Source organism: Notamacropus eugenii, chromosome 1, assembly GCF_028372415.1.
Source record: "Notamacropus eugenii isolate mMacEug1 chromosome 1, mMacEug1.pri_v2, whole genome shotgun sequence".
NCBI classification, from domain to species: domain Eukaryota; kingdom Metazoa; phylum Chordata; class Mammalia; order Diprotodontia; family Macropodidae; genus Notamacropus; species Notamacropus eugenii.
The window spans coordinates 755,556,969-755,628,563 of record NC_092872.1 but is presented as its reverse complement, the minus strand read 5'-3'; the positions used below and the strand labels follow the sequence as shown (position 1 = coordinate 755,628,563).

The window sequence follows — 71,595 nt, the reverse complement described above, 5'->3', positions numbered from 1 at the left end:
AGAAAAGAAGAGTCACTCTCCTTGCTGGCAGACTGCAGATGAGAATTCTTGGGCTCATTAGAAGGTGTGAATTTTCCCTGGCACGAATCCGGGCACATTCTCTCTGGCTTGCACATAGTTCCATGAGTCTTGGATACTAGAACAGATGGCATCCTGCTCCACGTTTTATCTTCTGTCTCAAGAGAGAAAATTGCAGAGAGATTCTCTGTTGTTCAGAAACGAAGCTTAGATATGGCTTTCTTCCCTGAGGAGACCAGAGGGGATGAGCACTTGGAGCTGGTAGGGCCCTTGGGGGCTGGGTAAGGGGTAGTCAGTGGCTAACACAAGAAACTCTAAGAGAAGACATTCATTGTACAGACGTGGTCCCTTTCTGCTCCATCAGAGGAGACTGAACCTCAGAGAGTGAGATGACTTCCCTAAGGTCACTTTGGTTCTAAGTGACAGAGTGGGATTTCAGCTTGCTCCAAATTCATGGCTTTCCTGTGGACCCCCATAGACTCCATGTTCAGACTGGCCTCAGTATAGAACTCTCTGCTTCTGTTCCTCCTCTCCTCCTTCCTCTCCTGGGTTGGGCAAAGCTTCAGCATGGCCTCCAATCAGTCACCATCTTCAGCTCCTGTCTCTTCATCACCCTCCCCACCTCTTTTTATGGGTACAGCCTATACTTAGATTGATCTGATAGTTTGGAGATATCTCTTAGATCCTCTCTCTGAAGTCAAGAATGAAGGAGACTGCATTAATTACCCAGGATCAGGCCCCTGCCATGCCAAGTATGCCCAAATACATCCAAGATCTGTGATTTCATCAGTGTGGGGAGCTGGGTGCTGTGGTGGGTGGCAGCCCTGCCTGGAGCAGAAAGTATCACTTTTAGGAAGGTCTCTGAGGCTCAGAAAGTGGAAGTAACTCACCCATCTCAGAGGAGATAGCAATGGTAAAGTGGTTAGCCCAGAGCCTGGAACACAGTAGGTGCTCTTCCCCTCCCCCACTATGGTAGCAGAGGTAGTGCCAGAAGCAGATTGGGCCCCTTAGGTGTTCCCAAGCATTCTTCCCAAAACCATATTATTCTGCATGTAGTAGGTGTTTAATAAGGAAAGAGATAGAACATTTACTAAGTGCTTACTGTGTACTAAGCACTGTGCTGATACTACTAGAAAAAATCAGAAAGTCCCTCCTCTCAAAAAGCTCCCCTTCTAATTAAGGAAGTCAATACAACATGAGTTCAGTTTTAGGGCAGATGGAAAGATCCAGAATTGCTGAGCGTTGTCTAGCAGGGCCCAGGATGAGGCCCAGGAGTCTTCAGGTCACATCAGTAAGTCAGATGAGAGTGTGGGCATTTCCAGCTGGAGTTGGCCTATGTCTGTGGCTTCTCTTTGTGGATTCTCTCCAGTGGTTCCTGGCTATATTTTGTTGGTAAGGGGTTGTTTTCATGTTGTCTCTCCCATTAGAGCTCCTCAAGGGCTTCCTTTCTTTGGCATATAGTGGATGTTTAATAAATGCTTGTTGACTGACTGAAGGGCATAGAGATAGCACAGGTGTCTCCACATTTATCAATCTAAGACACAGAACATGTGAGGATATATGAGAGCAGATGTTAAGTCCTTGTGGTCTAATATCTATCTCACAGGAGAGAAGGTTGGGATCACTGATCTCATCTAAGCTTTGTGAGTGGTCAAGCAATCCATCGAACTATAAGCATTAATTAAGTACCTGCTGTGTGTAAGGCAGCCTGAATGGGTTCTTCGCAGCTGGGGATCTGGAGGGAGAGTGCCAAGAATAAAGCAAAGAGATGGCTAAGTTTCCTGGATGGGGATTTTGGTTGTATTTGATGAGAATTGTCGCCAGTGTCTATCACATAGTAGGTACTTAATAGATAATTGTTGATTGATTGGTTGTTGGAATCTCAAGCCTTCAGCCTCTTCATCTGGCCATGGTGACAGTGGTGGTAGCTGAGCACAATTACAGAAAGGTAGATGGAAACCCGCATGCCCTTCTCCCAACAGCTCCATGAGATGGGCACTATAGTACGTTCCCCATCTTACCAAGTGAAAAACGAAGACTGAGGAAGGGCAGAGGGGCTTGGCCAGGGTGGCACAGCCAGCCAATTTTCAAGCCCTGGGTCTCAGACAAATGCTGCTGTGTGTCCATCACACCTGCCATCATTCCATGGGTCAGAGGAGCCCTGAGGCTCTGGAATTTGGGAAGTCTCTGGTTGCATTCTGAGACACCTTGCACCTCATAGCTCCCCATTCAAAGATCCCACTTGCCTGTCCAGCTCCAGCTCAGTCTTCCTTTGTTTCTTAAATTCTGAGTAAGGCCAACACAAAGCAAACACAACACACGCCTGCTTCCTGCCCTGCCTGAATCCTGATAGGACCAGCTCAGGTTTAATCAATGGTCTCTGTCTCTGGGGTTCTGGAGCAAAGTCCCCCCTCCAGCTTCTTTGCTCTGTGTTTCCGGGACAACAACATCTTGGCATTTCTCCATCTCTCATTTTCATGCCCCAGATCACCAGATGCTGGATGAATGCAGGTAATCGTGGGATGGAGAGTATTCCTGTGGAACGTCCTTTGTCTGCCCTTTTCCCAGACCCAGGTGGAACAGAGCCCTGTGATTTACAGCTTGTCCTGACTGTTTTAATAAGAATGGAGGGAAGTTCAGCCCAATGACCCACTGGAGAGGGGGGCTTCACTGGCGCTGACCTGCAGCTTCTAGTCCACACTCATTAAGATGTTGGATTTCAGCCCGGGACACCTCCTGAGTCCCAAGGTTGGCAAGAGCCAAACTGCCAAATCTCGCTTTTACTGTCCTCTCCCTTTGATTTGATGGACAAATCATTTCCCTTTTTCCTCACCTGTAAAATGGGACTAATGATTCCTAACCTGTCAGCCTGATGAGGGCTGTGTGTGTGTGTGTGTGTGTGTGTGTGTGTGTGTGTGTGTGTGTGTGTGTAGATAATATGGAGAGGGGAAGGAGGACTGTCACAAAGAAGAGTCTGTAAGTACCTGGTTGCCGATCTAAGGGAAGGGGTCTTAGGATGGAGAGGACCTTGGTCTATTGGTGGGAGTAGCTCTTCTGCTGGTGGCTCAGTGAATAGTGCACTGGGCCTGGAGTCCACAAGACCTGAGTCCAAATCTGACCCTGGGCAAGTCACACTATCTGCCTCAATTTCCTCAACTGTAAAATGGGAATAAAAGCAGCCCCAGCCTCCGAGGTAGTATTTGTAAAGTGTGTAGCTCAGTGGCTAGTACAGATTAGGGGCCATGGAAATGCTGGCTCCCTTTTCCCCCCTCCCCACCATGACTGTGCACAGTGAACTCAACAAAGACCTCTTCTAAACTCTCCCAGCTCTGCTCGTTTGTGTCACTGAAATCACTCTCACCTCTGATGTCCTCTGCCCAGTATTCCGAGGTTCCTTCTAGGGTTGATGTTCTGTGTTCCAAGGTCCCTCCCAACTGTGACATTTCAAAGTCCTTTCTTGCTCTGACCTTGTCTGTTCTGTGTTCTAGGTACCCACCGATCTCTGACCTACCATGTTCTGTAGTTGTAGACTCTTTCGGGGCTGGTGTTCTCTTTTCCCCATCTTGGCTCTGTCACCTCTAATTTCTTTGTTCCAAAGACCCTCCCAGCTCCGACATTCTGTTATTATAAGAGCCTTCCAGACTCTGAGTCAGTGTAATTAGGGAGGTGACACCCACAGATGAAACCTAAATATAAAAGAGTGTTCTGCAAAGCCATATGTGATGCTAACTCAGCTGAATGGTACCTAAGGGAGTTTGGAGTGGGGAGAGATCACGGGGTCCCGACCATGTCTGGAAGTTTCCCGAAGCTTGCTTTGGTTTGACCCACGTGCCCAAGGAACCCAGAAGGGGAGGGAGAGCTCAGAAGCAGCCTCTTCCAGCCCCCAAGGGAGGGGAAGCATTCTAGGCTGTGGAGAGCTTAGTGTGCACTTTCTGGGTCTGGGGCACAGCCCAAGGGCAGCCCGGCAGACCCATGGGTGGAGAATTCTGTGTGCTAAGCACTGACTTCTTGGAAAGCAGGCTGAGGAGCTGAGCTCCCTGCTTGACATGGGAGCCCTGAGTGATTTCTCAAATTTCATATTTGGGAGCCTTTTGTCAAAGCAGCTTTCTTGGCTTTGATTGGGTGGCTCAGGTGTCACCTGTGCCAGGTAAGGAGGCCTCGATCAGTCATTTTGTGGTCCCCCTCTGCTGCAGCTGGCTCTGGCTCATGAGGTGTCTTCGATGTTGACCAAGGACTTGTGGTGGCTGGTGTTATTTCATTCACAGAGAGTGACTTGAAATGCATCCTCTGGTGGCCTTGCCTTGCCTTACTTTACGCTGCAGGGTAGGCTTGTTGCCTAAGGCATCCAGCGAATGCTGGTGTCTTTGTTCCTACAAAGACTTTGCCTCGCTCCTTTTCTCCCTCTCTTCCTTTCTCTCCATCATCCACCTGCTTTGCGGGGGTCTCTGCTGAGGGAAAGAGCAGCAGACATTGGAGGCTGGGAACTAGGAAGGATGAGGGACGGGATTTAACGTGAAAATCCCATGGAAAGGTCAGTTTGTAAAGATGAACACCCAGAACATGGCCCAGAACCCCAGGGTCCATGTTGTTCTGTGGAACACATGGTAGACTTGAAGTCAGAGGCCCTCGGTTCAAGTCCTTGCTTTGCCTATGTGAAGGGCATTTCCCTTCCTTTCTGTGGGCCTCAGTTTCCCCTTCTGTAAGGTAAGGAATTTGGACCTATAATCCTCCTGGATTAAACCCTGTGACCGGAGGAGGCCCAGGGGGAGCTCAGCAGCCTCTGTCTCTAAGTCTTAGCAAGCTTGGCGGCCACCTGCTGAGGAGGAAGGGAGGTGGTGCAGGCTGCCCCTGGCAGGTGCTAGGTGTGTGATACAGAACATGACATGGAGCACCAGAAAATGGATGGGCAGTGGCCATGGCAGCTCCACTTCGAAGTGACCTAGATGGGCATGGTGGCCTGATTCTAGGTGAAAGAAAACAAAGGCTCAGCCGTCAGCACTCAGGGCCCCAGGGAAGCATCCAGCTTTCAGAGGGAGAATGACCATAGTGCAGGCAGCCTGCTCTGGATAGTCATGATGGGACCTCGTTTGTGGGCTGATGAAGGGAATCTGTTCTGGGGGCCACTGGCCACATGCCAAACCTATTTGGAGAGAGAGAGAGCATCCAGATATGGAGAGACTTGGAATCAGAAAATGTCATAGAGGCATCTAATAGGCCCAGTGGTTACAGAAAAGGCCTGTAGTCAGGAAGACCTGAATGAAAATGCAGCCTTAAGACTCTCACTAACTGTATGACTCTGGGCAAGTCACTTCATCCTGTTTGCCTCAGTTTCCTTAAGAGCAAAATGAGGATGATAATAGCACCTCCCTCCTTTGGTTGTTGTAAGGATTGAATGAGATCATGTTTGAAAAGTGCAGTTCCTGGCACATGGTAGGTACTTAATAAATGCTCCTTCCCTCCCTCACTCTCCTGCCACTCGGCTACAGGAACGTCAGTTCATTCCCCCCAGGCTGAAGTTTACCTTTTCCTTTGGTAAGTGGAGGTAACAATACTTCTTTGAAGTTAACTTAGTAGTCATTTTATTTTTGGAAGGTTTTACTGATAGCGGTAGAATTCACAATCCCCTATTCACAGCCAGGAAAAGTTGCAGAGTAACACTGTCCTCCTTGTCCTCACTGTCCACACCTGTTGGTCGCCACTTCTCTCAACTTTAAACTGAGTCTTAGAGAAGCTGAGAGATCCCCTCAAAATCCCCAAGGAGGAAATGGCAGAGCTGGGATTTGAACCCAAGCTCTCTGGTTCTGGTCCAGTGCCCTGCCCACTATCTCACACTGCCTCTCAGGGGAAGGCTGAGCTGGATGCATGGGTTTGGCCACTGAACCTGAAGCCTTGAAACTGCTTAGAAAAATGCCTATTTTAGCTTCATTTGATTTCTTGACACACAGCGTTACTGGGAGAATCTTGGGGCTAAAAAGTGTGTTTCTGGGACCATCATGGGCCTCTTGAAGGCACTGAGCTGCCTGCCAAAGTCCTCAAAGTGACCCATTGTCTTCATGCAGGAACCTGTTCCTCACCCCACCTCCAGTCTTCCCAAGATACATGAACTGACACAATTTGTGATTTTGTAAAAGTTTTCATTTCATTTTCATTTCATTCATTCATTCATTCATTCATTCATTCATTCATCCCCTCTTCCTCTCTCCTCCTACCTTCCCCTTTCAAAAAGAAAGAACAACAATTCTTGTCATAAATGTGGATAGTCTAAGCAAAGCAGATTTCTCTATTGGCTGTGTCCAAGATATCTACCCCCTGGATCCATCTCATATTTTGTTATGTTTCCCCTGGATTCATGGTTGGTCATAAATTGGTTGAATTGATCAGTTCTGACATCTTTCTAAATTACATGTCTTTATATTCCCCCCCCATATAAGTTTTCTTGTTTTTGCCCCTTTCATTCTCCATTGGCCCATATGCATCTTCCCAGGCTTCTCTGAAGTCATCCTCTTCATCACTTCTTGTTTTAATTTCCTCCTCATTGGAGGTGAGTTCACCCCTTTCATTTTTAATATTAGTAATTTGATTTTCTTCTTTCTTTTTTTTAATCAGATTGACCAAAGGTTTATCAATTTTATTAGTTTTTTCATAAAACCAACTATTGGTTTTATTTATTAATTCAATAGTTTTCTTAATTTCAATTTTATTAATCTCTCCTTTGGTTTTCAGTATTTCTAATTTGGTATTTACTTGGGGATTTTCAATTTGTTCTTTTTCTAGCTTTTTCAACTGCAAGCCTAAGTCATTGATCTCCTCTTTCTCTATTTTATTTATGTAAGCATTCAAAGATATAAAACTTCCCCTAATAACTGCTTTTGCAGTATCCCATAAGTATTGGTATGTTGTCTCACTATTGTCATTCTCTTGAATGAAATTGTTGATTGTTTCTATGATTTCTTCTTTAACCCAACCCTTCTTTAGAATTAGATTATTTAGTTTCCAATTGATTTTTGGTTTCTCTTTCCATGGCCTTTTATTACATGTAATTTTTAATGCATTATGATCTGAAAAGGATGCATTGATTATATCTACCTTTCTGCACTGGATTGTGATATTTTTATGTCCTAGTACATGGTCAGTTTTTGTAAATGTTCCATGTACTGCTGAGAAAAAGGTATATTCCTTTCTATTCCCATTTAATTTTCTCCAAAGATCTATCATATCTACCTTATCCAGAGTTTTATTTACCTCCTTAACCTCTTTCTTGTTTATTTTGAGGTTAGATTTATCAAGTTCAGAGAGGGGGAGGTTGAGGTCCCCCACTAGTATAGTTTTGCTATCAATTTCTTCCTTCAACTCCCCCAACCTCTCCTCTAAGAATTTGGATGCTATACCACTTGGAGCATACATGTTTAGTAATGATATTGCTTCATTGTCTATGGTGCCTTTTAGCAGGATATAGTTTCCATCCTTATCCCTTTTGATTAGATCTATTTCTGCTTTTGCTTTGTCTGAGATTAGGATTGCTACTCCTGCCTTTCTTACATGAGCTGAAGCACAATATATTCTGCTCCATCCTTTGACCTTTATCCTATGTGTATCCCCCCGTTTCAAATGTGTTTCTTGTAAGCAGCATATTGTTGGATTATGGCTTTTAATCCATTCTGCTATCCGTCTCCGTTTTATGGGAGAGTTCATTCCATTCACATTCACAGTTATGATTACAATCTGTGTATTTCCCTCCAACCTCTTTCCCACCATTTGTGCTTTTAGCTCTCCCGTCTCTCTTCATCACTTCTTACAGCACAGTAGTATTCCGTCCCATTCATCTACCACAGCTTGGTCAGCCATTCCTCAGTAAAAAGGCATAACCTCAAATTGCAATTGTTTTGCCATCACCAAAAGAATTGCTATAAATACTTTTGGATATATGGTTCCTTTTTCTTTTTTTCAGGAGTAGATACAGACATGCTACCCTTTGGAGTGTTAGATCACAGGGTCTGTGATCTTAGTAATTTGGGGGACATTATTTTAAATTTCTTCCATGATGGTGCCACCAACAGAACAATAACCTACCTATTTTGCCACAGAACCTCCAGAATTTGTCATGTTCCTTTTACGTCAACTTTGCCAACCTGATGGATATGAGATAGAATTGTTTTAATTTGTACTTGTCTACTTATTTGTGAGGTAGAGAAGTTTTTCATGTAGCTATCGATAACTTTGGTTTCTTCCCTTGAGAACTGCCTGTTCATATCTTTTTTTTTAATTTAAAATATACAGTACTTTATAAAATCATATAGAATTATAACATCACAGAATTAGAGGATTTGGAAATCATGAATCATAGATGGAGAGCTAAAAGGGATTTAAAAATACATGGAGTTCACCCCCTTCATTTTCTTTTTTTAAAGGGTTTTATTTTTTTATTTTATTTAGTTTCAGTGTTCCACAATCATTATCATATATCTTGGATGTTTTTTCTTCCCTCCCCCTCTTTTCCCCCACCTTCTTCCTCCCTCCCCGAGATGGCATACAATTTTATATAGGTTCTACACATACATTCCTATTAAAAACATTTTCACCTTAGTCATGTTGCATAGAAGATTTAAAAGGAACAGGAGAAACCATAAAAAAAACCAAAATGTAACACAAAAGAAAATGATCTGCTTCATTCTGTGATCCAGTTCCCTAGTTCTTTCTCTGGATGTGGAAGGCATTTTGCCTTAAAACACCATTGGGAAATTTTTAAGTTCTTGCATTGCAGTAAAGTTCTAAGTCTACCAGAAAAAAAAATCCTTGCACATTGTGGTTGTTGCTGTGCACAAAGTTCTCCTGGTTCTGCTCCTTTCACTCAGCATCAGGTCATATAAGTCTTTCCAGGCCTCTCTGAAGTCTTCCCGTTCATCATTTCTTATAGCACAGTAGTATTCCATTGCATTCATATACCACAATTTATTCAGCCATTCCCCAACTGATGGGCATTCCCTTGATTTCCAGTTCTTGGCCAATACCAAGAGTGCTGCTAGAAATACTTTTGTATATGTGGGATCCTTTCTCATTTTTATGATCTCTTGGGGATATAGTCCTAGAAGCAGTATTGCTGGGTCATTGTTCGTATCTTTTGACAATTTATCAATTAGAAATGGCTCTTATTCTTGTAAATTTAGTTTCCTAGATATCTTAGAAATTAAACTTTATTGAAGAAACTTGATGCATAGATTTTTTTCTTATTTTCTTGTCTTCTACTTTTTGCTGATTTTTTTTTGTTTGTGCATAAAAAAGCCCTTTATTTTATTTTGTTTGGTCATGAAGTTTTTGACTGTTCATAGATTGGACTCTGTTTTTCATTCTTCTAATTAGTTTCTGATGTCACCCTTTATGACTAAGTTGTGACCTATTTTGAACTTAGTATGTGGTGCAAGATGTTATTCTACATCTAGTTTTTGGCCAGACTGCTTTCCAATTTTCCCAGAAGTTTTTGTCAAAGTTAGTAGCTTGGGTGGGGCTGGGGGATCCTGTGGGTTTATCAAACACTAGACTGTTATGTTCATGCACTTCTCTATCTCATGTATATAATCTCTTCCAATATTTGAGCTCTCCATTTCTTAACTAGTAGAAGATTATTTTGATAATTTCTACTTGTACAGTTTGATATCTGGTGCTGCTAAGTGTTTTTAATTTCTTTTCCTTTCAGTGTATCCTTTGAGATTCCTCTAGATGAATTTTGTTATTTTTTTTCCATCTTTAACTGTTAATCCTCTGGTAGTTTCATTGGCGTGACCACTGAATAAGTAAATTAATTTAGGTAGTCATGTAAATATATATTTGTATATTTATTACCATCTCTGAATCACATTGCACTTCCCCTTCTGCTACCCCCCACCACCCCCAGTACCTGCACCCACCCTCCATGAAGTTGGGAAACACTCTTGCTTCTCATGTCAATAACCAATTGTTTCCGATCTGTTGAGATCTATTAATCAGCCAGTACTCATGAAGTGCCTACTATGTGCCAGGCACTATACTAGGGATGCAAATCAAAATGGCACCATTTCCTGCCTCAAGGAGCTTCTATTCTACTGGGGGAGACAATATGAACAGGTAGAATCAATATAAAGAGTAAATACAAGCAGATATTAAGTAAAATCAATTTCACTTTTTCTGTATGTCGCTCATTATGTCCATGACTGAGAAAAGTGATAGAGTTCCTACTCTCAAGGAGCTGACAGTCTAGTAATGTGGCAAGATGAGGCAAGGAAAAATGCCTTCAGCATCAGAAGAAGGTCACTTGCACCAGAAAGAGAGAGTTTTAACCAAGTGGCTTTCAGCCAGGAGGTTGGAGATTGCTTGAGGCAACGAGGGAGGGATCACTGTGACTGAGGCTGAGCCCAGATTTCCATGGGAAGAAAGTACAGAAACTGAACCTTGAAGGAAAGGGAAGATGTTACCCTTCGAGATGCGGAGGAACAATCAATATAGGGATTGGCAGGAGGGGAGCAAGGCAGTTGCATCAGTATCTGGGGATTCTAGCTAGGTCAGTGAAAACGTAGAAAACATGATGAGGGGTAATGGTGACTGAGGTCATTATGGATGTAGGCATTTTTGAGACACTCAAATCCAATACCTTGTTTTATACTTATGTGAGAGAAGACCAGAAAGATAGATTGGACCCAGGTGATAAGAGGCTTTGAATGGCAGGATAAGAAGTTTACATGTTCATTCATAGCCAGTCAGAAGCTGCTGACAGTCTGCAATGAAACTCGTCTCAAAGACACCTCTTAGGATTTTTGATGACTGTCTTCTTCCACATCTGAAGTTGCCTCCCTCCTCCTCTCAACCTCTTGGCTTCCCTACAGTCCTGTCTTCTCTAAGAAGCTTTTCTTGGTCTCCCTTGAGGCTAATGCCTCCCTACTGTTAATTATCTTTAGTTTATCCTGTATGAACCTCATTTTGACACAGATGTTTTCTTGTCTCCTTCACTAGACCCTGAGCTCATGGAGGGCAGGGCCTCTGTTCTTGCCTTTCTTTGTATCTTTAGCCCTTAGCACAATACTTGGCACATAGGAGGCACTTAAAATACCTGTTGACTGACTCAGCAAGAGTATTATGAATTAGAGTAATGTAATTAATAGTGAATTAGGGGCTTTCTGACCTTTACTATGGAGCAAGAAGAGATCAGTGATCAAACAGTTAGAAGGTCACTGATGGTTAAGGTGAGAGGTGGTAGTGAATGGGGAGAAAGTCAGTACCTTTTAGGGGACAGATCCCTGGATCTGGAGTCAGAAAGACCTGGATTCAGATCCTGTCTCTGGCACTCATATCATAGGATCATGTATCGAGAGCATGGAGCATCTTCAGAGGCCACGTAGTTCAACTTCTTCATTTTACAAATGAGGAACCTGAGGCCCAGAGATGTTAAAGGATTTGTCCAAAATCACAGGGTAGCAAGCACCAGAGCTGTGACTCAACCCCAGGTAATCTGACTGCGTGCCCAGTACCCACACTGCTCCCCAAATGCTGAGCTGGGGGCATCGAGATGAAGATGGTGGAGGTGGAGACAGTGATAGGAATGGAGCCCATCTTTGCATCCCTTCCTGGAGATCAATGTCTGGCACATTGTAGGCACTTTCTTTGCTAACTGACTGCCTTCCTTCTCACTCCCTAATTGTTCTGCCGCCTTTTCCAATCATACATTTTCTGGGTCCTATCTTTGTTCCCCTTTTTGTACATACGTGCTCATGGTAAGGTGCTACAGTTTGAGTGTATCACCAGCACAGGGCCTCTCCATCGCCCCTTGGGGCTCCTGGAATTTTCATGATGTATTTAAAAATAGAACAAAGGATTCTGCATAGTGTTCCCAACAGTCTTGTTAGGCAATTCTGGCAGATACTGACAGCCACATTTTAAAGATGGGGAAACTGAGACTCAGTTTGAGAGAGGAAGGGACATCCTTTGGTTCACACGGCTAGTGAGTGCCAGAGGCTAGACATCTGCCTCCTGTGGGTCTGGATTCTGCACATCCAGCGTCACTCTTTCCTCCACAGTGATGGATTTGACCAGGCAGCAGCAGGTCGATTTCTTTGATGAAAATGTGTCAAGGAAACCAGAGACCCCGGCTGTTTTAGAAATTTACTCCTGCTGAGTTATTTGAAGGCTTTTATAGTAAGAGCTATTTAAAGAGGAGCCCATGCAGGCCTAGGTGAGCAGCAGAAAAGCCTGGGGAATTCAAATACCTGTTCTACTGTTTCCCACCCCCCACCTCCAGCCTCAATCTTTCCCCGTTGCTCTTGGCTCCATCCCCTGGGACCAAGCAGAAGTAGGTCAGCCTCCCCCCAATCCCCATGAGCCTGTAGTCCAGTCATGGGGATTTCTGAGTCTTGTGGGCTTGAGAGCCACCAGTCATCTCTCTGGAGAGCCACAGGTGTAGTGGAGACCAGGACTGGCCTAGCACCAAAGATTCTTGTCTCAGGAAGAGCAGTCGGAGGGTTTGTCTTTAATCATCGCCATCCTCATCAGTAACATTTCTATAGCACTTTAAAAATATGATCTCATTTGACCTTCACAACCATCCTGGGAGGGAGGTACTATGATTATACCCATTTTACAGATCAGGAAATTGAATGGGCAAGGGTTAACTGACTTGTTCAGGGCCACATAGCTAGTAAGTGTCCAAGGCTACATTTGAAATCAGGTCTTATTAATTCCAAAGCCAGGAGCCACTGAATATCCAGGGGAAGGCAAAGAGGGTTAGGAGACAATGGGAGACCCTAAGGAAGTTTAGCTTGGTGAAGTCTCAGGATTTACATGATCATTGTCCTAAAGTATTTGAGGAGGTGTCCCCTGGAGGAGAGATTCGACCTTTTCTTCTTGGCCCTAGAGAGCAGAGCTGGAGTAGCATAGAATGGGTCACCCTGGGAGGTAGTGAGCTCCTCATCACTAGAGGGACACAAGGCAGAGGTAGCCTCTTGTTAGGGATGGTACAGAGGAAATTCCTACTCAGGTGAGAGAGGATCTGAAATGCCTTCCAAGTCAAAGATGATGTGGTTCTGTTTAACCAGAAACTGGTTATGAAATGACTTTCTTATCAATATTCTGAAAGGTTATTGTGGACAATTTCCCACTGAATCCAATGACTGAGAGGCAGAGAGTAGGGGGTTATTCTATATGACAGAGGGAAACGAGTTCAGATCCTGCTTCAGACAGTTCACTCAGTGTCTCACCCTGGGCAAGTCCCTGAACTTCCTGGTGCTTCAGACTGGGAACTTGTCTTCATAGATATTACAGAGAATTCTCACATTGGGAGTCCCCTACAGTGACCTGGGAGAAATCCCAGATTGCCTCTGGATTCACATAACTTTGTGTCCAGGAAAGGCTGTTTCCAGATGTGCTTCTCTCTCTGTCTATCTCTGTCTCTGTCTTTCTCTGTCTCTCTCTCTGTCTCTCTCTGTCTCTCTGTCTCTCTGTCTCTCTCTCTCTGTCTCTGTCTCTCCCTCCCTCCTTCCCTGCCTCCCTCTCCCTTTCCCTCTTCCTCTCCCTCCTTTTCTCTCTCCCTCTCCATCTCTGTCTCTGTATCTCTCCCTCTTCTGTATGTGAACTAGTATTTTTGTGCAGAGCTCTGAGCCAAACAGTGAGGTTTCTGTGGGCAGACCAGGAAGCTAGTTCCCAGGCCTCGGCTTGCCCTGGTCCTGCAGTCCCAGTGTCCCTGCTTGACCTGGCCTTCCCCGGAAAGGTGCTGTGTAAACACAGTGTTCAGTGTCAGTAAACAGCTGCTGTTGATGTTTATCCAGAGTGAGCTCTTCGATCTCTCTTGCCCGGGTCTGGGCAGGCAGCTGGACCTGACTGTGGCATGGAGATCATCCCCCCTTCTCTTCCTTTCCTTTCCCTCTACTCCATCCAAAGCAGCACCAGGAGCCATGTTCCTCAAATTGTCATGGGCTGCCTCTGTCCATCCCCACACACATCTTCACCTTTGTTTAATTCCATTTTACCTATCCCCCGGTACCCAGCACAGTGCCTGGCTTCCTAACTGTTGACTAATGGATTGACAAGCTTTGAAATCTATAGTCTTAGAGTCCATGGGCTGTGGAAATCCAGCCAGGCGATTACCATCATAAGGAGACAAGTGACTGTGGTCACAGCTGCTCAGTTTGAGGACTTGAGTGTGGTTAGGATTTCGTGGTTGGAGTTTCCCCTTCCCCCCACCAGGATGGGACTTTTTCACTTTCTTCCCCATTTGGTCTCTCTTCTCCTTAATGAGTGTGTGGCTTCAGCATGACTCAACAGACATGATGAGAAGTTTCTTCACAACAGCTGGATGCCACTCACGGGAGAATGGTTGGGTGGGTGGGAAAGGATAGAGGATCTGCAGCTGCAGGGTCATGGCCTCCTGGGATACCTCAGTGGTGTGAGATGCAAACAAGTCTCCTCTCTCTGGGCCCCATGTCCCGACATGTTACATAATTGGATTGGATTTATCTCCAGGCCCCCTCCTAACTCCAACTTCCTGTGTTCTTTCTTCTAGGTACCCCTAACTTTGACATTCCACAGTCCAACCTCCATCCTCCCTCTGATCATCTCTGTTCTATTTCATTCCCCCCACCCCCCAAACTCTGTTTTATGACACAGGTTTTGGTGTTGCTGAGGTCTATCTGTTCGTATATCAAATAAAGCACACCTACAGTGATCAGGGCATTTTTGGTGGGACAAAGATAAAACGGGCTCCATTGATGATAGTGGCTGTGGGATTCCTCCCTGACCAGGTGATGGGCTACTGGAGCCTGGTTATGGCCAATGTGACCTCTGGAAAATATGTGTCATGGCAATTTTGCAAAATATGATGTGTCTGAGCAGCAATTTCCTTCAAGAAGTCTATGTGTGGGGAAGGATGGAGATCACAGGCTGCCCTTCAAGACTTAAGGAGAAAATCTTATCACTTAGTGTTCTCATTAGCCTAACCTCACCTGGCACATATATCCTGCCTCAGCGAGTCCCAAAGTCCTGCTTCAGCAGAATCAAAGAACTACAGACAATTAAACCTGAAAAGGGCCTTGGAGAACATGGAATCCTCATTTAACAGATGGGGAAACTGAGGCTGAAGATCAGAACCCAGCTTCTTTTCATGTTTGAGAGAAGATTTTATGAGAAGTAGATAGGAGTGCTTTCTGATTCCCATAAGATCTGACAGATCATGAAGAAATGCATCTCTTTGTACCTTGGAAGGGTGGAAGTCTGTGAATATTGAATGCTTTCACATACTGTCAGATGCACTTGCAGTATTGGCTGGTTCTGCTTAGCTGTTGTGCTTTGCTTTAAGGATATAGTAAAAGGGGAAATCATTATGAAAATGAATTTTCTGTCTGAAGAGACATCAACAAAGTCAAATGTAAAAAAGACCTCATCCATCATATTCTGTCTTTTTGGTTGGCAGACCCAAGTTCTCCTATTCTACTTGCTGGTCAACGAACAGCTATCCTGCAGGGCTGTGTCAGATCCCTCCACGTTCAGCATCTGCTCTCTTCCTCTCGGGCAGGCACAGCTTTCTCCAGCCCTGTAGACGTAAGTAAAGAACCTATATTTATTTTAGAAATGAGAGGGTGCTGTCAGGATGTTGGGGCAGATAAAATGAGTAGACTTAAGACCCCCATCTGGGCTCCAAAGCAGAGATCCCACTGGACTGGGCATGCTGGCTGAATCACTGAACCTGGTTTCTCATGGCCTTTGTTTCTCCTCTTGTGAAAAGTTAAGGTTGTTCTGGGTGCTCTCTAAGGTCCCTTCTAGCTTTGATCTTCTATACTCTGATAATAACTTGTATAGCCAACATTAATTTAAAAGAAACACTTCATAGATTGCAAAGCATTTAATACACATGATCTCACTTTCAGGGCTTAGACCAGCCCTTGTGATTTAGCTATTCTGGTCATCATGCCCATTTTGCAGGGGAGGAGACTGAGGCCTACCTGCCATCACATAGTTGAGAAGTATAAGAGTGGGAGTCAAACCTAGGGCCCTCCTCACTCCAGGTCCAGTGATCTTTCCACTTTACTATTCAGGGGATAGATGCTGGGACTAAGACCCCTTCTTGAGGTCTCTGATTTTTAAGGTATTTTCCAGCTTTGATATTCCATGTTCTGTGTTCTAAGCTCCTTCTCAACTATGACATTCTATCTAGGTTCTAATGTCCCTCCTAGCTCCTTCATTATGTATCCTGTATTCTTTGGTCTTTTTAGCTTGAGCCCTCAGTTCTAGGGTGTTTCTTTCCCCCTCTCCGGGCCATGGCTTCTGACCTCTGGAATAATAGTAGCTCATATTCCAATATCGCTTAGAATCTTAGTTCTGGAAGGGGCTTCAGAGCCCATCTAATCCACCCCTCCCCCCATTGAGGAAAACTGAGGGGAAAACTGAGGCCCATCCAGCAACCACACAGCTGCCAGGTGCTCTTTATGTGGTTCCGACCCAGGCCCTGTGCCTCTGCATCCAGCACTTTCCACTGACCCGCCCATTTTGTTGATGAAGCTTCATTTGGTCCTCACTCTATGTCTAGGGGCCATTATTACACCGAGTTTACAGTTGGAGGGATTGAAGTTGAGAGTTTTCCATGGACAGGTGGCTGATAACTGCCTGAGGCTGGGAATGCTGACTCCAAAGTCAATGACCTGGCCATTATGCCCCAAGGCCACGTGGAATCTTCAGATACACTGATTCCATTTCTGTGTGTGACTGGCATTTAATGCAGGACCAGAAACCAGAGAACATTAGAATATTAGAGCTCAAAGTGGCAATCTATGATTCTTGGAACCTAGAACTTAAGAATATTAGAGAGGGCAGAAGAAACTCTGAGTCCCTGGAGTCCAGATGCCTCGTTTGGCTCATCAAAAACTGAGGCCAGAGAAATGAAGAAATGCTCCCCTTGTCTCTTTCACAGCTTAATCAGACAAAGGCGGCTTTGGAAGCTCTTGTCCTTTCTCCATTTCATTCCTCTCCCCCTCCTCCATGCCTACTATCTTCTTTCTTCCTTTTTCCTCCTCAGATTTCATTTTCTCTTCCTCCTGTCTGTGTTCCCTGTGGTTATTTGAGGGCCCGAGGAGAGCAGAGAATGTGTCTATTGGTCATGTCCTTGCTGGGCCTTCCCATGATGCAGTTCATTCTCTGGGTGGAGATCTGGGGCAAAAACAATGGAATTCGTTTTGTTTTGTTAGGCTTTGTTTGTCTGCCCTGTGGAGGTGAGGCAGAATCTCCCAGAAGCTCCTAAGTGTAACTCTCAGGGCCGTGAAACAATGCTTCTTTAGAAAGATCACAATATCACACGATTGCCAAAATTGAGTTTGTAGACCACCAGCACCCCCAGATTCTTTTCCGATGAATGGATCCCTAGTCATATCTCCCCCAGAGGGGAGGGTAAAGTTGATTTTTTTGACTGAAGTATAGAATGTTGTAGGTAGAATTATTCAGTTTCCTCCTATGAGATTATCCTTGGTGATCCAGCCTGTCAAGAACTTTGGAGAACTTGACTCGATTGTCTTTCAATGTGTTAATTATCTCCCTTTCACTTTGGGTATGGCTGATAATTTGATAATCACGACAAATGCGCCTTTGTTTGATAAAACTGTTGTCAAGCAAAGCAAGGGGACCAAGATTCCTAGAGTCAGAGACTGAAACTTTATCAGCAGCAGCATCATTAGTGATAATAATAAGAACATTAATATAGCATCTGTTCTGGTCAGACGCTACCCAGATAGTATCACATTTCATGTCCACAACAACTCTGGAGGTAGGTACTATTATTATTCCCATTTTACAGTTCTGAAACTGAGTCAAATAGAGGTTAAGTGATTTGCTCAGGGTCATACAGCTAGTAAGAATCAGATTTAATCTCAGATCTCCTTGACCAGTGCTTCACCTAGGTTGTTTTTGCTTCTTCTACCCTTTAGAGATGGATAGAATTGAACATAAGCTCCATGACCTAGCTGCCTCAACTTCCCTCCAAGTTGAAACTGAATCTAGTGTCTTCTTTTCATACCCAATCAGTTTAATATAATGCTTGGAAGAGATCTCATGGATCCTGTAATGTACTGAATAGTATTTTTTCCAATTACACGTGAAGGTAGTTTTCAACATTCACTTTTATAAGATTTGGAGTTTCCAATTTTTCTCCTTCCTTCCCTCACCTCTCCCCCTCCCCAAGACAGCAAACAATCTGATAATAGGTTATACATGTACAATCGTATTAAACATATTTCCGTATTAGTCACTGATCATGTAATGTAAACCACACCTAAAGCATTCCACCCTATAACACATGAGATGATGGTCATTCAGCTCTCCCTGAAGACCTTCAGGACTAGGAAGGGAACCCATCATCTCCTAAGGCATCCCATTCTCCTTTGGAAGAGTTTGAATTATTCGATATGTAGTCTTGACATTTCAATTTTGAGAGCTGATGATTCTTTTTTTTTGCACCCACTGAAATCTCTCCTCAAATTTAGAGTAAATGTCAGATTATTTCCCATGTTGCTCTGTCACAGACTCTAAGAGGGTGTAGCTACTTCCCCTTCAAGGTTCCCCTCATTCTCACTATGGCAAACGGTTTCTTCTTGTTGGTAAGAATCAGATCAAAAATAGCACTTCCTCCTTCAGTCTGTTCCTCCTTAGGACAAGTTAAAAAACAAAGAAGAGGCAGCTAGCTGCTCTACCTTGAGGAGAGAGCTCAGGGAAATGCCAAGACAAGTGAAGCCTCCCATCCCTGCTGTGCTAGCACCCTGGCTTTGTGATCAGTTTCCCAAACGATGTATCTACTTCTTCTCTCTGCCTAGGTGGTCTGTAGAAATTCTCAAAACAAAATTGCTCCTCTTCCTACCTTTGTTTCCCTTCCCTGAAATATCCCCTGGCATGCTTTCCCTCTCGGATTTCTGGATTCCATCACAGCAGAAGGTCTCTGGCTGGATGAATATCGCTCTACTTGTCCCATGTTACTTATCCTGTCCTTTAGTGTGAGGTATCCCTTCCAAAGCCTTATTGAAATCATGTATGTCATCACGTAGTAACATAGTAGGCTGATGAAGAAGGCTGTGTCTCTTTGCATTATATTCTTCCTTTCGTCTTGCTCCCAACTCATATTTAGGGCAGTCCTATTTAGACATTTTGAGACATGGGTTTTCTTGCTTACTCCTTTTTTGGATTTCATTTCTTATGAATTTTTGAACATCATTCCTCCTTTCCTTCTCCTTATGCTGTGGCTCCTCTCTGTGGTATTTGGCTTAGTATGTGGACCTAGGGAGTTGTCTCTCTCCCCCATCTTTTTCAGCTTAAATCCCCTTTGATTTGATTTTCACAACAGCAGCCAGTGCATTCTTACCGGCCCCTGTCTTGCGTGCTCTGCGTCTCGCCAACAACCTGTCATCCCTACGTTTCAAGACACTGTCCAGAGATCCAAATGCTATGGTCAGACGCCATCTTTCTAGCCAGCTGCTTGCTTCCCCAAGCTGCCTCACTCACCCAAAATCATTTCTGTGGTTCTATCACCAGGAGGAAAATGCCACCTGTACACCTAAGACATTCATTTCCTTGATCCTTTACAGTCCTTCCTAGATTCCTTGGAATAACCCCACAGAGCTCTAGGATATCAGAGTTGGAAGGGACCTTGGTGACCATCCAGTTCAGATCACATTTGAAAAGGATTCACCATTGCTCTATGGCCAATAATCAGGTGGTCAGCTTCATTGTGCATGAGGACCCTGAGGAGGGGGAACATGCAGCCTCCCAGGGCAACCCATTCCTCTTTCTAACAAGCTCTGTGAGGAGGTTATTTTCCTTTTAAATGCAGCCTCAAATTATCTCTTTACAATTTCAGCCTATTGCCTCTGGCTGTGCCCAATATATGTATGTGAGTTGGACTGGAGAATGGCCCTGGAGGAGCCTTTGACCTCTTGAGTTCTTTATTTCTGAGTGACCTAATTGTTCTAGCATACTCCAGTCCTTCCAATGCCAGGAGATACGAATCGTCACATCACTCTCCATCAGTCTTTACCTCTTCTCTTCCTTGGTTCCTTTCACTGATTTGCTTATGCCCTCGATTCTGATCCTGCTACAATGGCCATTCTCTATGTTATCGATATCCTTTCTAAACTTATCACCTATAACCTTCTCAGCATGGTGGCATCATCCTATTTGATAAAGATGCCAAGAATGCCTTTATGCAGATCATTGCTAAAAATGTTATGTAGCACAAGAACAAGCTCAGATCCTTCGTTAGGGACACTCACTCCGCATAGATCTTCTGCGTGATGGCAGTACCGAAATGTCTTCTGTTTGAAGTTTGGCCATTCTTCCATGACTGTATCTGCTGAACTGCACAATGAAGTCACCTAACATGTATTAAGCACCTGCTGTGTGCCATGAAGGACAGCTAGGTGGCACAGTGAATGGAGCACCAGGTCTGGAGTTAGAAAGACTCTTCTTCAGGAGTTTAAATCCAGTGTTAGACATTTACTAGCTGTGTGTCCCTGGACAAGTCACTTAACCCTGTGTGCCTCCATTTCCTCATCTGTAAAATGAGCTGGAGAAGGACATGGCAAACCACTCCAGGATCTTTGCCAAGTAACCCCCAATGGGATCACAAATAACAAAAATAAATGTGCCAGAAACTGTACTAAGCCTAGGGATACAACAAAAGTCAAAAAAGTCTCTGCTTTGAAGCAGCTCACAGTTGAATGAGAGAGATAACATGCACGCAGATATAGACAGGATGGATTGCAAGCAGTCTCAAAAGGGAGATGGGATTTCGCTGAGACTTGGTAGAAGCCAGAAGATGAAAATGGGAAAGGATGGAGTTGTAGGCAAGGGGGAAAGCTAGGGGAAATGCTCCAAAGTGGGAGAAGGAACACCATGTTCCTGGAACAGTATCAGTGGATCGAGGAATAGAGGGTAGGGTGGAAAAAGCCTAGAAACACAGCAGAGGACCATGAAGGGCTTTTAATGCCAAACAGAGCATTTATCTTTGCTTCTGGGGTCAATGGGGAGCCACTGCAGTTTATGGAGTAGGGGGAACATGGTTGGACCTACGCTTCAGGAATGTCAGAGTACCAGACACCTGAGAGGAAGAGGGAATGGAAGAGACTTGAGGCAAGAAGACCAATAAGGAAGCTCTTACAAGCTCTAGACAAGAAGTAATAGCCTATACCAATGTGGTGCTGAGTGAAAAAGGACATGTTCAAAATGTGTTGTAGAGGGAAAATAACCATAAGCTTTCACAGCCACTTGTTCATGCAATGAGAGTGAGAGTGAGGAGTCAGTTCTTTCTCTGAGGATGCCTCATCCTCAGCAGAAATGAGGAAATTCCAAAGGGATAAGTTTGGAGCAGAGCAGAGGAGAGATGAGTTTTAGTTTGGATGTGTTCACCTTAAGATGCCTTGGCAGGTCACATCATGTCAGCAAACATCTATTAAGTGTCTGTTATGTTCCAGGTGCTGTGCCAAGTTGTGGGGATAAAAAGAAAAGGGAAGAGGGAATGTCTATGGGGCATCCACTTAAAAATATCCAATATATATTTGGTGATATGGGAATGGGACCCAGAAGAGAGACTGAGGTATATAGATCAGAGAGTCATCATGGGAGCTGGTGAGGTCGCTAGATGAGAAAGAGGCAATGCCTTGGTTGTACCCACCATTACTGGGTGTCATCTGGATGGAGACCCAGCAAAGGGGACAGAGAAGGAGCAGTCAAAAAGACAGGAGGAAAACCAGGAGAGAAGGCATCTCACAAACCTAGAGAGAAGAGAGCATGGCAAAGAAGTGGGTACTCAGCAGTGCCAACGGCTTTAGAGTGGTCAGGAAGGATGAGGATTGAGAAAAGGACGTTCAGGTGGTCAATTAAGAGATCACCTGGTATCTACAGAGAGAAAAATGGGATGGAAGAGTGAGGTTGAAAGCCAGACCGCAGAGTGAGAAGAGCAGGAGAAGCTGGGGCACTGACTTGATGGTCTTGATGTGGAAGAGCCTTCCATGGATGCAGGGTTAATGGCCTGTTTGTAAGGTGTAGTCTTTGGGAGCTGCCCAGGCCACTGAAAGGTCTTATGACTTACCCAAGGTCACACAATTAGTACATGTCAGAGGCCAGACTACCCCAGGTATCCTCCAGCCCACTGTCCAGCACTCCATATTTCTCCCCACAGTCATGTTCCTCTTCATCCTCAGCATTGCTACTACACTTTTTAAAAATAATTTTCTTGATCTCTTTTATTTTAGTTCACCTGTATCCCCCAATGTGTCTCTCCCACTTATCAGAGTAATCCCTTATAACAGAAAGAAAAAATGTTAAGCATAACAATGTAATACAGCAAAAAGTTTGACATTGTATGCCACACTCTGTATCCATAGTTCTCTGCCTCAGAAAAGAAGCACTAGGCTGCTTTCTCAAGTCTCTTCACCAGGGCCATTATTTTAGTTCACAGGTAGAGAAAAATGGTTGAGCTTGTGAATTCATCTATAGAAGTTAGAACGTCTACTGAGGAAACTCCTTTTACTCCAATTTGAGCAGCACCTTCCCTGCTCCTTCTGTCTGAAATAGTTCCCTCCAACTCTCAAGGGAAATGACTTATCCAGGATCACACAGCCAATACTTGTCAGAGGCCAGACTTGAGCCATCTTTCTGGCTCTAAGGCACACTACCTCTCATTAAAAAAGTCAAAGATAATATCACTATTATTTATTATTAATAATAACCTCATTATTGTTTTATATAACAATGTCGCTACTCTCATCCATAACAACGTTATTGTCACTACTGCTAATAGCACTGACAGCACTGCTGATGAAAGGAGCAAAAATATTTTTAACAAAAGCAATGAGATAACGTGTATAAAGCTTCCATGTCAGAGCAAAAGTACAGTACGAATTCTGGGGAGTGTGCTGCGCCAGAACATGAGAGACGTTGCAGCTTCAGGATGCTCCAGGTTTCCATCCCAAGCCCTGGCATCCTGCTTTAGGCTTTTGCCTTGGCTTGTGTTGTGTGACCGTCTCCAGGAGGGGCCACCAGAAATCTCAGCTCCCTCCATCTTTCCTCCTATGCTCAAACCCCACTCACTGCGATGCCCCCCAAGGCTGTTCTACAGAAGCCCTCCCTAGCCTGTCTATCAGTCTGTATGCAGGGAGCACTCTGGAGCCCATCCTTTGGGTTTCTGGGGTACAGTGACCAGCGTAGCTCCCAGGAGGCCAACACCAGTCCCCGTGCTGACCCTGTGCATGACCTGGGCCAGTCCTTTGTGCCCAGATCCTGGTTTGCCAAGACTCTGAAGTCAAGCATCCACAGAGCTCCAGGACACTCTGAAGAACCCTGGCCCTTGGGATGCTCCCAATCCCCTCATGAAGAGCTTTGTTCCTGCCTCCCACTTCTGTGTACAGTGGTGTAACCAAGCATCGCGCAGCTCTCTGGGTCTTGTCTGCCTCCTAGATTTGGGCTTCATGAGGTCATGGTCTTAGAACTGGTGATTCCCACCTTTCATTTTACAGAGAAGTAAATTCATGAAATTCAAGAGGGGAAGTGACTTACCCAGGGTTAGCCCCCATCACCAAGCATTTTTTGGGTACCTGCTGTGTGCCATGCACTGCGCCAACTTTGGGGGATACAGAGGCAGACATAAAGAGCCCCTGACCTCAAGGAGCTTCCATTTTATCCTGGGGAATGGTATGTAGCAGACTTAGAATTCAGTCCCTGCCCCTGGACCTCCATTGTCGTGGAAGGCTGTACTGTAGAGATCTCGACTGGGGGCTTCCCCTTGTCAGCACCTAGACCAGTACTCTGGATGCAGAGGGATGTATTGATCAGCTTTGTAATTGTGCAGTTCATAGTTCTCGACTTCAAGGTGTTTACACTCTGATGATATGGTGATTCTTTGTTGTTCCAGTTCTTGTACTGGCCTTTTAGTTCCATTTGCCTGGGCAGCAGGAAAGAGAGAACTTTTCTCTTCTTGGAGTGATGAGGCTCCTACTTCTTCTTTAGGCAGGGAGATCTCCAAGGAAGGCAGAAGAGACGGCTCTGCCTAATGCTCAAGCTGTCCTGGGGCCTGTCCTGGGCCTGGGGGGCTCTGCTGACAGCTTTGTTCCTATCAGTCTGGATGGGTGACTGTAACTCATAGGAAATTATACTTCCAGGTAAGAAGTGACCTAGTGAGGTGTGATCAGCCTCTCCTCATCTCCCCATGCATCTTCGAGTGCCAGCTGGCACACCATCCAATATCGGGCGCTCTCCATATTCAATACCCTTCAGCTCATAGTAATGGGCATTTAGATTGATATTTGAATAGCACTTGTGGGCTTACTAAGGAAACACGAGTCCTCAGTTGTTCCAGACAAGCCCTGAAGGCCATCAGCAGTACAAGTCTGGGTGTCCACATTTTACAGATATGGAAACTGGGGGCCCAGAGCTAATCAGTCAACACCCATTATGTTGAAGTCACACTAGTTAGATAGGAAATTAGTGTCAGAGGTGAGATCAAAGCCAAGTGTCTCCTGTCTCTAAGGAGAATGCCCTTTCCATGGTTCTACACTCTGTGTCGTGGCATGGAGTCTCTCCAAGGCCAGACCCAATGGGTCCTGCCACCTTCAGTGATTCACATACAGGTTCCACAGTGGCCTGCAGCTAAGGGCCCACCACAGACTCTGGGCCACTGGGCCAGTCAGGAGAGGAGGGGAGGGCTGCCTAACATTACAGGCTGTCCTGTTCTGATGAAATTCCATATCTTTGGGGAGCACTGACAAGTTTATGAAAAAGAAGGCTCATTATCTCTTTCTCCTTCCCATCAGTATTTGCAGTAACAGTGACAAGAACAGCTTGATGTTCACATAACTAGCATTTTTATGTACAAAGCACTTTACAAATACCATCTGATCCTCACAGCAGCCCCGGAAGGTCGGTGCTATCAGCCTCATTTTACAGCTGAGGAAACTGAGGTAGCAGTGACTCACACAGGGCCACACAGATTTTAAGTGTCTAAGACTGGATTTGAACTTAGCTTACTTCCTAACTCCTAGTTTACATGTTCTTTACAAAGTGTCGCCCTACAAATCTTACGATGATAGGAATTCTTGTATTGTTTCTTTAAAAAAAAAATTTGTCTCTTTTGTTCTCATAGCAAACACATTCCCCACTGTATATCTATCTTCTCCCACCCTTTCCAAAGAATCATCCTTAATAATAAAGGATAAAAAAGTGTGGGAAATAGCTCAGCCAAATCAACCAACATATTGGAAAACTCTGATGTATTTAGGGTCTAGCATCCATAGTCCCCCACCTCTGCTAAAAGAGAAGTAGAGTGGCCTTGTTGTATGGTATCTCTTCTCTGGAGGTTATTCAGCTTGGCTATTAGGATGCTGAAGCATTCTGTTTCAATGTCCTTGGTCCTTCTTTCCATTCACCTTTCCATAGCCATGCTTAGTGATGCATGAGTTATTATACACATTGTGAGAACCATAACACAGCTCACTAGAAGCTGAAATTGCCCAAGTGACTTATAAGCCTATGTTCTCATTGGTCATCATAGTTCATTGGGCACCATGAGTTCTGAAGATAAATGTATAGTTGGGCTCCATGATGGCCATGTACCTCTGGCAGCCCTACCCTGGATGTGCCCAGGCTGGTTACAAACAATCTGGATCTTGCACTCTGAGGCAGCTTAAATGGAAGAGTCCATTCAGGGCTTAGGCACATCTACTTGTGACTTCCTCCTTGCTCAGCGCACAGGATTGGTTCTGTTCATTGAGCTTCAAAGTGTTGGAAAATGGCAGCACAGGGATGATTTGGGGACAAGGGCAAGGGTAGAAACAGTGACAAGAAGTTTCAGAGAAGTGAATTTAGACCTGATGGCTAATTCTAAGAGTGAGAGCTGTCCCAAGGGGGAATAGACTGTCTCAAGAAGTGGAGGGCTTTCCCACACTGGAGGTTTTCAGTTTAATTCAATTCAATCAACATTTATTAAGCACCTACTGTGTGGCAGTCAGTGGGGGAAGGGAGGGGAAGACCATCAGGGACAACGGGTACATATGAACAAAAATACAAAGTATAGAGAAAGTAACTTTTAGATGTAAAGCCTGAAGGGTCTGGAAGGGTCAGGACAGGCTTTCTTTAGGGGTCATTAACTTGATGTCCATACATTTTTTAAAAGTATTTTGATAACATTTAATAGCAGTGGGTTCCTGTGTAATCCTTATTCTGTTTTGTGCTTTTCAAATACTTCTTCTGAGAAGGGCATCACCCGACTGCTAAAGAGACCCAAGATGAAGCAGGCTGAGAACATCTGCTCTGGGAGGGGGTACTGAAGCTGAGATTAGAAGACAGCTGTAGATTCTCTATGGATACAGAGGTTGTGTAGTGAATAGAGGGTCAGGCCTGGAGTTGGGGAGACCTGAGATCTGGCCTAAGATGCTTCCTAGCTGTGTGACCCTGAGTAAGTCCCTTCACCCTGTTTGCCTCAGTTTCCTCATCTGTAAAATGAGCAGGAGAGGGAAATGGCCAACAACTTCAGTATCATTGCCAGAAAAGCCCCAAATGGAGGCACAGAAAGTTGAACATGACTAAAATGACTCAGCAGTAATAGATTCTCTGACACATAGGTGAGGGTGGAAAGGAGGGGGGATGCATTCTAGGCATAAGGAACAGCCTGTGAAAGCTAGGAGGCCATTTTCCCCCTGGAGTGAATCAAGATCATATCCTTAGCTATGGAGGGGCTGAGTTGCTGTCGATAGATGTCCTAGGCTCCTGACATCATGGATCTGAGGTCTAGGCAGAAATCTCCCCTCATTTCTCCAATTCTCAGCAATGCTGAGGAAGTATACACATGACATATAAGCAGAATCTTTTTAAATAGCAAGGAACAGAGGGATTTTCCTCATTGCTCCAAGGCACAGTTCCTCCTTAGACAAGACCCAAAGACCAATGGATGACTCATACCCCAGTTGGAATCCTGTGGTTACCAGGGCTCTTCAGACTGGTCCAACCAGCATCTGTTTGTTCTTGTAATGGACTGCTATCCTTTGGTATCAGTTCTCCCTCTCTCTACCAAGACCATCCTCCCTGCTCTGATGTCTTCTCCCCTAAACCTTTGCCTCTGCATCAAGGTTACCTCAGACACGGTAATGGTGGGAAGAGAGCTGGAAGAAGGAAGGCGCAGACATGGTGACTTGAGTCCAACTGAGGAAAGACTCTGTGACTGCCTAAACGTCCCACCCTAGCTCTGTGCCTACATGGTGAGGTGTACACTGGTGGGGCATTCTGTGTTCTGAGAACCTTCAAAGTTCTGACATCCTTTGTTCTAAGTGCCCTCCCGCCGCTGTGTTCTATGCTTCTGCAGTCTGTGGGAAAGGGAGCAACATCTGGAAGGACCACAGAGGCTCAGGACCTGGGGTTCCTGGGGACCTCTGGAGGCTACCTACAAGCCCAGTGGACAGCAAAGGGTCGGGGAGCACAGCCTGAGAACATGTCCTCCAAGAGCACTGGTTTTCTCTGGCCAGATTGTCTGGATAAACTTTGTCAGTTTGCTTCGTGTGATGGTGAGCCTGGCTTATCGCTGTGAGCAGAGAGATTCCTGGGTGGCTCATGTGTCTGCTGTCTCTGCACACCTGACTTTCTGCTCAGGAGTCTTTGTGGAAATGCTGACCATCTGGGAGGAATCCAGGGCTTTGGAGAAATCTGGAATGTCAGCTTACTTTAGGGTCCCAGTAAGCCTTAAAATGAATGAATGCCTGAGACACAAGCTGCAGGAATTCACTAGGAAAAGTGGGAGGTGGGATTTCGTACCAAACTGAGCTGAAACAGACTCTAGACATCATCCTATTCTGCTGCCTCATTTTACCATGAGAGATATTGCATCTTCGAGGGCTGTGCTGGACTTGGAGTCTAAGAGACTGGCTTCAAATCCTGTCCCCAATGTTTGCTTACTGCCTGGGCAAATGTCTCAACCTTTCTGAGTCTGTTTCTTCATTTGTAAAATGGGGATAATCATCAAGTCTACCTCATCACTCTGTTGTGAGGATCATGTGAGATAATGTATGGCAGGTGTGTGTTTGTCCTTCGTTGCCAAAGAAGACCATGCCACCAGAGAAATGATGACATGACTTGTACTTGACTTTGTGTTGAGTGAGGGAGGGCTGTGCAGGTCACCAGCCTCACTTCTCCTCCAGAGCCATCTGAATCCAGTGACCAGATATTCATCAGGATGACCAGAATAAGTCAGTTGGGGTTAAGTGACTTGCCCAAGGTCACACAGCTAGTGTCAAGTATCTGAGGTGAGATTTGAACTCAGGTCCTCCTCAAATTCTGCACTGGTGCTCTATCTACTGCACCACCTGGCTTTCTAACTAGAAAAGCATTTGTAGAAACATGGATTTTGTGACAATAATAATGATGATTCTATCAACAGCTAATAATAGGTCATCAACGTTCTTAGGGTGGTAGGATTTTGAGCAGGTAGGAACCTTAGAGGGCGTCTCATTCAACCCTCCCATTTTACAGAGTTGAAGCTGGGGAGCAGGAAGAGGAGAAGAACTGTCCGGAGGAGTCTGCAGAAATAGCCCGGTCCCATACTCAGTTTTTCAGCCATTATCTCGGCTTGGGAAGTTGGTGCCTTTCCCTCCCTGGCCCCCTGAACATCCCCCCTCAGCATAAGGGCACCCCTGAGCCTCTGCAGGTTGGAGGCCGGGGAGCCACTGAAAGTAGACCCTTCCTATGCAGCCCCCAAGGACCCTGAGAGGGAGTCATTGTCGCTGTAGCTCAGCAGCCCCACGTTGGGTGTTTCGTGTTGGTTACTGAGGCCCCTTAGTGGCCACAGCCCCAAACTGCAGCCCTGAAACTTGAAAAGACTGGCCTTGGGTGGCAAAGCCTCCAGGGAGAGAGAAGTGAGGGTCTGGCACTCGACTTGTCCGCAGTAGCCGTGGACGTGGATGCCCCTATGTCCTCTGCTTGAGGCAGATGTTTACTCGCATCATTTTAGGGACATTAGAAAATATCAGGGAGAGACAGGATGGGGGAGAGGGAGAGAGACCCACACAGAAAGAGACAACGACAGAAAGAGACACAAGGAGGGAGAGAGACAGAGATAGAGATTCCCAAAGAGAGCAGCACCCCGGGAGACATACGAAGGGAGCAAAATGGGGACCAGAAGAGCTACAGACAGAGAGAGAGTGAGGGGGCAAATAGCGGAGGACTGGAGTTGGGGAAAGAGACACATAGAGAGACAGAGAGAGGGGGAGAACTAGGCGAGGGAGACGTGACAGACCCTGCAAGAAAGAGGGTGAGGAAACAGGCACATGCACAGGCACTAGAAGGGTTGTTTTATAAAAGAATAAGGACCAGGTCAAGATCCCTGATCATGGTGATGATCACATTGTGGCAATAATTAATAATAATAATAACTAATATTTATAGGACTTTAAGGTTTACAAAGTGCTTTACAAATACTATCCAATTTTATCCTTGCAACAACTCTGGGGGATAAAAAGGTATTATGAGGTAGACAGATTGGCTAAGTGAATTGTTCACAACCACCCAGCTAGCAAGTATCTGAGACAGGATTTGAACCCACATCTTCCTGACCCAGGCCCAGCTCTCTGTGCCCTGTAGTGCCCCCTCACTACTCAATACCCTGGACTTGGAAGCAGAAGGCCAAGATTGGAGTCCTGTCCCACCCACTTGCTTATTTGCTGCGTGACCTAAGTTACCATCCCTCTCTGATCCGTGCCTCAATCCCCTACCAAACAGGGTAGCTTTTGTCAGCCTCTTCCCTCCAGAGGCCAGAGGGTTGGGCTCAATTCACTGCTCGTGGGGACTATGATGGTTCTTGATCTCCTGACCTCAGAACTGTGCTTGGTAAACACGGATGTGCCATGAAAACAGCTGTGGGCATGTCTTTGGCCCTTTGAGATTTACAAGCACTTTTCTCCAAAGTCTGTGGTGTGATTCATAGAGCAGCCACCATATTAATAGATGTGCAAAGTGCTCTTATAATTACTGACTCCCTGAGGCAGCAGGGCAGGGGGGAGTGGGGCAGGGACCCTGGAGAGTGCAGCAGACATTTTCAGGAGGCCACAACTATCTTCATAATACTAAGATGCTTTGATTTCTAATATGGCAAATAGCAAGAGATAAAACCCATGTAAAGGACCCCACAAAAAAACAACTATTTTAGCAAGCCTCAAAAATTCTTAAGGATGTAAAGGGATCCTGAGACTAAAAAGTCTGGAGATTGCCACCCTGAGGCATCAGATACTGATATAGCCTCATATTACTAATAGTTCCCAGATCTCTGGAGGGTGGAGGGCCCTCAGCTAATCTCAAGTCTTCACTTACAGATGAGTAAACTGAGGCCCAGCGAGAGGTAGTTACATACCTGAAGTCATGTTTCTGGTATAGGTAGGATCAAATTCAAGTCTTCCATTAGCCCAGGCATGGCAAGGATCATTATTCCCATTTTCTGGACAAGAAGAAGGAGGTTCAAAGAGTGTATGAGCAACTTCCCCTCACAGGCTTTGTGGTGGACAAAGGGCCTGCTTTCTTGAAGGTCCCAGATCTAGGAAGAGTCAGGCTTTGATGGGATGGGACTTTGGACTGGATCTTCAACTCCTAGCCGAGAGCTTGCCACAGAGGAGGAACCTAAGAAATAATGATTGACGGATAGATTGATTGTGACCACAAGTCCACTTCTCTGAGTCAATGTATGCCCCGATCATGTTTGAGGCAAATCCTCACAGCCCCTCTCAACTCTGACCCAAAAGACTTGGACGTCAGACAGTGAGCAGCAGGGGCATAAGGGGAGTATGAGAATGTTTGTCTCCAAAGATAAGCTCATGTCTTCATTCATCAAACACCCTTTTACCTGTCGGGCCCCACAAAAGGGTCCAGGCACAGCAAGAGACCCCAGATGGGGACGGGGTGGAGCTTAGCTGATTCCTCTCTGTGACCACAGATGAGTCACTTCCCAGATGGAGTGGATGCTGCCCCAAGTCAGGGCCTGGATTAGGTAGGCCTCTGCCATTCACTTGTCTCTGATCTCCAGGGAAGCATCTTCCCTCGTGCAACCAAAATTGACTCGTTTATAAAACTGGGTCAGCCCCACTTTCTGGACCTGTGCTCTGTCCATGTCTAGTCAGGTCAATATACATTTATTAAGCCCCTACTATGTGCCAGGCACTACACTAAAGGCTAGGGATACAAAAAAGGGCAAAAGATAGTTCCTGCCCTTAAGGAGCTTACAATCTAATAAGGGGGAGAAAACATGGAAACAGCTATGTCCAAACAAGCTAAGTATAGGATAAACCAGAGATAATGGAGAGGGAAGGCTAGAATTAAGGGGGACCAGGAAAGATTTCATTAAAAGCTGGGGTGTTAGGAATTCAAAGGAAGCCAGAAGGCAGAAATGAGGAAGGAGAGCATTCCAGGCATGGAGCATAGACCATGACAAAGGCTCAGAAGTGGTATCTGGAATGTCTAGTGCAGAAATAGCATGAGGGCCAGTGGCCCTGAGTGGCAGAGTATGTTGGGGTGAATTAAGGAGTCAGAATACTAGATAAATATGGAGGGGGGCCAAGAGGGAAAGGGCTTTTCTTTGCTTCTCCACCCTGATTTGGAAGAGACAGCTTTCTAATGATGGGTCATTGGTAGGTCACTGCTTCCCATTACCAATTCAGCCCAAATGAGTCTTGGCCCTTTCTCAATATTAAATCTAACCACAGAGGAGAGTCCCTCTCTGCTTAGAAAGTAAAGAATCAAAATTCCCAAGGCCTTCCCCTTCTGGTGCATGCTTCCCGCCAACCACTACCACCACTTAAAGGGTCTAATGAAGAGATGTGGGGCCAGTTACTCTCTGGGAGAAATTAAAGCCTTTTCCTGGGAGAATAAAAGCTGCAGCTGAGCTTTCCAGAGAGATCCAAGGTTTGCCAGTCTCTCTACAGATAGATCCTCAGTAATACAGTGGCTATCATCCCCATCCTGTAGAAGAGGAACCTGAAACATTAAACAATGAATGATTTGCCCATAGTCACCTGGCTGGTCACTGGTCAGTGGGATTTGAATCCAGGGCCTTTGAACTAAGCCCAGCTCCCTTTTCTCCTTGCTCTGCCCCCCTCCAGAGTGCCTTTGGGCAAACCTTCCATCTCTATCTCATCCAGTTTGGGACTACTGAGGTAAACCAGGGCAGAAGCTGCTAGGTCTGCAACTGGAGTAACCAGGAAATCTCCCCGAGACTCAGTCCTGTAGAGACCAGGGGATTCCCTTGAATTCCCCTCCAGCTGGCATCTGTCCTGAGAACAAGGGCCAGAGCTTTTGTTGTTGAGTTGGAGGATTAGAGTGTTCAAAACTGTCCCAAGCCTAGATGCTGAGCCATAACCCTGAACGAGACCCTGTCCCTAGGAGAGAGCTGGGCTGTAACCAGTGTGAGGGAGCTGGAGCTCTGGTCCAAGTGGCCAACAGTGGGGCTATGTGTTGGGAGGAGGGAGGGAGGGCCAATGTACCTCTTCCCCATAGCAAGCAGATCCAACTATCACCAGAGCTGGCCCCTCTCAGGCCCCTGCTGGCAGTACCATGTGGTGTGTGCTCACTCCCTTCATCCTTATGGTCCCCTTTCTGGGGTTCTCTTCTCCCCACTCCCCCCAACACACACACACAGACACACACACACGCACACACACACACATACACACGCACTCACACATGCACGCATGCACACACACATACACACACATGCATGCACACACATACACATACACACACATACACGCACACGCACACACAACCTCTTGGCCTAGACTAGGGATGGGGAGCCTGCAGCCTGGAGGCCGGGCACTCACCATGGTACCTGCCACATGATAGGCCCTTAATCAGCATTGATTGATTGATTGATTGCTGTAGCCTGTCCATGATTTTCATTAAGAAGGGACTTTGTGGAATTGTTTTACAAACTGTGAGCTCCTCTCTTACCTTTGCCTCACCTGAGATGAGGCCTGGACTTCATTATTTCATTTCCCTCGATTCTGATAAAAATGTTGTTGGGATTTTCCCCCCCTAGAAAATATAGCTCCAGTCCCCATGGTCTTACGCAGTGGATGTAGAAACACTACCTGACCCCCTCTGCCCCAGTGACCAGGGTCTATCAAAGATAATCAGGCATTGGGTTTGTGCAAAATGGACTCTCCCAACATTTCCTGTGGTCCTGTTTTCCTGGGACTTGGATTGGGAGGACAGAATGTGGGCATCAGGACCTGGGATTTGGGAGGCAGGTGGCCACAGTGGTCAGCCTGGCAGTGTGAGGTAGGACCAGCAGAACAGTGCCCTGGGCTGGATGACATTGTCAAACACTTCCTGACAGACAACCAGACAATGGAACTTTGTAGAGCTAATTGTTGCCAGAGATTTCATAGGACAAGGAGGGTGTCTCTGAAGGCCACAGTTAGGTGAGATCAGAGGTCAGAGAATGTCAAGGTGAGTGAGGGGAGAAGGGAGGGGAGTCTTTGAATGCAGAAAGTCAGCATATGACGGAGCTATGTGCCTTAGTTCATGTAGTTGAGCCTTCTCTTTGTGTGCATGGAACCAATGAGACCCAGAGAAGGGACCCAAGGAAACCAAGATCCCCCAGCCAGTAGTATAAACTTTTATCTCTGTAAGAATGAGGCTCCTTCCCACCCAGTCAGCCTTGGTGGCTCTCACTTCTTCTCACATGTTTGAAATGGGTGGAGAATGGCAAGAGAAAAACTCTTGTGTGACTAATGAGCAAAGATTTTGCCAACTGGAGAGTGGGAAACACTCTGGTTTAATTCCTCCCAGACCCTCTGAATAGAGGGTTCTGTTCTCCCATGGTACCTTTCCTAGCCCTCTGCTAACAGACCTTGCTTCTTGTCCAGTATCTGTCACTTTCAGCTTGGGTGGGACACTGGGCCAGCCCCTTCCCCTCTCTAAAATGAAGAGTTTGGGATCCTATAGCCCCATCCAGCTCTGGACCCTGAAGCCCCATGGAAAGAAGTGTAGGGGATCCTTTGCCCTTTGGAAATGTTACAGGTTTTCTTCCTCCCTTCCCTGAGCCTTTCCATCAGTACCATGGACATGTCCTAATTTAGGGATGCTTAGAATCTGGCTGAAGAGCTGAGGTCCATCTGGCAGCAGTGAGGCCTCTCTGCCCAGCAGAATCCCTCTCTAGGGGAAACCATGTTGAATGAGCAAACATCTCCCAGCTGATCTGTGAGTTTTCAATGTCTCTGCCACAGGAAACTCAGAGTGGAGCATGGTGTCCTTAAATCTATCATGGACTCAAATGCAGACACTCTGGAGACTGTCTGAAGACAGAGTGGTATAATGGTTAGAGCATGGGATCTGGGGCCAGATCCAATGCCCATCCCCTAACCCTCATTGGCTGTGTGATCATTGCTATATTCCCTCAGCCTCAGGTTTCTCCTCTGAAAACAGGGTGATGATGCTTATACTACCTACCTCCCAGGGCTTTGGTGAACAATAAAAAAAGTTATAGTTCTTAAGTCACTATGGGAACATGAGCTAGGACTCTGAGGTCATGGATCTGGAGCAGACAGCAAACTGCCTTCATTTTACAGATGAAATAGTTGAGGGCCAGAGAGGGTGGGGGTTTCTCCAAGGCCTTTGTTGTTCATTTCAATTCAGTTCATTTCAGTCATGTACAACTTTGTGACTCCATTTGGGATTTTCTTGGCAAAGGTATTGAAGGGGTTTGCCATTTCCTTCTCCAGCTCATTTTACAGATGAGGAAACTGAGGCAAAGAGGATGAAGTGACTTGCTCAGAGTCACACAGCTAGTGTCTGAGGCTGGATTTGAACCAAGGTCTTCCTGACTCCAGCCACTCCAGGCTCTGTCCACTGTGCCATCTAGCTGTTCTTGTTCAAGGTCACATGTAGCAGAGACAGGTTTCAGGGGTGTTCTGGCCTCAAACAAGCTACCCAACTTTAAAATCATGATCGTGCTTTTAGGCTGGCCCACTTCGTAATAAATCCCTTGGCCATGGCATCCATATCATGAGACAAAGCAGGAGGAGTCTTTTGGACCCTCATGACTATCATTGGCATTAGTGGCTGCATGATTTTGTAGGGGTGAGAACTGCAGATAAGGAGGCCTAAAATCCCATGACATAAGTCAACTGTGTATGTACTGCCTTTGGACTTCAGTTTGTTTTTTTAAAAAATATATATTTTATCCATAGATCAATTCCAGGGCCAAGGCTTTAAACCAGTTCTTCATTGATTCCGTTGCTACTTTAGACTCTGAGAATACAGATCAACTTCCTGCCTCAAGTTTATTTTCCAAATCAGCCACAAATCCAAAGACTAGTCTCCCCAAACAACTCTCCATCTCCTTTCAAGAATAAAACTCTTTCCAGGAACTGATGAGAGAATATTTTAAAGCCCTTAGCACAGAACCTCACACATAGTAGGTGTTTAATAAGTATTTATTCCCTCCTTTCCTCCTCCTCCATTTCCACAGACAGTTCTTTCAGACAGCCTTTCATTTTCCTAAGACTACAACCCTATTTCAATTTCTTTGATGACTGAGCCAAGGGACAGGGACATAAATGTTTTGTGGGGACCCTTCATTCCAGAATGTCCATATGAAGGAGGTAGAGCCTCAGGAGGAGTAGAAGGAGTTAGTACTAATGATTATGACTGCACTGGTGATGATGAAGGTGTGATGGTGATAGTGACTAGTATACACACACACACACACACACACACACACACACACACACACACACACAGAGTACCTTACCATACCAGAAAGCAGGAAAGCCTAGCGCCAAGAGCTCTCAACTTAGAGGCAGAAGATGTAGATTCAAAACCTGATTCTTCCCCTTAACTGCTGTGAGATTGCTAAAAAGTCATGCCCCCTCTGGATCTCATTTTCCTTACTAGTAAGTTGAGGGGATTGGGCTAATTGATGCCTAAGATCCCCTCCAGCTCAAGGTCTATGAACATCCTTTTCTGACGATTCCAGCCTGTATCAGATTGACTGAGTCAGAGACTTTACAAACTGCCCTCTTGTAACACGCACATATCTGGCCGTCTGCTTCAGCGAGAGGAGAGTCTGGGGCACTGATGAGGCCACCTTCTAGATCTACTTTAGCTGGTTATTCCAACTCTCAGAATAGTTGTCTTAGCCCAGTTATTTACATCCTTTGTCTCACTTAAGCTTCACAACAACCAATCAAGGCCAGTAATGACATTAACTGTCATTTCTAATGGACCAATGGGTACCATGTGCGAAGCTCTATCTATAGAATCTTTCTTGAGCCTGGCAATAGCCCCAGGAGGTGGGTACCATGGCTCTGAACATATCCATTCCACAGAGGAGGAGGAGGAGGCCCAGAGAAGTTGCCATAACTTGACTATAGTCACACAGTTTCATTTGGTGGGATAAGAATGCTCCAAGACCAGCACTCCATACGCTGAGGCACACTGCCTCTGAATGTGTGACTCCCTGAAAGTCAGAGGGTCAGTCACTCAATTAAAAAGCATTTGTTAACCACTTTCTGTGGGACAGACATTATATTAGGCACTGGAGTCACAAATTCAAAGAGGAAAATAATTGCAAGGTTACATTTTAATTGTGGAGAAAAGAATACTCTGTAATTAAGCGTATATAGGACAAGTAAAGAGAGAATAAATAGAAATACGAGATTAAATATGAGGTCATTTGTGAGGGAAGATGCTAACTGTTGAGGGATCAGGAAGCCTTTAGAAGGGAGGGCTTAAAGAAATCTGTAATTGTAAGAGGTGAATGTGAGGAGGGAGGGCATTCCAGGCATGTGGATTGGGAGAGAGTCAGTACCTTGGACAGAGCCATGTCTGCAACTCTCACTTGGATGATCAAAGTGAGAGCAGGGATAAGCTTAGGTATGCTCTAGACCTCAGTGTAGTCATACAGAATGAGAATTACAATACTTTCACTGCCCACCATGCAGGGTGATTGTTTGTAAAGTTTAAGAGAGTATAATTGTGATTACCTTCAAGCCATTCACTCAACAATAGGAATGGAAGCTTCTAGAGGGCAGGGGCTTTTTTTATTTTTTGTTTAAATCTCCTGGTACAGAATGAGTCTTAGAAGTAGTTCTGTGGTGCAATGGTTAGAGCACTGGACCTGAAGTCAGGAAGACTTAAGTTCAAATCTGGCCTCAGACACTTACTAGCCATGTGACTCAGGGCAAGTCACTTTAGCTCTGCCTGCCTCTATTTCCTCAGCTGTAAAATGAGGATAATAATGACACCTACCTCATAAGATCATGAAGATCATATGAGATATTTGTAGCACACCAAGCACGGTGCCTGGAACTACCTAAATGCTTATTCTCCACCTCATCCTCAAGTAAGTCTTCCTGAGGGCCTTACCCAACATTCTGAGAGCCTTGTTTTAGCTCTCTTGCTATTCTGTGGGTACCAATACAAAGTGTGGGATGTGGCAGGTAAGGGGCATATAAGGTTTGGCATAAAGGAGACCTATGTTCAAATCCTATCTCAAACACACATATCTGTCTCAGTTTCCTTGACTGTAAAATGAGAATAATACTAGCTTCTACCTCACAAGTCGTTGTGAGGACCAAATAAGATAATATTTGTAAACCTCTCAGCACAGAACCTAGAATATAATTGGTCCCAGTAAGTTTTAATAGAATAATTAATTAATAGAATAACTAGAAATTAATAGGTATTAAAAATGTTCACTTCCTAATAAAGGCTGCTGATTGATTTTAAATAATAATAATGACAATTGGCTACTATGCCAATGGGAGGCACAGGTATAAATACCAGGTGGCCCATCCATTTTAGATGTGTGCAATCTACACACAGGGAAAGGTAAAGCATCAAATCAGATGCCTTTGACAGGCTACAGCTTCCCCGGCAATAAGTCTGCCCATTGGACAGGGATCTCTCATTTAGAATACCAAGAGCCAAATGAAGGTTTCTGGCTGATCTTGGCCCTCCCAGCCCTCTTTCCCATCCTGTGCCACCATTCCTGCAGAATCAAAAGGGGGCAGCAAAGGACTAAGGGTCACTTACTCCTATTTCTTTCCTTCATGGGTTTCCACAGCCAAAGAATTCCTCATTGAGTGACCAGTCAGCTGGTGATACTGAAGCTGAGCCTCTCTCTAATTAACTCAGCTGCTGATCACAAGCAGACTCAGTCTCTGGCTGAAACAATGCTCCAAGCCTTTCAGGCTTATAGGATGTTCAGAGCTTGTACTTACCTGGCATAGCCTTCATGATCCCAGGGCCATGTCCACAACAGGTGTTGTCAGGATTCAGTAGAGGGATGTTCATATAAAATAAAATCCAATGCCTAAGACTTATGAGTAAAGATGGTGATGATGGTAATAAGGCTTTAAGGCTTGTCAAGTACTCTACAATTTTTTCATTTACAAATAAGATGATGAGGATGCTTATGGAAGGTCAGAAGATGAAGGAAGGAATTCCATAGGAATCAGAAATAGCCTTCCTGAAGGAAGTATCTCTTGTCATGGCTTTGAGGATGGGCCAGATATCAACAGGTAGAGGTGAAGTGCAAGGAGTGCCTGGCATAGGAACCAGCATGGGCAAAGGGACAGAAACAGAACCATTTGGATGTGCACCGGGGAAGCCAAATGGTCCTGTTTGTCTGGAGCCTCAAGTGCTAGGTGGTGAGTAGTAGAGATTAAGCATAGCTAGGTGGCTTTGATAAAGAACCACACCTGGAATCAGGAAGACGTGAGTTCAAATCCACCCTCAAATACTTACTAGCTATATGACTCTAGACAAGTCACTTAACCTTCTCTGCCTCTGTTCCTTCATCTATAAAATGAGCTAGAGAAGAAAATGGCAAACCAGTCCAGTACCTTTGCCACGAAAACCCCCAAAAGGATCGTGAAGAGTCAGACTTGACTGAAATGACTGAATAACAAAGCACCCTCCTGAAACCGCTTTGTAAGCCCTGAAGAGTTCCTGTCTATTCATTCTAGCTGTTGAATAATGACTTTTGGGCTGTGGCAGCCCCAGGGAATCAAGTGCTGCACTTGGAATCAGGAAAACCTGACTGCAAAGCCTGCCTCGACCCTTGGGTGATTGTGGTTCAGTCATTTGCCTGCTCACTTGATCAGGCTTGTCCTCTGTTTAATGGGATATGAGAGCACCTGTAAGTCTGACCTCATGGAGTATTGTCAAAACTTAAAGGAGAGAGGGAGACCACAAAGCACTCTGTTCACCTTAAAACCCTGTAGAAAGATCAATGTTTTTCCAATCCTTGTGTAGCAGTTGGGGCTGCTATAAAATGGTAGAATGGTCATTCTGTGGTGGGTAGGCTGAGATCTTAGGGCCTCAGGCATGTCCTTGAAAGGTCCATGCTCTTCCCATAAAACACCATTCCTCCAAATGGAGAGGATTCTTTGGGGATAGAAACATCCAATTCTGTTCCCAATATTTATTCCAAAAACTTTAACAAATAAGATTTTCACATGGGAAAGAAGAGAATTGGAGAACCACTGAATGTTAGAGCTAGGAAAGCCCTGAAGACCTGGAAGGTCTGAACTGAGAGGAACTTGAGAACATCCAGTCAAGTATTCCAGAGTTTGGAAGGGCCTTAGAACATTGAGTCTATAATGCCAAAGCCAGGAGGAGCTTAAGAACATCAATTCTGGAATGCCAAAACTTGGAGGAGCCTTAGAACATCCACTCTAGAATGTCAGAGTTTGGATACGTCTTAGAACATCCACTGTAGAATACCAGATTCAGGAGAGGCCTTAGAACATAAAACATGGACTGAGGTCTATGAGAACCAAGGGTGTCTTTGGGGCGCAGAATGTCAAAGCTAAGGGTGGCCAAGCAACAGTAGCTTAAACCCTCACCTTACTGAATGCCTTCAGTCCTTCATATGTTCTTCAGGGGTGAATTTCCTTAAAGAAGGAAGTGGGGGTGGGGGGAATGTAATAAAGCTGTAAAAGCAGAAAGGACCTTTCTCCATTTCTTTTTTAGAAGCCTCAAATGTCCCTTAAGGCCAGAGGCCCATGGGGGTCCCCTTTCTGTAGCAGCTAAAGGAACAGTCCAGAGCCTGACTTGGTGAGCCAACAAGTCATAGCCTCCAGCAGCACGATGATGATGGTGATGGGATTTCTGTAGCATCTTCATTAGGCTTTACTCTGTGCATCAAATATTTATTAAGTACCTGCTGTATGCAGTCCTGTTCTAGGCACAAGGACAGACAGCACTCACCCCTGCCCTCACAAGGGCTGTCAGATTCCCCTGAGAGCCCCATCCTTCGTGGGTTTGAATGATGTTTGACCAGATGTGTTGAGCCTTTGAATCACTCTCTTTTCTTTTGCCTTTATAACCATTTGCCTTTTTTATTGCATCCCCCAGGTTTCCTGGAATGGGCAATCTTCTTAAGGTTCTAACCAGGGAAATTGAAAACTACCCACATTTTTTCCTGGATTTTGAAAGTAAGTTCTACAAATGACTAGACACTTGTCCTTTCCCCTGCTTGTCCTTGCAAATGACTGAGAAGGTTTCAGCCTCATGGCCCAGCCTGGCCTCCTCAGGCTTGAGTCTTCCTTGAGAATGGGAGTGATTTTTCCTCATCTGCTTTCAAACAGTTGTGGCCAGCCAGGGGCCCATGGGGCTGGAAATGACCTAATCTTCAGAAGGAATCAACTGGAGCTAGACTAAGGCTTTGAAAATGCTTAAAAATGCATATATTTTAAATAATCTTGAAAATGCAAGGCAACAAAATGAGTAAGGACTAGGGAAATTAGATTAATTGAAGAGAAAAATGTCATGGGAATTGGCGGCAAATACATTCAAGCAGTAAAGCAGGAATCTAATATTAGCCCACTGACCTATTTAGAACACAAAATATAGGCTTTAGAACTTTGATCCTAGAACATCAGGGATTGGAGGGGGCTTAGAACATAAAACATAGATTGTTAGAGATGAGACAGACCTCTGACCTTCCCTCAGGGCCATGGATCCTCCACGCGTCTATGTTCAGTAGAAGCCAGCCATCAGCCGGGGAACATCGTCTTGATGAACAAAATTTAAGTTTCAAGATTGGGGGAGAAAGGAACAGAAAGTTTCACTTTCTGATGTTGGTTTGACTTTTCTTCCATTCCAAGATGCTAATTGTGTATTATCTGATGTGAGATTTTATATGTACATATAATCTTTTCAAACCTTGAAATACTGTACATACATATGTCTGTGCATATATATTTGCACATATATGTTGTTGCTATTTTTAATAATGCTATTATCTTCCTAGTGAATACTCCCATTTCAGTTGTCTAGATAAATTTCTTTTCTCCAAAAAAAATATTTTTCTATTTTATGTAAGATGGTGGATTGTTGGTTGATGCAACATCCAATGGGCCAATATTGAATTCCTGCTTTATTTCTTTATTTGTTTGCAAGTCACTTATGGGACATTTTTTCTCTCTCCAATTAAGTTAGTTTTCCCTGTCCTCATTCGTTTTATTCGCTTTCATTTTCAAAATGATGTAAAATATATACATTATTAAGTTTTTTTAGTTTTAGAAACTATCATGTGTCTCTTCCTGTCATTATTGATTTCTTTACCAATTTTTAACTAATCATGGTCTTGACCTATATTTTATTTCATTCTGAAATTAAAAAAAATAGCCTCATGTTTATTTTTTAAAATATGGATATTGAAACATTCTGAAAAGCACAGTAAGGTGAGGTCCTGGAGTGGGTTCTCTTCCTCTCTACCATGATGTTTCCCATATAATGGTCTTCAAGGCATGCCCAAGCAGCCCTCTTTGTGGATATCTTAAATCTGCCAGATACAAACACAAACCCACATTTATATATGTACCAGGGTCTGGAACATGTGCAGAGCACTTGGGATTTTGTCTCTCCATGTGGATATCCTAGGAAGCCTGCTTCTGGGAAAAATACAGTGACATGTAAGGGAAGGGGTTTGGAGAGACAAACTGGGTAGGCTTAGACATTCTGTAACTATTTCTGGTCAGCTAACCACATATTGGTTGGATGCAGGGGCACCCAAAGAGATATGCTAGCTTTAACTATGGCTGTCTCTGCCTCATTGATTCTGAGGGATTTTGATGACTGTTCATTCATGGTGGCTGGTTAAGGGAGTGAAGCTGCTGACCTTGGGAGTGTCAAGGGGCCAGGATAACTAACCACAGGAATCTGGGAGTGAGAGACTGACCAAGTGATTACAGCCAGCCTAGCACTGATGCCCTGAGGAGAAAGGAATGATCTTCTTGAGGCATCTTTTAGCAAAAGCTGAAACAGCACTCATCCAGCAGAGATACTGGCTTTGGATGTCAATTTGGTGAGACTATTGTTATGTAGAAAGTGAACTAAGTGGTAAGCCTACTTCCGCAGAGGCTGAGTTGATATATGACAGAGTATCGTATACCCTGGAAGTAATGAGGGAAAGTGTTTTTATGTCCTTGGATCTAGGGTGCTAGTTACTGGCCCCTGAACAAAAAAAGGGAACATGCTGGTGGGGACTTGATCCAATGAGTTATCATAGGAAAAGCCCTTTGTAAATTGTAAAGTGCTGTGTAAATGCTACTTAGCTAGCTACTTTAGTGGTTGGTGGTGGTGATGGTGGTGACAGTAATAGTGGTAATGGTGGTGGTAGTACTTATCTTGACCTTACTGAACCTGTAATCAAGTGTTCCCTTGCGAAGCACTGCCACACACCAATATGAGGCAGCATCTTTTCTGCCATTTGCAGTCCAAGAGAGACTTATCCAGGGTCCCACAGTAGCATATGTCCAAAGCAGAGCTTGAATTTAGGTCTTCCTGACTCTGAAGCCAGCTTCTTGTCCACTGCACAGTGCTATCTCTGTCTGCACAAAGTAAAACAAAATATTTTAGAGGCAAGGGCACGAAGAGCTTTGGGACTTTTAAATGTAACATCATAAAGGTGTTTCAATGGGGGTATCATTTTTCCCTCTTTCATGCATACCAGGTGAGCAGCATCTAAAAATGGCTGTCAATGACTCCAGTATTTTTAGATTTATAAATCTCATCCCTCACAACCACCCTGTTGATGTTTTGTTTGTCTGTTCTCGAAGAGGACCGTGACATCAAGATGGTGCCAGGACTTGCAGTTGACTGATTTCAGTGAGGGAGGGCTGTGTAAGGTCACCAGCCTCACGTTCTCCTCCAGAGCTGTCTGGGTCCAGTGGCTTGATATTCATCAGGATGACTGGAGATGGTCCCGGATACAATGGGAGACCCTGACCCTTTTGGGCTAAGGCCTCTTCAGGTTCTCACTTTGAGTGAGGTAATGCCCCTTCAGTGAATAGACCTCTATAAGAAGTGAGTCAAGGGAAGCCCCCTTTAATTAAAGAAAATCAAACTGAGAGGGGAAGACCCTCAGGGTTGCTGGTGAAAAGAGAAATAATATTGACATTCACTCTGAGCCAGGAGGGCCCAAAAAATAACCATTAAGTGGAGCTTGGGCAGGGACTTATTGTCCAATCTGTGAGCTCCAGAGGGAAATGGATTTAAGGTTTGGTAATAGGAAGGAAGGAACGAAGGAAGGAAGGAAGGAAGGAAGGAAGGAAGGAAGGAAGGAAGGAAGGAAGGAAGGGAGGGAGGGAAGGAGGGAGGAAGGAATCAGCCAATCTAGCCAGTAAACCCCAAGTTAATTGGCCAGTTTTCAGTCATCAACATTTACCTTTCTTTGCAGAGGAGAGGAAGAGGGAGAGAGAGAGCTGAATTATCCCTATTTAAAAGAGAAGGAAAGGACGATGAGAGAAGGGGAATTGACTCACTCAGAGTCACACAACTAACAGACTTAAGTCTTGGACTCAGACCTTTTGAGCCTAAACAGAGAGTTCTTTCCTCCACACTAGACTCGCTCATGTTTTTATTAAAAAGAATTAAAACCAAGTCCATATGAACATAACTATAACATGCTTGATACAGAGGTATCTAAATTTTATCACCTTATAAATCTGATTTCTGAATAGAAGAGGATTTGGCTTCAGAAGAACTCTAGAGCTATTCCCCTCAATTTAAAAGAGCAAAATTAGCCTGATTGAGAAAGGGATTTGCTCAATAGCAAATATGAGGAATTGGGAAGCCCTGGGTTCAAGTCCCTCATCTGACACTTACAACCTGTCTCAGTTTCCTCTTCTGTAAATTGAGGGTCCTCCTTTTCATTCTGACTCCATGACTGATGACTTGTGATCCTCTAATTCCCAACTTTAACTACACCAAGCTGACTAGTTCAGCTTCAGCTCTGATGCATTATTGGTTTGTCACCAAGGCCAGGACTGTCAAGTTGAATCGATGCCCCCCCCCCAACCTAAAAGACTTGTTTGAGCCAGTACTTTAGCAAGGGGTGGGGGGAGTCTGGAAGGTGAGGAAAGCCCCAACTTTAGCTTTTGGGCAGTGGAAATTGCCTTTCCCTGAGGGACGCTAGCAAGCAAGATGAAAGAAAAGCTGGAAGAATTCATGAAAGAGCCCCTCTCCCCGACCGCCCACTCACTGGGCCCAGTCAGTGTTTCGGGAAGGGCCAAGGGTAAGGAGAACACTTAAATGTATTTGGCACCTTGGACTTTTGTTTTTCAAAGAGCAAAGTATGTCACACGCTCTTTTTGAAGTCCATGAGGAAATATAATTGAGCTGAGTTGAAGGAGTATAATTGAACGAGGGGAAAGCATTTCAGAGTCAAGTCCTCTGTGTTAGCCCAAGGGTTCAACAGTATGGAATGAGCTCCCCTCCCCCTCCTCTTGTCGTCTGACCTTGGGGAGGAAGGCTCCACTTTCCACTAATGACCCACAGGTTTGAGGCCATTGGGGTGTTTAAATTCTGCCATTTTGTTCTCGGGTACCTTGTGTTAGAATCTGGAGAAGACTGGGAGAGTCTCTCCACTGTTCCATCATAGGGTGTGCTCTAGAAGGCTCCCCAGGGGAGTACACATCCACTCTGGCCACCAAATCGAATTCAATGAGCCCCAGGTGAAGGGGCTAGAATGAAAAGGGGCAAAAAAGCAGCCTATCCCTGGCCCAGGGAGGTTTTATTCTACCACCATAGACTCAGAAAAGTGAATAAAAATACATACAAAGCTACGTCAGCCAAGGTGGGGGTGAGTCCAACAACTTAAGGGACCATGTAAGTCCCAGTGGGATGTGGTGCTGGAGCTGTGATTTAAAAGAAGCCAGTGACTCTAAGAGGCTGAGGTGAAAAGGGGTGGAATTCCAGGCATGGCAAATAAGTGGTAGAAAGAAGGGACAGCAAGCCCAACAGTGTGTTGGCCATGGAGTGTTCAGGGAGGGATAATGTGCAGTCTCCCTGGGAAGATAAAGTTGCATGCCAGACTCAAGAGCGTCTATTTGAACCTGTGGCCATAGCCACAGATGCTTCTTCAGCAGGAGATAGATGTGGTCAGACCGGCAGCTGAGTGAAGGCTGGACTGAAGGGAGAGGTTGGGATTGGAGGACCAATGAGGATACCCTTGAAGCAGACCAGAAAAGAAGTGTTGGAGGTCTTAACCAGGACAGGGGTCATTGGGAGCCAGAGAAAGTTGGGTTGGGGAAGAGATGATGGAGAATTGAGGATATCCACCAAATACAAGGCACCTGGCTTGGTGCTGCTGATACGAAGGCCCACCTCTCAAGGGGCTTCTTCTGTCTATCACTGCACTTGGGGCAGGGGCATAGGGCAAGGGGAGACCATACTAACCAGTAAGGGGATTGAGAAAGACTGGAGGATGAGGCACTAAGTTGGTCCTTGAAAGTCAGTCAGCATGGTGCAGTGGCTAGAACACTGAATTTGGAATCAGGAAGACCTGGGTTCATCACTTGACTTGTCTGCTTCGGCTTTCTCGTTATAAAATAACGGGATGGGACTTGATCATCTCTAAGGTTTCTTCCATCTCTAAAAGCTCTGATCCCATGGGAAAAAAGCAGGCACTCGAAGAGGTGAAAATGTGGAGGGACTACATCCAAGGGGAGGGGGGCTGCTTGTGCAAAAACACAGAGGTGGAAGTAGACATGAGAGTCTGGGAAACAGCACATCAGCCTGTCTGGCTAGAAGGCCGGATGTGAAGGGGAATAACTTGGGATGAGTCTGGAAAAGATGGTGGAAGGTGGTGGTGACGCACTAAAGCACCTGTAGGTTAGGTCTTTTCCTCATAAACTAAACGCTCCTTGAGGTCAGGTTTTGGTTTTGTGTATCTATAGTGTCTTGTTTTTAGTAGAGGTTTAACTAATGACTGTGGGATCAATTGAATTGAATGGAAGTCACAGGTTTTGAGTGGGAAAGAGAAGAAGGGGCAGTGAGCTTGGCTGCTGGGTGGGGGATGCATCGGAGGAGAGACAATGGAAACAGAAGGTGCTCTTCCCCATTTCTAGCTCCCAAAATGTCATTGGCCTAAAGGTAGGGAGGTCTAAGTATGAGCTTCCTCAGAATCCAGACTGCTGGCTCCTCATTACAGAAGGCTGAGGCTCTGGGGTGAGGGGTGATGGATGGTCCTGTGGAAATAAATGCATCAGCTAAGTCAAACGCGTGCTTTCCAACTTATCTCTCCATTCTGATGCCCTACCCCCTTTCTCTGAGCTGTTAATGCCTTCCTATAAATCGTTACCACTTTACATCTTCAAATGTTAATAATAGATCACAATTTATGTCCCTCAGTTTATCCCAAGGAAGAACAAAAAATAAAAAAAAAAGAACCACTGTGATTGATGAAGCCAGGAAGGCTTTGCTGTGTGTCTCTTTTTTCATTTGGCCCAATGGTGTTTGTGCAGTGGCCCCCAGGGCCCTGAGCGAGTCATAGATTGTGGTGCCAAAGCCAGCCTGTCCAGGAGGGCTGGAGACACCTCAGAATAAATGGTACCTTGCATACTGCCTGTGATCTTTGGCATTTAAAAAAAAGTCTTCTCTCAAACTGTGCAGCTGGTTCAGCAAATTTCCAGGGATGGATTCTCTGCTCTCATGGTTGGTTTAGAGGCCAAATAAGGCTTTGGCTGGTCTAGGATCCTAAGGAGGCACTCTTTGGGAAAGATCACCCTCTTGGAGGCCCCTGCTTGTAGTCAGGCATCTGATCTCTCCGACAAAAGCATTCCTGGTTAGCCAAGCCCGGTGCTACCTTTCCTCAGCTCTGTTGACAGGGGGAATGGAATGCTTGTCATTCTACCTGGAATGAAAGGGCTCCATTCCCCAATAAAAGGGGCCAGCTGGAACATGAAATTGGACTCTTATCGACATGTCGACAGTCGATATTCAGCATCACTTGGGGGCAAAATTCTCCCAAATGAGGCCCAATCCTTTTGATGAAAACCTCCCTCGATCTGGTCTGAGTCTCCTTCCTTGACAAATCTCGCATGTGTTGGATTCCAAACACTGGGCACTTTGAATCTAGCAAGCAGATGTATGTCAGGAAGGTCAGAGGGCATGGAGTGTGCTGTAATACACTCAGCTTTCTTGGGTCCAGAACAGGTGTGTAAATCATCCCCTATGTCAGGGACTGCATGAGCTGCTTCCTCAGGCTATGGAAAGTATTGGTTTCTGAAATTGCTTGTGTAAATCACAGGGACTTTAAGCGCTTTCTTGTTAAGACAGCAAATTTTCCTGGCTTATGTAACCATCTTTGGGAATGATACGGAAATTATTGGAAATCATTGTAGTTGTAGAAAGTCGTCATTAGATGGAATCTGGAGAGAGGCAACTGCCAGAAGAAATACAGGACAACAAATTAGGGAGCAGATACTAGATTGGTCTCCAAAGGACCTGGATTCAAATTCTAATGCTGTGTGCCACTGGCCATGTCCTTAATCTATCCTCAGATATAGCTAACATTCTGCTGAGTCTCTGTTTTGCTGGTTCATGAGTGCTGGGGCCAAGTGGATCTGAAAAAGCTTGACTACCTTACCATGTTGCAAAAATGGCAGCCCCTATCCACTGCTCTGAGTTCTGTCAAACAGAAAAGTCAAAGCCCTTCTCCAGTTGATGGACTTTCAAAAATGTGAGACAGCCAAAACATCCCCATCCCTTTGTTTCCTCTTCTCCAAGCTAAGTATCCCCAGTCCTTTAGTTTGTTATCATATCACATGATCTCAAGGCCCTTTTTGAAAAGCCCTACTTTACTTCCTCTGGACCGCTTCCAGTTTATAAATGTCCTGCTTTAAACAACGGCACCCAGAGCTTTTACTCTTACTCTAGACAAGATCTGAGGAGATCAGCTAACAGTGGATCCATACCCTCCTTATTCTGGGGATCCTTGCCTGCAGTAATACAACAACAAAATTACATTCATTTTTTTGACTCTTCATGAGGTTTGCCATCCACTGAAATCTTTTTTTCAAAGCTACTGCTTTCTAACAGATGTCTCCCCCATCTTGGAGTGGTGAGGATGATTTTTTACACGAGTATAAGACTAGAAGTTTATCTCTGGTGAATTTCACCTTGGATTCACCCCAATATTCCAGACCATCAAGATCCTTTGGGATCCACACTCTGTCATCCAGTGTGTTAGCCAGCCTTCCCTGCTGGTTTTCACAAGTCACTAAGAAAAAATGTTAAACAGCCCAGGACCAAACAGAGATGTCTGGGTTACTCCATTAGCGATTCCCTACCATGTTAACTCTAACCATTTGCAATCAGTCTGACTCTTCCACTAAGGTTTAACGCTATCTGATGATATTACTGTTGAACCCTTTCCCTTTATCCATAAGAAACTTATGCAAACTATGGTGAAAACTTTGTTAAAACCTAGGTTAGCGCCACCCACAGCATTCCCCCATCTGCTATGTTATTCATCCCCTCTATAAAGAAAATAAGCTTAGTCTGGCAAGATCCAAACCAGCTTTGTAATAGCCTCTTTCCTTTCACACTGTTGGCCAACTGTCTCTTCGATGATCCATTCTAGAATTCCCCATGAAATTTTAGAAATTTAGAAATTGGTCCAAGGTAGCAGACCTTGTTCTTCCTTTTTTGAAAACAAGAAAAATATTTGCCCCTTTTCCATCTTGGGGCATCTCTTTCAAATGTCATTGAAGATGGCTCTGTAATCAAATCTTCCAATTCTCTTGCCCTTGCACAATTAGATCACAAACTCCTAGTGCTTTGGGGAACTAAATCTGTTCCCTTCTTTGCATCTCTAGCATTGAGCCCCTTCCCTCACCTGCTCCTACTTGCCGCCACTGAATGCAGCTGGAGGAAATCACAAAACTTTTGTGGTTGGTCCCACCACAGATTTGTGGCACATCCTCTCCACTGGACCGTCACCATTACTAGGCAATCCTTTCACCTCTCCCCAAGTGATTCACTGCCCCATTCACAACCCATCATCATGCCTCCTCAGACCTCCCACAGTCTATACTGCCTCTCCTGCTGTCTCCTCATTTAAGAAACTTGCTTCATAGTTCACTGAAAACATCATAACCATTCACTGGAAGCTTGACCTTCTCTCTCCTCCATGTCGTACGTAACTCACAGGCCTTTGGTATCCCAAGCCTTTCAGAACCTTCCGCTCCCTGCAGCTTTTTAGACTTTTTACACCTTACACACACACACTCACACACACACATACTTGCATATACTCACACACACATATACATACTCACACACACTCACACACACATACACACATACTCACACACACATTCACACACACACTCACACATACTCACACACACACTCACACTCACACACATACACTCTCACACTCACACACATACTCACACACACTCGTACACACTCACACACACTGACAGACACACATTCACACACACACACACACTCACACACACATACACACTCACACACATACTCACACATACTCACACACACTCACACACACATATGCCCTCACACTCACACACTCACATACACACACACATACTCACACACACTCACACACACACACAGACACACACTCTCACACTCACACACACATTCACAGATGCACACACTACCATCCAATGACACAAGCCTGCTTCCCGTTATTGCTCTCATGGGACATGCCTTCTCCAGACTCTGGGTATTTTCCCCGTCTATTCCCCAGGATTGAGATTGTTTCCTTCCATTTCTCCACCTCTTGGTTTCATTGATTTTCTTCAAGTTCCAACTAAACGCCATCTCTCCAGGAAGGCGTTCCCAGTCCCCACCCCCCGCCCCCCATTCTAGCACCTTCCCTTCAGTGATCATCTCCAGTTCATCCTCTCTACCACTGGTTTGTATGTCGTTGTTTGCATTTTTTCTTCCCCATTACACAGACTATAAGCTCGTGAGAGCCGCCGCTGCTCTTGAGTTAAACAAATATGTATTGACTGACAATCTTTTGCCTTTCTTGTTGTCCCCATTAGCTACAACAGTCCCTGGCACATAGTGGGTGCTTTAAAATACTTATCGATCGACCACTTTTAGTAACTGGAGCAAGTCTGGGTCTGTGGTATGATCTAGGTTGGGCGCTTCACAAATGGCAAGTCTATCCATTTGGTGCAATTCAAAACCCCTGTAATGTGTTATCTATAACCATAGAGTCTTGTTTTTGTCTTTCTGTACCCTGCTCCTAGAGATCATCTGGGACATGTGGGCTCTTGGCAAATGTTTATTGAGTAATCAGAAGGTTGCCTGAGGGGGTTCACTAGCTTGCCCATGATCACAAAGTTGGTGTATATCGGAGGCAGAAAGTTAGTCTCAATCGAAGCCTCATACATAGTAGACACTCAGTCAATGATTCTGGAATTTAACTAAGTCTACCCCCTATTAAACTATATACTCCTGGAAAGAGACATGCAGAGGGCCATGTACACAGTAAGTGTTTAAGTAAAGAAGGTTTGTAGACTTGAATTGAAAATTTCCTATTTCTGGACCAATTTCTGGTCCTTGTGGTTTGAAAGGCAAAATCCAGAAGCAAGAGAAGTCATTGTTCTCACCCTGAAGATATTGGCTTAAGGGGAACTGAAAGAATTTTCCTTGTGTGTGAAGCTGACTCCATGTGTGTCTGTGTGTCTGTCCTGTTTTCCACGTTGCTTAGATGCTCAGCCTACAGAGGGTGAAAGGGAAATCTGGAACCAGGTCAGTGCCGTCCTTCAGGATTCAGAGAGTATTCTCACAGACCTGCAGGCTTACAAAGGCGCCGGCCAGGAGATTCGTGATGTGAGTAAACCAAGCCAATGATAATATTGTCCTGACAACGGCAGAAGGGGAACTGGGGGGGAGGGGGTTGGAGAGGGAGGGAATGAAGTCATCACTGCAGTATTTCCTAGAATCCTGGAAAGAACAGGGGGTGTAATGTGCATTTAAGCCAATGTATGAATGGTCCCCTTTATTTTAGGAAATTCATCCAACCAGACATTGAATCCACCCCTTACCCGACATCCAGACATGCACACTCGGGTTCAACATCCGCCTTTCACATAATGATTTAGTGTTCTAGCTTTCGCTTGCATAGTCATTAACCAGTCTACTCTGTAGGAAAGCAAACATGTGATGATAAGGCTAGTTTCTAGCAACTCCTTCCCATTCTAGTCACTGCCACTGGTATTGCCAACCCCACATTATGGATGGGGGTGATGCTGATTCTGTCCAGGTTGTTCCCCTTCAGATCATCCCAGGATCATAGATTTAAAGCTGGAAAAGAACTTAAGTGTCAGCTGGTCCAATCTCCCTATTTTATGGATGATTAAACTGAGACCAGATATCACCCAGGCATTGAGCAGCAGAGCGAGGATTCCAGTCAAGGACTTCTAAACACAAATCTACCATTGCCACCCCTTACTTCCTCCAGCCCATCCTCCTCCTATCCCATTAGATATAAAATAAAGGTAGTCTTCTCAGGTTGGTGTTCAGGACAACCAGCACAACCTCCTTGGCAGCCTTCCTTCTGATCACTCCTCTTCCTCTGTTCTGTGTCCCAGCCAAAGTGACCTTGCTTGGTATTCCCCAAACTCAGCCTTCCATCTCCAGCCTCTACATTGGCACAGGCTGCCCCCTATTCCAAGAGTGTGCCCTCCCTTCCCCTTGCATCCCAGGGTTGTTCTGTCCGTTCAAAGATGACTCTTTAGGTATCAACTCCTCCAGGAAATTCCTTCGATTTCCTCATTTGGGAGTGATTGTTCCCTTCTGAAATAATATTAGATTTATTTTGGTGTGTACATGCTGCCCCCTCCTAGGAAGTTCACTGTGTGCAGGGACCTCTTGTTCTTGGCTTTGGATCCTTAGCACTCAGCACAGTGCCTGGCAGAGAATTCATTCATTCATTCATTCATTCATTCATTCATTCATTGAACAAGCATTCATAGCACAGTGCCTGGTATATAGTAGGCACTTAATAAATGGGTCGATGGTCCATCTGTCATGTACCAGGCACTGCTGAGTGCAGAGGACACAGGCACAAAGATATAATGGCCCCTGCCTCAAGCAGTTAGCATTCTCTTGGGGGAACTGCCCTGTATGTCCATGAGGAAGTAGAGAACAAAGTCCATAAAATGTCATTAGAGGGGACACGCTGGCTCCCCATGGAGTCAGGAAGAGCCCACTTTTGAGGAACTCAAAGGCTGCCAAGGGGGACTAACAGGTGGAGACAAGCAGGGAAAGCATTCCAAACATCTTGTGGGGGGGGCAGTCTACAAGGTGGTCAAGCATTCTCACTTCCAGGTAGCAGCACGTTGGCTGTTCAGTTTGGAAGCAGGAGGGATGTGAAAGGCGTCTGTGACAGGAGTTGGGAGACTGATCCTACAGGGCTCTAAATGCCAAACAGAGAAGCCAGTATTTTCTCCCTGGGCCAGAAGGAGCCATAGTATGAGCTTTTGGGTAAAGTGAGTATCTTGATCAGATGAGAGCTTTAGGAAAATCACTGGCTGCCACATGGAAGACTGATAGAGGTGAGGAGAGACTGGAGACAGGGGGACCTGATTGGAGGCCATTTCAGTAGTCCAGAGGAGAGCAGATGAGGGGATGAATTGGGGAGGCAGCCGCATAAAGGAAGTGGGGGCACATGTGAGAGGCAAGAGCTCTTCTATCCATCAGAATTTCCCACTTCCAACATTCAAAGGAGATGATTTTCTGGGAACAGAAGACTTGTGATGTTCTTCAGCCAGAAGGGGGTTTGCATTTGGTTTTTCAGAACATCTTCCACTGAAACCTTGCAAAGAAAGGAATGAAAGCCTCATTCAGGGTGATGTTAGTAGCAGACCGATTGTGGGTAAGAGAAGGACATTTTCAGGATGTAAATCTCTGAGCTGGTTCTTCAGAAGGAGCTAATGAACCATCATGTAGGAGATGACTTTGTCACAGAATATGGCCCTGGCCATGTAGGTTCTAGCATAGTGCCTTGCACATAGTAGGTCCTCAGAGATGTTTTCAGGTAAAAGAGTCAGATTCTAAAGTTGTTGTGGTTGTTCTTCTATCTTGCCACAAAACTATAACCTAGTGTTAAAATTGGAAATGCCTTTGGGAAATAGAACTTTAGAATGTGAAACATTTGTGTTAGAAAGGACCTTGGGATAGAGAATGTAGGAGATGACAATGATCTTGGAATATATATAAGGTGTCCCAAAAGTCTTCAGGCTTGCAACTAAATAATGTTAGAACTAGAAATGAAATAACTTTAAGGCATAGATCTTTAAAATATAAAATATTAAAATGGAAGTGATCTTAGAACATACAATGTTGGAACTTAAAAGGAACTTAAGATAGAACTTTAGAACTCCTAGTATTAGAACTGGAAGGTACTTTAGGACCTAGACCTCTGGAACCTCCAGCATTAGAACCTGAGGAGATCTTAGAACAAAGAAACTAATCATCTAGAATGCTAGACCTAGAAGGAACCTTAGTTTGTAGAATATTAGAGCTTGAAGGTTCCTTAGAACATAAAACTTTAGAACACAGAATATGAGAGTCAGAAAGTATTCTCTTCATATTTCAGTTTTTCCATCATTTGAATGAGATTAATAATTTCATATCTCTGAAGGGGTAAGGAGAGACATCCAACTTGAGATTCCATGGTAGAAGAGGTCCTCTCTCATGAGAAATCTTCCTCTGCCAAAGCAGGTTGACTTCTTCTCCATGACATGGTCTGGTCAGGTTATGTGATTTGTCCAGGGTCACACAGCCAGTATGTTTCAGGGACAGTACTTGAGCCCAGGTTTTCCCGACTCAGAAGCTGCTTCTCTATCCATGACATCCCATGGCATCTCCTGTGTAGGCAATCCAAAATCCCAATGATATCCAGCTGCAGGAAAAGGCTTGGAACGCAGTGTGTCCACTTGTCGTCCGGCTGAAGAGGTTCTATGAATTTTCCATCCGGCTTGGTGAGTTCACATTTTCAGCTTCATTTTATTTATCTGTTTTTAAAATCTCAATATGATACTTTGATACTCTTCTGATGGTAACTCCCACATATAGAGCACCTCCTGCTTTATATAAATTTTCCTTCGGAGGCCAAACAACTGCCTTGGGAGGTCAATGGTACCAGGATTGTTGTCCACTTTTTTGGGAAAGAGGACACTGAGGCCCACAGAGTTAAAGTGAGGATTGGGGCATGTAGGCATCCCCCTCCATCCCAACACACAATCCTCTTGCCCTCATCCTCCTTCTACAAGTTCACAGGAAGAGAGAGAAGTCAAGTCACTTCTGAGACATAGAGTCATAGAATAAGAGCTCAGAAGGACTTTAGACACCCCTGGCCCCAATCCCTTCATGTGAAAGGAAGGACACAGAAGGCAGAGACTTTTCCTAATGCTCCACAGAAGAAAGTAAAAGGGTTAGAGCTGGACACCCTCTGGCTTCAAATCCACTTCACTTTCCCCTGAGTCAGGAAAGGGATCTAGTGTGTGTTCATGGCTTTACCTTTCAGAGAAAGCTCTGCAGAATCTTCTGGAATGCCTGACATGCCCACCCTACACGCCGACCCAGCACCTGGAGAGAGAACAGGCTCTGGCCAAGGAGTTTGCCGAGATCCTCCACTTCACCCTACGCTTTGATGAACTGAAGGTGAGGGGAGGAGGCTTCCATTCTTGACGTTCCTGGGGTATCTTTGTAGCCCCTGTGACTCAGAGGGTCTCAGCATGGGATAGATATCAGGAAGTCCATGAATGTGGACGAGAACCCAATTCTGTCTTTATTTTCTAACTTCTGAGATCTGGCATTTCCTTAAATTGGGAATGTTGGCACCAAGCCGCAGTAGACTCTGGCTTTACCAGATGGCCTGAGGGGTCCAGGGCACACAAAGATGAAGCACCCCGCTCCAGCTGCACATGCCCCACCCACATGACCTGGCCCAAGCTTCTCTTCTCTGTCTCCTTTTCCAGATGAGAAACCCCGCAATTCAGAACGACTTCAGCTACTACAGGCGGACAATAAGCCGCAATCGAATCAACAATATGCACGTAAGCATGCAGGGTCAGCATGTGGGATGTGGATTGCCATGGGTGAGAGAAGGTTATGGAAAGACAAATGGTAGTCATTCTACTTAAAAACTATTTTTTGAATAAAATGATTCATATGTCTTTTATCTTTGTATCACCTACATCCACTCCCCTCCCAAACCATCCGTTATCATAAAGAATTATATTAGAGGAAAAAACCTTCAGGAAAACCAGCAAAATATTGTTAAAAATAAAAAAGGCTGATGTCCTATGTGGTGTCTCATACCCACAGGCCTCCTTGACCCAGGAGAGGTTCTTTGTCTCTTCCCTGGGGCCAAGCTTGGGCATCACTATCTCACAACAACACTGAACATGGGTTGTTTTGTGGTTTTTCTTTCTTTTGACCCGCCTATAGTCATTGGGTGGATTATGTTTCACCCAATCTAGGCTCATATGTCTCTTCTAATCCATGCACATCTTTTCTTACAGCAAGAAAATATTCCATTTTCTTCATGTACCACAACTGCTTTTTCCCAGTCAGTGGGCGTCTAGTGCTTTCTCTTCTTTGCTACCACAAAACTTCCTAGAAATATTTTGGCATATGTTGGACTTTTCTTTATCATTTTTCCATTGACTAATGTCTACCAGTGACCAACCACCAGTAGAATCTGTGGGTCAAAGAGTATGAACATTTTATTAACTCTCAGCATGATTCTAGATTACTTTCCAGAATGGATTACATTACAACTCCACACACAATGTATTTGTCTGAAAAGCATTTATTAAAGGCTTATTACGTACAACAATCTATGTAGGTCTGTGTTGGAGGTGGAGGGAATATAGTTCCTGCCTTCATGGAGCTTATAATCTTCTCAGTGTAGGGGACATATGACACATATATAAGGTATGAGGAAAAGAGATATAGACAAAGTTCCAAGAAAATTTGAGGAAATATCAAGTCCTTCTGCCTGGGGAGAATCAAGAAAGACTTTGTGGAGAAGAGAGAAATTGAATTTGGTCTTAAAGAGGGATTTCAGCAGGTTGATGTGAGGAGAGAGAATATCCCAGTCACTGGACATGACCTCCATGAAAATATATGTAGGAGAAAGTAGGTGGAGCTCAAAGAATAATTAGACTCCAATATGGCTGAAATGTAGAGGTTCTAGGGGGCTAATATGAAATAAATCTACAAGTACAGATTGAGGGGCTAGTGTAGAGTGGAGAGGCTTAGAAATTCATATTTTAACCAAGAGGCTCAAGGGAGCCACTGAAGACTTTAAACAGGGGTATGTCATGATTGGACTTCTGCTGCAGGAAAATGACTTTGGCATCTTTGAAAGGATGAACTGGCTAGGGAAAAGACTATTAGCTGGGAGTCCATTACAATAGTCTACGTGAGAAATGATGAGGCTGAATTAAGATGGTGGTCATGTGAGTGGAGAGAAGGGATGGGTGGAAGAAGACTTGGCAAGACCTGTTGAGTATTCAATTTGGGGTTGAAGGAGAGCAACGAGTCAAAAATAACTCTGATCTGTGAACCAGAGAGAAAGACTTGGAATGAGGTGGGGGATGGAGGAGGGCATGTTAGCTGTTGCTAAATATTTGAAGGACTGGCCATTGAAAGAGGAATGAGGTTTGTTCTGCTTGACCTCCAGGACAGAACCAGAAGCAGTTGGGGGACATTTCAAAAAGATAGATTTAGGCTAGATGCTAGGGAGAACTTCCAAGGAAAGAGAAATGTCTCCAACTAGAATGAACCACCTCAAGGGTGGTGGGTTCTTTCCATCAGAGACCTTGAGGCCAAGGTTGGGGGACCACTTGTTGAGGACAGTGTAGAAGGAAGCATTAATCACCTTTAATTAGAATTGAGATTTGGGTTAGGATGGAGAAGGGGGATGAGATTCTCTCCAGCTCTAAGGTCTAATGCATTTGAAATGGGGAGAATCTTTCTGTATGAAAGTATCCTCAACAAAGTTAGATCAAAGAAGGAAGAGAGGACTCAAGGATGGGATAATGAGTGCTATTTTGACCATGCTGAATTTGAGATGGTGGAGGGCATTCAGTGGAGAGATTGTGCAGGTTGCTGGTGATGTCTGGGAGTGGGCTGGATCCATAGATCTGAGAGTCATCTGCATGGTAGCAATCATTAGAGCCATGGGGAGGGAAAGACAGACAGACAGACAGACACTGATGAGAGGTGGACATATAATTCACCAAACATTTATTAGGCCATGTTGTATGCATGGCAATGTGATAAATGATGAAGCAATATGATGCAGTGGGAAAATCACTGGATCTGTAATCAGGGATCTTGAGTTCAAATCCTATTTCCCCTCCTTCCTGCCTCTGGGCAAGTCACTTTTCATCTCTGGGCCGCACTTGCCTGATCTGTAAAATGACGTACTGGCCTTGATGATGTCTGAGGTCTCCTCTAGGTTTAATTGTATGACTCTGTAAATAATGATAATAAATGAATCTGAAGAGACAGCACAGGCTTCAGCTCACAGTCTAATTGGGCAGAATGACATTGTGATGAATTAGAAGGGCTCTAGATCCAGAGTCAGGAACTCAGTTCTGCCTGCCACTTACTCCCTGTGTGGCCTTGGGGAAGTCATTCCATCATGAATTTCCTCATGTGTGATGAGTGTTGGTGTCAATGGCCCTGAGTTCACATCTTGTTCCACATTTACAGGATTAAATCACTACAGGATAGGCAGAGTGTGATTACTTGAAAGGAAGAGTCAGAGTTATACAGCTAGTGATAGACTGGAACTCAGGTCCTTGGATCCAGCACTCATACCATTGCTCCCCATTGCCCAGCAGCTGGGAACTCCTTTTTATAAATCCTGTCTTCTCTTCTTCCTTCTATCAGCTAGACATCGAAAATGAAGTCAACAACGAGATGGCCAACCGAATGTCCCTCTTCTATGCAGAAGCCACCCCCATGCTAAAGACCCTCAGTAATGCCACAACATACTTTGTGTCCGAGGTGAGTCTCCTAGGGTCGGGAGATTGGGGGATGGGGTGCAGTCAGCACCACTCACAGGGGTGTTCTTGTCTCTCATGTCTTCTTTTTAGAACAAAACCCTGCCCATTGAAAACACAACAGACTGCCTTAGCACAATGATAAGTGTGTGTAAAGTCATGCTGGAGACCCCGTAAGTCAAGGCAGCCATGGGTACTGAGAGGGTGGAGGGAAAGGGGGCTGGCAGTAGCCAGTCAGCCTTTCCTGTACATCTTGTTGGACGTTTGTTACTGAGTCTCGTGGAAGATAAATGGGAAAGTCCTTCCAGGGCCTGGAGCAAGATTGGAAGGGGATCTTGGGTCTTTGGCTCATCCTCTCATGGCCTCACTGAGCCTAAGAACTCTCTTCCAGGGCATTGCCACTGGTGATGAGGGTCCCTGAGGGAGAGTGGCCACTCCTAACCACTTATCCTCAGAGCTTTCTGAGGACTTACCCTTCTGAGTTTCCCAGACTGTAAAATGGGGGTGCTTTCTTTTCATTTCCTGGTTGTCAGTGGTTGTAGATATTATCTCCCCTTCAACCCTGTCTCTGTATCCAGAAAAATCATCTTCCTTCTGGATTTCTCACAGCATCCTTGCTGCAAACCATAATGTGGCAGATGAGTAAATCCAGGCACATGGTAGGCATTTTATTTGGACCCTAGCACACAGGGCTATAGCAATGCTAATAAAATAATTCCTTTAAAATAATTCTTTAGCAAGAGTCCAACTACATCTTTTACAGACCAGAGGGGCAAAGTAGTTCCCCAAGGCAACACAGGTAGAGCCTGAGGAGGGAGTCGAACCCAGCTGTCCTGTCTCCAGAGCCAAAGCTTCCTGTCTCTGGGTGCACAAAGTGCCTTCCTTACAACTAAACTGTGAGGATGGGCAGTGCAAGGATTACTGACACATTTTACAGAGAGGAAAACTAAGTCCTCAAGAGGAGGAATGACTTGCCTGTGGTCACATGGTCCAATACCATTTACACTGCAATGTTCTCTTAATACACAAGTTGCTTGTTTTGCTTTGAGGTTACTCCCCTTCCCTGAAAAAAAATTATCTGAAGATTTCCCCAATCTCTGTTTGACTTGGAACATGTAAACTACCAGCCCGCCCTTAGTGACCACACACAATGGAGGCCATGTTCTCAGGCTGTCTGAACACTGGCTGATCGCCTTCTCCTCTGCTCCTACCCTGGTCCTTGAAACATGGAGATGAGGAACAGCTTCTGAGGACCAGCTGCTTCTTCTGTTGGAATGAGCCACATTCTTATTCCTCCTTAATAGAATCATTATTCTCAAAACTCTTGGGCATCCAGAGGGACCCACTAGAAAATCATTACATTTAGTGGGCATTGGCAGGATGAGATCAATCCCAGTCCCACTCCAGGGCGAAATGGAAACTATTTCTCTGCCTCTTCATCTCCCATCTGCTCTCTGCTACTCTGCCTGGTCAGGAGGATGGGTCCTTGGCAAGATGCTCAGTAGTGAGTGACCTTGTTATTCGCTTATTATCCCCATGGTGGGTCTGAGAATGTCCACATGAGATCATTCTAATTCTAAAGACACCAGCTAGCCAGTGTTGGGATATTCAGATCATGGGGCTTTGTGGGTGAAACAAAACTGGGCTGATGGACATTTCCTCTGTGTTCCAGAGAGTACCGAAGTAGATTCACCAGTGAAGAAACTCTACTGTTCTGTATGCGAGTGATGGTTGGCGTTATCATTCTCTATGACCACGTGCACCCAGTGGGGGCTTTCTGTAAGACGTCCAAGATTGATGTAAGGACTGCAGAGAGGCAGACTTTTGGAGCCAATAGTCTTTCAGTGGTGCTGTCAGGGTGGTCAGGGTGATCAGAGAAAGCATTTATGGGAAAGATCACCTCTGGTTATGAGTTCACCACATCCTCATGGATCCTGTGTGCTGGATAACCCAGAGCTGTCCCTGGCCAGTTGACCAGGCTGGTGTGGTTTAGTGACAGGCAAGGAAAGATCCTATCCAAAAGTAATCCACATGGACTGGGTTCCTGACCCAACAGGGGGAGAGATGGAGAGCAGGAAAGGGAGGAGAATAGATGGGAGGGAAAAAGAAAGGAAGGAAGCAAGAGAAAGAGACAAAGATAGACACAGACAGAGAGAGAGAGGAGAAAGAGAGACAGAGATAGAGAGAGACAGAGAAGAGGGGAGAGACAGACCGAGACAGAAGGTAAAGGACAGACAGAAACAAGGAGACACAGAGAGACAGACAGAGAGAGAGAGAGAGAAAAGAGAGCAGCAAGGATGAGGGACACTGGGGATAATGTTCCCCAAGTTGAACACTTAGAAAATGCCCATGTTCTTGGCTCTTCTAATTTGGATTTTTCCCTTCATAGAAACATAAAGTGGAAAGGGACCATGAATGTTAACTGAAATTGCTGACACAATTGGCCTCAGCCTGTCTTTCCAAATTTGCTGTCCATTATTCCTCCTGTACCGCCTCCACCTGCCCCCTCCTTCCCCTTGGTCCCAAGAGGCACATCATACAAGCATTCTCTTCCCCTCCAAAGCTTTCCCACCCATTAGCATTCTCATCTCCTCTACTGCCCTAACCAAAAATCCTATCCCTTAGCACAGCCTGTCTCGGCTGAGTGCTAGGAAGAAAGCAAACTGATTAAAGTAATTCACTCTAAGGTGTGATTGACTGTACACCCAGAACCTTCAAGGGCATTTGTTGTCCCGAGGAGCAGGCTTATTGCCACCAGATGGCTCTCTAATCCTGGGATTTCAGGTGGAGTAAAATATGCAAAGCCTTGTCAGGGTCAAACTAGGGTGGTCTTGTTGGGAAATCTGGACCAGATGGAGCTTTCCTTTCCTACTCCCAGCTGCTCTGTTTTTCCTCCTGACTCTTCCATTCTGCACCCTGAGCCTACAGATGAAAAGGGAGTATGGCATAATGGGTAGAAGCCTGGATCCCTAGTCAGAAAGCCGACCAAGGAGGCAGTGGGTTCCAGTTAGGTGACTTCAGACAAAGGCCAACTGACCACTCCTTGGCTGTACTATAAAGAGGATTCTTGTTAGCTCGTGGCTGACCCACATGGGTTCTGTAGCTCTGGAGCTGAGACCCTGTGCTTCTGATTTATGGCCAATAGTCCTAGGCTTTGTTACCTCCTGTCTGTGACTTTGGGCAAGTCCTATCGCCCCCTTGGGCCCCCCTTCACCTCCCTGTAAAAGAAAGGAGGTGATCTTGTTCAGGCATCAGTCAGATGAGATTCGACACCCTCTGAGGATTTCTGTGATGTGGACCTGTCATGATGTGATGACGCTTGTCTTCCTGACCTATGAAACCACGAGATGCTTGACTGGCATTTCTTCTCCTAGATGAAAGGCTGCATCAAAGTGCTGAAGGAGCAACCCCCAGACAGTGTGGAAGGCCTCTTGAATGCCCTCAGGTAAGCCCAGAAGGAGCGCCAGAGCTGGGGAGGAATTCAGAACCAACATGTCTAAGCTTGAGGGAGCATCAGCACGTGGAAAGGGGAATGTCCACTTTGGGGGAGATTCCAGAATGTTAGAACTGAAGGGAACTTTAGATTTTAGACAGCAGAGGATGCATGAGCATGAAAGGAACCAAGGATATCAAATGTTCTAGCTCTAAGGAGCCTTGGGTGGAATATAGAATTTCAGAGCTGGGAAGGACCTTTGTCAAAGGAAGCAAAAGAAGGTAAGAGAAAGCGAAAGTATTTACTGAGGGCTTGCTATGTGCCAAAGACTGTGCTGAGCTCTAGAAACAGAAACAGAAAAGGGAGAAAATCGCTTATCTCGAATCAAGTCAGTAAGCATTTATTAAGCATCTGCTGATTGCCAGGCACAGCACTGAGGATTCAGAGAAAGACAGAAAATAGTCCCTGCTCTCAAGGAGCTCACATCTAGTGTAGGAGAAAACAGACAAATGATTCTGTGCAAACAAGATACCAAGATGAGTGGAAGATCATTTCAGAGGAAAGGTACCGACATTCATGTCTTGTGAGGTGTTAGAAGACTAGGGAGGGAAGAAGGGTCCAGGTCACAAAGGGCGGCTTTAAAAGACAAATAGAGGATTTTATGGTTGATCTTGGAGGAGATAGGAAGCCCCTGGACTTTATTGAGGAGGGAGGAGACAGAGCCAAGCCTGAGCTTTGGGCAGATGACCTTGACAGATAAGTGCAGAAGGCTATGAGGGGAGGTTTGAAGGGAAGAAACTGGCCAGTGGGCTAATGCACGAGGCCAGGTGATGGGCACCTGGGCCAGGGTGCTAACAGCATCAGAAGAGAGAAAGGAGGCATGGACAAGGGATATTACAATGGTAGAATTGATAGTTCATGGCAACATGGAGTCCTCCTTTAAAATGCAGCAGGGTAGAGCCCTGGCCTCAGAGGACATGGGGAGCCATTCAGTCACTGGCTATGGGAACCTGCCAGCTTGGGGGTCGGGGTAGGGGAGCGAGGGCCTCAAAATACAGAGCAAGCATGTTATAGCTGAGAGACCTATAAACATAGACCATCAGCTTCAGCCCCGTCTGGGTGACGAGGGGCCTGTGAGCATCAAGTATCAGAGATGTTTTAGAAGACCTTAGAATGTAAGAATGTAGGAGGTGAAAACACAGACAGTGCTTGGGGATAATCTAGTCTGATCCCTTTGCTAAAATCAGGATTTTGAGGCCAATGTGGGACAAATGACTTGGTCAAGGTGATACATTGAGCTGCACAGAGGAGGCAGGCTTCATGGACTTGCTCCACTACACCAATCACTTGGCACCTAAAACAGTTTGTGTGGGCCACAAGCCCTGGACCCTGGTCAGGGCAAAATGCAGGGCTTCAAGGCTTCTTGGCCCTGCTTCTGACAGCAAAACTGGCATTCGAACCCAAGTCTTTCTAGTTCTCAGTCTGGTCATTCTTGCTCTACACTACAACTGAATGAACACAGCATCTGACTGGGGTCACAGGTCACAGAATCATCCATGTAGAGCTGGGACCTTAGAGGTCATGTCCAGTCCAGCTCCCTCCACACAGAGGAGGAAACTTAGGCCCAAGGAGGGGGTGACTTAGGAGCAGAGAATCATAGACTCAGAGCTTCCCATGGGGAAGGAAGGAGGTCCACCAAGTCCTTTGAAAGCAGGGATTGTTTCTTTCTCTGCTCATGTATCCCCTGCACCTTGCACCAAGAATGCATCTGCTACATGTTTGTTGGTTTATTATCCAAGATGACATAGGGAGTAGAGAAGGATTAGAACCCGGTTCTCTCACTAGACTCTAGCACTTGGAGTCAAGAGGCCTGTCTTCCAGGCCCAGAGGTTCCTTTTCTCCCTCCAGGATATAGGCCTTGTCTTAGGCAACATATTTCATAGTTAAGGATGTTGTTCCTCTGGCCATAAGGTCAGATGGGGGATGGTCTTCCTGCATGGGGCTGGGATTGGGGAGGATCTGCCCTGGTGAAGAGAGCTCCCACAGGGAAACCATCCTGGGTTCTTAAATAATTCAATAGCAGTTTCCTGTCTAAGAACTCTTGCATTAATGTTACTGTCATGAAAGACCCTTGTTGGGTGGTAGGGATAGGAGGCCTGCAAAACTCTTCAGAAGACTTATAGGACTTCTATCTGCAAATAATCTCAAGGCCAGACTGATCCATGCTTATTGTTTAACTGAGGAGCAAACTGTGTCCCAGACAGGGTCAACAATCTTCCAAGTGGGCAGGGTTGGCCTTGGGGTGGGAGCCAAGGTCTTTGGACTCCAGAGGCCAGGGCCTCACCCTGCTTCCTTGTCTTTGGTTCTTCTGTCCTCCCCAGTTAGTTCGGAATCAGATTCCGGGCCTTTGCAAGTTGGGGTCATAGATCAATGATAGAAAAGCATGATGTTGGTAACGGCTGATTCTGTGGAACTTGTTAATTCTAACACAAGTCAGTGAATGTATTTGAAAGGTGAGATGGTCCCATCTCAGTGGCTGCAGCCAGTGGACTTCCAGGAGTCCACACACACACACACACACGCACACGCACACACACACAGACACACAGACACAGACACACAGACACAGACACAGACACACAGACACACACACACACACACACACACCCCTATAGCACCATGGCATCTGTGGAGATGTAGTAATAAAAGGTCTTCTCTTGAACACCAGAGACCTGCAGTTGATACTGAGAAAATTAAAATATAAGCCCATTGAGGGAGGGACTGTCTCACTTTTTGTATTTACATTCTCAACCTACCATAGTGCCTAGAATACAGTAGGTGCTTAACAAAAACTTATGTATTAAGTGATTGATTGTATACCCCATTTCACAAGGCAGTTGTGAGAAAGTATTTTCACAAATGTAAGGTCTGACCATCCTCAATGTACAAGAGAAGAAACTGAGGCACAGAGAAGGAAACTAACATAGCCAAGGTCATGCAATGACTTCAAGTCAAGGATGCCCCTTGGTCTGAATAAGTGTCTGAGGGACCAAAAGAAGCCACAAAGCCCAGCACATCAAGGCCTTGCCTTGGAGTCAGGGAGTCCCAAGTTCAAGGCTCATCTCTGACACATGTGGATTGTGTGACCCTGGGCCAGTCACCTACCATACAGTACACAAGGCAGCCCTTCAAGACTCTCCGTTGCTCCATCACAGAGAACTTGCTGATGGGTTTCCACACTTCTGAGGTCACAAGAAGCCCAGGAGAAGGGGATGGGCTGGAATGGGGCAGAACAAGGAGCCATGGGGGCAGGTTACAAAAAGGCTAACTTGAGTCCTAATATATTTGGAGAAATTTCTGAGTAACTTAAGCTTTGGTCCCTTGAGGAAATACTAGGAGTCAGAGGCCTCGGGTTCAAAGTTCTTCACCCGTCCTAGCTCGTTGTGTGACTCTTGACCTCCCTGAGCCCCAGTTCCCTCATTGGTATAATGAAGAGTTTGGACTAGGTGCTAGCACTGGGGTGCTGGGATACTGTGCGAGCTGGGCCCTCGGTTCCTATCTCCTGCTTGCTTCCCCCTGCCAGGTTCACTACAAAGCACCTGAATGATGAGTCGACCTCCAAACAGATCCGAGCCATGCTCCAATAGAGGCCTCTCTGCACTGAGGATCCCACCGGGGCCCTGACCTCAGAAGATGTATATGTTTACATAATTTAATACAGATTTATGTTAATACTTGTGTATTTACATAACCATTTCCTTCCTGTCATTGAGACGTATGGCCCTTCGGTCCTAACCTGACTGATTCTCGCAACCCATAGTGAGACATAAATTTCCTCCCCAGCCCTCCCTTTGACCTTCAGACAGACAAGCCCCACGGCCCCACAGGCCTGGGAGAAGTGAGGCTTTGTGCTGTCTGCTCAGGTGCTCCTTTCACTGGACCCTCAGCTGTCGAAAATCCCTCCCTCTCTGTAGTAGCCTTTCCTTCCTCATTGCCCTGTCTTTGGGAGAGAAATAGAGTTGCGGAAGCAAACCTAGGCCTCATTCCTGTTTCAACTGGGTTTAAAGCAAGGCAGATGTTCTCCTGAGACAGGAACTACCTTTACCATAAACATTTTTTTAAAAATTAAAATAAAAATAAGAAGTTATGTGTGGAGACAATGGGGCTGGTAAGTATTACGACTGGCTCTTTCTTCCTTGGAAGGCCACCCAGCAAGTATGTGGGGTCTGTCTCTTGGCTGAGACTAGGGGGGCACCCTTGGCATCAGCCATTCCAGTCATTTTCAGGATGGATTTTTCTCCTGTCTTTCTCTCTCCACCGATCAAGACAAGCAGCAGCCCAGAGTCAGTGCTGCTGGATGACAGATGGAAAACCAAGCCCGTCTGCCCTCCTCCCCTCTCAGAAGCATCAGCTGAGCCTCTGTGCCTTGAGATCTATCTTGCTTTGAAGGGTCTCAAGAGGAAGGGGAGTTCACCTTCAGGGCAGGTCCTTCTCTTGGGGTCAAGAACATTTTGCATTGGGAGGGGCCCTGGTTTCTACCCCCTATCCTGAGGAGCCAGTTCCACTAACCAGGGTTCAGAGGAACTGCAAGATAAGGGTTCTGGATAATTGAAGGTAGTTCTGGGTTAATCTGAGAATAGTTGTCAGGAAATGCTTTTAACTTTCAATCTATCCCTAGAAATCTCCCCTAGTGTCTGAACCGTCCTTTCTGCCTCATAGGCGAGAATCTGGCAGAATGTCCCTGGAGGATGGAGGGTCCAACAGGGCCCTATGAGCATCATCCAGGAACATAACCTAAGACAGCCACATACGACTTGAGGAAATAGAACATAACATGTCCTCTTGGTGAACTTTCTCACTTTACTGACAAGGAAACTGAGGCACAAAGAGGGGGAATGTTACTTGCTCAAGGTCATTCTGCAGCAGAACTAGAGCACAAGTGTAGGTCTCTCAGTTCCCATCCAGTCTCCTGCCTGCTGCTCCCTGGGAGTGTCATGACACTGGAAACAGCACCTCAAGGGCCATGTTCAATAGCAGATCAAGTGCTGGCCTCTGAGGCAGGAAGACCAGATACTTAGTCTCCATGGGAAAGTCACTTTACCTCTTTCAGACTCATTTTCTTCATCTGTAAATTAGGGATAATAATGATAGTACATCCCTCCCAGGGTGGTAGTAGAGGATAAAGGAGACAATATTTGCCAAGGGCTTAGCCAACCTTCCAGCACCATAGAAAGTGAGCCTTCTTATTTATTACATTGAAGTGGCTTTTGATGATGGATGTTGTAGGGAATGGAGGGGGAGAGCATGGAGGGGGCATCGAGGCCTATTCTTTCGGAATGACTGCTGATAAGGGTTTATTTTGTGGTCATTTGCTGGATTCTCCTAATGGATGATTTCCAGTTAATTCTCTTTGACTTCAGCCCTTGGAATGAGCAGGACATGGGTGCCTTTGGTTGGGACATCTGTGAGTGATTACCCTTTCCAGCCCTGCCCGCTCCACACAAAGGCAAGGGACTGCAGCCAGGACTCAAGCCACTGAACTCAGAGATCTCATCCAGCCTCTCCCCCTCCAAATGGGACTCCCCCCCACACACACACAAGGGGCCACTTAGGCATCTCTCAAGGAAGGACATTCCACTGTTCAAAGTTGTCTCATCTTCAGCTTCCAAGGTCCAAGTTCTTCCCTGTGGGTCCAAGCAGAGCAGGTCTGCTTTGGGTGCCACATGTCAGCCTTTCAAATCCTTGAAGACAGCCCTGGTGCCCTGTCCCCACCCCATGCGCTCACCCCAAGAGAAGAAGCAGCTCTTCCAGATGCCACATCCCTGATTCTTCCCACAGGCCCTGCTCCAGCAGAGGCCAAGGCCTTCAGTTCCGGCTCTGCTATAAAGCTGCCAGCCAAGCAGCACCATGGACAGAGCACTGGGTCTGGAGTCAGGAAGATGGTGTGAATCCTGCCAGGTGCTGTGACCCTGGGCAAGTCACCTAACCAAAGTTCTTAGCTTCCTCATTTGTAAAATAAGAATGATGACAGTACCTACAAGGTTGTCTCAAGGTTCCAGTGAGATAATGAAGGTAAAGCACTTTATGAACCTTGAGGCAAGAGCTCTCTAAATATTGGCTCCCATCATTCATTTCTTCATCTCTCAAATGGAGGGCTTTGGGCTGGAGGGGGGGAGCTTTCATTTCTCTGATGCTGCTGAATTCCAAGCCCATCTCTACCCCTCATTGGCTCTGTGATCCCCAAGAGGAAGCCTGGAGCAGTAAATAGTGCCCTAGGCCTGGAGGCAGGACGCAAGTTCAAATCCTGCCTAGTGACCCTGAGCAAGGCCACAAAACAAGGGGGTGGACTTAGCTAAGTCCAAGGTCCCATCCAGCTCTCTATACAGGATCTTATGATTAGACTTCCTGGGAAGTCCCTACAGTCTCCAGATCTATGATCTGATTGGATCTGGGATCCACCCTGGGTATCCTCCCCGGAAGCTTTCCAGCTAATCAGTGTCCTTTCTAAGAAGGAACACCCAAAGTGGACACAAGAGGACAGCTGAGGTCTGGATGCCATACTTCTATTCAGGTCACCTCAGCCTTGGGTCTGAGCCAACTTACCTTCGTGGTGGGTCATATGGAACTTTCTTCTATTAATCCCAAGCTACATTCCCCCACCCTTTCTTGTATTTCTGGTTAATTCTTCCCCCATCCTATATCTCTGAAGTCTTTTTTGCTGTTTTTTAACCTAAAGGGGAAGACTTAAAATTTATCCCCATTCAATTTCATTTTAATTACTTTAACTCATCATTCATCCTGTCGAGATTTTTGGGACTCTGGCTCTTTCCTTGACAGTCTTAGCTGCCCCTCCCTGCCTTATGGGTAATAGATTTAGAGCTGGGATGGAGACCTCTGAGGAATGTCCCCACACAACCTCTGCCTTGTACCACAAACAGACTCAAAAGTCACAGATGGAGATGGGCTGGGATCATGGCATCATATGCTAGGATCCAAGTGCCCCCAGAGTCCATCTAGGGCACCACCATTCCCATTTTACAGATGAGGAAACTGAGGGCGAAGAAGATTAAAGTCTTCTAACTCTAAATTCAGTGCTTTCCCCACTACCATCTGTGCCTTCACCAAAGTCAGTGATGATAAAATTGAATAAAGCCAATTTAAATATCTTCACTGAACTCCGGTGCCAGACAGTAAGGGGAAAAGAGATTCCTTCATCTTTTGTCAGAAAGCAATGGCCATCCAGATGAGCATACTCCAAAGAGTTTTGTGAATAACTCTTAAGAGATTTAGAAGGGGAAGGCCTCTGAGCCCTTCTTGTTAGCCAATATAGCCATAACACAGTTAATTCTGCAAAACAGAAGTGTGAACTGTGACCTCTGGAGTTGTTGGGATCCGTCAAAACAACTATCTGTGATCCCTGAGGGTCATGAGTGCTGTGAGGTGAAAAGCATGGCCAATGTGGATGGTGGGCTTTTGTCATTCTTTGTGGCTTGAGCCATCCATGGGTCCTTGAATGGTCAAAAGACCCAGAAACACCCATGTTAAGCACACCACAGACACTGGGAAATGGAATACTAGAAGGGACTGTAAAGATCGCCTCCTAATTGCCTCCTTTTGCATAGAAAGAAACCTGGTCCCAGAGAAGGGAAGGAACTTACCCAAGATCTCACAGGTGGTAAGGAATAGAACGGAATTCAAAGCCAAGTATTCTGACTTCAGACCCACACCTCTCCCAGCCTCAGTGGCCTGGACCACCAGAGAGATGGGAGACTAAAAAATAGGATTTCAGGGTCCTGGAACAAGAACTTTTAGATTTCCATTGACCCATCTTTCCATCTCCACCCTCATCCACCTCTGCCTGCTTTGTCCATGACCCCAAGATGAGGGTAGTCTGTAGTTTGCAGTCTCATAAGCAAGAATTTATGGTTAGGGTTGGGATAGAAATGCTTTCATCCTTCTCCCCCCCCCCCCGCCCCTGCCCATCCCCCTCAAAAAACAAGCAGCAAGGACCACTGCCCTACTCCTTAGTGGGTGGAGGAAATGTCCTCATGCTGTAGACTGAACTGACTTCCTTTTTGAAAATGGCTTGAACTAGGTTGCTCTGAATTTGTAATAGATTTGACAGCGATGTAACCGGGACCTTTCTCTTTAAGAGCCAATCCTACTAGAAGGTTCTTTGCCAGATGTGTTTATATAGAACTGCACCTTGGTGCCCTGGTTCTCATTTACTCTTTGCAGAAATCATTGTCCTTCCTGGCCTGCCCTTTCTCCTTTTGTACAGAAGTTTTGAGTGTAAAATGAAATAAAATTTGGTACATATCCTGAGAGAGCACTGGTTCATTTCTTTAAAGGTTAGCCCTAGGGTAACTTCACTATGGGGACTAAGAACTGGGTAGGATCCTAGAGCTCCCATTTTAGAGAAGAGGAAACTGAGATCTATTCAAGTGGAAATTACTTGACTTATCCTGAACTCCAGGGATACAAATGTAAACAAATTCCCTACCCTTGTCAAGCTTGTGTTCTAATGGGGGGAAACACACATACAGTGAAATGGTAGCCAGGGAGGGCCATTTCATTCAAAAAGTTACTGGATGGTAAATGGAGCCATAAGAGAGAGTATTGACATGCCCCATCCAAGAACAATGGTAAGGTGGATTTAATCATTGTTTGTGGTTCTAAAATGAGAAGAGGATAGGATGCCACATGAACTGTAGCAAGACATTTAGAGAAATTAGCTCCAGAGGGTAACAGAACCAAAACCCCAACTCAGGTCCTAAGATTCCAAAATTCATGCCTTGACCATCATGTGTCACTGACCTTTGTAGAGAAACTGAACATTTGTTCTTCAAAAGGGTCTTCCACCATGTAAAGCAATGGGAAATGGTAAAGAGTATCAAATAACTAGACCTTAGTCCACATAAAAGAGATCTGGGAATCTGGGTGGACCTTAAGTTCCATAGGAGTCAGCTAGGCAATATGGCAGCCAAAAAACCAAATTTGATCTGAGGTTATATGAAGAAGCCAGCTTCTGAGAATGAGATGGCAATAATGTTGCCAGGCTCTGTCCTGGTCAGACTTCAGTGGGAGTTCTGTGCTTAATTTTGGGCACTGCATTTTAGGAATGTTTCTGAGAAGGAAAAGAGTAGCCAGAGAATGGTACCCAGATTGTGCCTTATTAGGAAGTAGGAAGATTGGTGGAAGGAAATGGCATAAGGTAGGGATATCTAGGTGCCACAGAAAGAGCACTAAGCCTGGAATCAGGAAAACCTGAGTTCAAATCCAACCTCAGACACTTGATAGCTGTGTCATGTTGGGCAAGTCATTTAACTGTTTACCTCAGTTTCCTCATCTGTAAAAATGAGATGGAGAAGGAAATGGCAAACCACTTCATCATCCTTGCCAAATAAAATTCCAAATGTGGTCACAAAGAATTGTACACAACTGAAATGACTCAACACCAACAAATGGTCAAGACTGAGTGCTGCCCCAATGTGAAATGGGCTGCCTGGAGGGGTGGGAAGCTCCCCAGCACTGGAGCTCTTCAAGAAGAGGCTGGTTGCTGGTCAGGGATCTCACTGAGTGACTCTGTTGAGTCAGATATCTTTAAGGATATATTTGGCTCTCAGATTCTTTGTGTGTCCAGGACCTCCAGGGGAGGCTCTATTTCCTCACAGAAGTTTGGCTCTATTTCCATCACAAAGCAGCACCTCTCAAGCAAATTATCCACACAATCAATCACCAGGCTTTTATTAATATAGCCTTTATACATTCACAGATGAATCAGGTTCCTAAGTGAGGCTCTACCTCTCCCTCAAGGTTCTGTGGGAG

The 71,595-nt window shown here is 45.3% G+C and overlaps 1 protein-coding gene and 1 long non-coding RNA gene across 3 annotated transcripts; one reads left to right on the top strand and one right to left on the bottom strand.

Moving 5' to 3' along the window:
- Positions 1-15,398: 15,398 nt before the first annotated feature.
- LOC140526812 (uncharacterized) lies at positions 15,399-27,263 on the bottom strand. Its single transcript, XR_011974551.1, has 2 exons — positions 27,125-27,263; positions 15,399-15,562 (listed from the first exon to the last, which is right to left on the bottom strand). It is a non-coding gene; the product is annotated as an uncharacterized lncRNA (long non-coding RNA).
- CYRIA (CYFIP related Rac1 interactor A) lies at positions 15,443-70,092 on the top strand. 2 transcript variants are annotated; one of them, XM_072643288.1, is made up of 12 exons: positions 15,475-15,570; positions 24,007-24,158; positions 40,390-40,469; positions 51,017-51,138; positions 54,188-54,293; positions 54,839-54,975; positions 55,293-55,370; positions 58,222-58,338; positions 58,428-58,507; positions 60,007-60,133; positions 61,709-61,779; positions 65,351-70,092. In XM_072643288.1, exons 3-12 carry the CDS (start codon positions 40,400-40,402, stop codon positions 65,412-65,414), a joined length of 972 nt encoding a protein of 323 aa, XP_072499389.1. In that variant the 5' UTR covers positions 15,475-15,570; positions 24,007-24,158; positions 40,390-40,399; the 3' UTR covers positions 65,415-70,092. The 2 variants fall into 2 exon arrangements, with proteins under 2 accessions (XP_072499312.1, XP_072499389.1); XM_072643211.1 differs by lacking the exon at positions 24,007-24,158 and having other exon boundaries at positions 15,443-15,570.
- The last annotated feature ends 1,503 nt before the right edge of the window (positions 70,093-71,595 follow it).

Excerpts from the sequence above, each read along its gene's own strand:
- CYRIA (XM_072643211.1), top strand. The coding sequence starts at position 40,400 with ATGGGCAATCTTCTTAAGGTTCTAACCAGGGAAATTGAAAACTACCCA. Across the intron at positions 51,139-54,187 it reads CCGGCCAGGAGATTCGTGAT|GCAATCCAAAATCCCAATGA; the intron begins GTGAGTAAACCA and ends TCTCCTGTGTAG. Across the intron at positions 54,976-55,292 it reads TACGCTTTGATGAACTGAAG|ATGAGAAACCCCGCAATTCA; the intron begins GTGAGGGGAGGA and ends CTCCTTTTCCAG.